At 36.4% G+C, this 72089-nt stretch overlaps 3 protein-coding genes across 3 annotated transcripts; 1 reads left to right on the forward strand and 2 right to left on the reverse strand.

Moving 5' to 3' along the window:
• Nucleotides 1–11288: 11288 nt before the first annotated feature.
• Nucleotides 11289–15122, reverse strand: LOC140875491 (UDP-glycosyltransferase 74G1-like). Its single transcript, XM_073279185.1, has 2 exons — nt 14318–15122; nt 11289–12112 (listed from the first exon to the last, which is right to left on the reverse strand). Exons 1-2 carry the CDS (start codon nt 15062–15064, stop codon nt 11381–11383), a joined length of 1479 nt encoding a protein of 492 aa, XP_073135286.1. The 5' UTR covers nt 15065–15122; the 3' UTR covers nt 11289–11380.
• A 1561-nt stretch (nt 15123–16683) lies between these two features.
• On the reverse strand, nt 16684–20127 carry LOC140874458 (uncharacterized). The gene is made up of 4 exons (XM_073277750.1): nt 19635–20127; nt 17665–18835; nt 17365–17583; nt 16684–17261 (listed from the first exon to the last, which is right to left on the reverse strand). The coding sequence occupies exons 2-4, from the start codon at nt 17672–17674 to the stop codon at nt 17113–17115; spliced, it is 378 nt and encodes a 125-aa protein (XP_073133851.1). The 5' UTR covers nt 17675–18835; nt 19635–20127; the 3' UTR covers nt 16684–17112.
• A 9625-nt stretch (nt 20128–29752) lies between these two features.
• Nucleotides 29753–33300, forward strand: LOC140872221 (uncharacterized). The gene is made up of 7 exons (XM_073275026.1): nt 29753–29899; nt 30079–30348; nt 30462–30899; nt 31099–31204; nt 32383–32571; nt 32673–33053; nt 33107–33300. The coding sequence occupies exons 1-7, from the start codon at nt 29753–29755 to the stop codon at nt 33298–33300; spliced, it is 1725 nt and encodes a 574-aa protein (XP_073131127.1).
• Nucleotides 33301–72089: the final 38789 nt, after the last annotated feature.

Consider the following 72089-nt stretch of genomic DNA (forward strand, 5'->3'; position numbering starts at 1 on the left):
CAATGATTTGAGATGAATCAATTCTTGTTAGCGCGCTATATAAATCTTTTGATTTGAAGTATGATGTGAAGTCTTGATTTAGATATGCGTTATATTACTCTATCTTTGAAATGAAATGGTTAGAGTTGATATGTTTATATTTTAACGCATGTATATGTCTTTTATACTGGGAATCATATTCTCATCAGATATCCGGCTGTTGTCTTGTTTTGTATGTGTGCATGACAACAGGTGGGGCAGGAGCTAGTCTGAGACGACAAGGGTATCTCGGGAGAGAGATTTAGCATGTGTGGACTCGGGATTTAGATGTTGTATTGCTGTCACGAATTGAGTTGGAATCAAGTATAGCATGTTTATATACTTGTAGAACTTGTTGTATAACTAGTTCTTTTGATAGCTTTTGCATCACTTGTTAATCTATAAATGCATGACATGGTTATTAGACTTGATTTACATATGTATACATGTTTTAGACTTGAAATAACATGTATTGGATTGATGAGTTGTAGTTAAGAATGCTTGGAATCAAATTTTGACAGCAACAAAACAAGAGCAATTCTGTTGATATTTTGAACAGAGCATGCCTGCTCGATCGGTAAGATTTGACCGATCGAGCGAGGGCTGTTTTGGCTGGAACCCGAGACTTGCAATTTTGTGCTCGCTCGATCGGTAAGATTTGACCGATCGAGCGAGGGGTTGAAGTTTTAAAAAAAAAAATTTTGTTTTGCTCTTTTGTTTTAGTTTACTCTTTAATGATATGATTAATTGTGATTAATCATTAATTGCCCTTAAGACGATATTAGCAACCCGAAGTCCCCACAGCGACCCCCGATGCCTTTAGTATCAGTTTTGAGAGTCTGTCGAGCTCTAGAGTCTGGCGGGGAAGACTACCTTATCTATGCAGTTGATTTGTCCGCTGAGAGCGTTGGGATAGAGAGAATTCCTGTTGTGGATGAATTCTCAGATGTATTTCCAGATGAGATTCCGGATTTTCCTCCTGCTAGGGAAGTCGAGTTTGGCATAGAGTTGATGTCGGGTACTTCGCCTATTTCTCAAGCACCGTATCGTCTGGCTCCGTCAGAGATGCGAGAGTTGAAGAATCAGTTACAGGATCTTTTGGACAAGGGGTACATTCGTCCTAGTCTATCTCCTTGGGGAGCTCCTGTTCTCTTTGTGAAGAAGAAGGATGGGTCTATGCGGTTGTGCATTGACTTTCGTCAGCTAAATCGAGTTACCATGAAGAAAAAGTATCATTTGCCTCGTATTGATGACTTGTTTGATCAGCTGCAGGGTACTTCAGTTTACTCCAAGATTGACTTGAGATCTGGGTATCATCAGATGAGAGTCCGAAATCATGACATAGCCAAGACTGCATTCCGTACTCGCTATGGGCATTATGAGTTTTTAGTGATGCCATTTGGATTGACTAATGCGCCGGCTATATTTATGGATCTGATGAACCGTGTCTTCAGGGAGTATTTAGACAAGTTTGTCATGGTCTTCATTGACGACATCTTGGTGTATTCGCGTAATGCGGAAGAGCATGTTTCTCACTTGCGAGTGGTACTGCAGACTTTTCGGGATGAGAAGTTGTACGCCAAACTGAGCAAGTGTGAGTTCTGGATGGATTGAGTGGTTTTTATTGGCCATATCATATCCAGGGATGGGATTTCTGTTTATCCAAGCAAGATTAAAGCTGTGCTTAATTGTTCACGTCCAACGACGGTCGCTGAGATCCGTAGTTTTCTGGGTCTAGCAGGTTATTATCGTCGTTTCATTCTAAAATTCTCTCAGCTAGCTCGACCGTTGACGCAGCTTACCCGCAAGGGTGTTGATTTCGAGTGGTCCTCCGAGTGCGAGGAAAATTTTTGTGAACTTCGACGGCGGTTGACTTCTGCGCCAGTATTGGCATTACCGTCAGGATCTGGTGGGTATGTGGTTTACACGGATGCTTCTCTTCAGGGGTTAGGTTGTGTCCTAACTCAGAATGGGCATGTGATCGCATATGCTTCTAGACAGTTGAAGTTGCATGAGGACAATTATCCAGTCCATGATTTGGAGTTAGCAGCCATTGTGTTTGCTTTGAAGATCTGGCGTCATTATCTGTATGGCGAGAAATTTGAGATCGTCACCGACCATAAGAGTCTCAAGTATTTGTTCACTCGGGCGGAGTTGAACATGAGACAGAGACGTTGGATGGACTTGCTTAAGGACTATGATTGTGAGATTAAATATCATCCGGGAGCTGCTAATCTCACTGCTGATGCCTTGAGTCGCAAGGTGCGACTATCCGCACTTCAGACTTGTTCGATGTCTAGTGCGATCGAGGAGTGTTGTTCCTCAGGGTATACCTTCAAGCATAAGAAAGGTATGCAGAGTATCCAGATGTTTGCGATATTATCTGAGTCAGCCTTGTATTCACGGATTCGGGATGCTCAGATGTCTGATCCAAAGACCCAGCGTTTGGCTCGTCTAGCCAACGAGGGTAGTACGTATGGATTTCACTATCAGTCAGATGGTTTTCTGTGTTTGTCTGGTAGACTTGTCATTCCGCAGGATGAAGAGTTGCGAGAGGAGATCTTGTCTCAGGCACATCGCACCAAGTTGAGTATTCATCCGGGGAGCAACAAGATGTACAAGGATCTACGTACTCGGTTTTGGTGGAAGGGGATGAAACGCAGTGTGTATCAGTATGTTTCGAGATGTTTGATGTGTTAGCAGGTCAAGGCAGAGCACCGACAACCTGGAGGTTTGCTTCACAGTCTGCCTATTTCGGAGTGGAAATTGGAGTTTATCACGATGGATTTTGTGACCCATTTGCCGATGTCCTCGATGAATTGTGATGCTATCTGAGTTGTGGTGGACCGACTCACCAAATCAGCGCATTTCATTGCCTATAGCCGAGAGTACACTATGGATCTTATGGCCCGTTTGTATGTTTAGGAGATCGTTTGACTTCATGGAGTGCTTGTAAGCATTGTCAGCGATCGAGACCCCAGGTTCACTTCTAGGTTCTGGGGGAGTGTTCAGCGTGCGATGGGCACTACTCTCAGCTTGAGTACTGCCTATCATCCGGAGACAGATGGTCAGTCAGAACTCACTATCCGTACTTTGGAGGATATGCTTCGAGCTTGAACTATGGACTTTGGTACAGCCTGGCAGGATCATTTGCCATTGATCGAGTTCGCGTACAACAACAGCTATCATACTATCATTGTGATAGAACCTTTTGAGGCGTTGTACGGGCGACATTGTCATACTCCACTCTTCTGGGAAGAAGTGGGGGAGAGACAGGCTGAGGGACCGGAGTTTATCCAGCAGGCAGTAGATGTTGTTGATCAGATCAAGAAACAAATTAAGACTGCACAGGATCGTCAGGCCAGCTATGCTAACACTAAGAGTAGGCCTCTGCAGTTTGATGTTGGGGAGAAAGTGTTTCTGAGGGTGTCACCTTTCCGCAGGATTCTCAGATTTGGCCTTAATGGCAAGTTGTCTACCAGATTTATCGGTCCGTTTGAGATATTGGAGAGCATTGGCGATTTGGCTTATCGTCTGGCTTTGCCACCGTATCTGTCCAGTATTCACAACGTGTTCCACGTATCTCTGTTGCGACGGTATGTGGCAGATCCGTCTCATATTCTACAGCGGTCTGAGGTTCAGGTGGATAAGGATTTGACCTATGTTGAGAGACCTATTCGTATCCTGCATCATAAGGATAAGGTCTTACGAAATAAAGTCATTCCTCTGGTTTTAGTTCAGTGGCAGCGCCGAGGCACTGAAAAAGCTACTTGGGAACTTGAAAGCAGGATGCGCACAGAACATCCTGAGTTATTTTGATTTCATTTTCAAAGTGTATTCAGATGTAAACTCTGTAAATTTTGCAATTTGAATAAAAGCATGTTTCTGCACCTTGTTTTACGTTCAGTACTTAAGATCTGATTTCGAGGACGAAATATCTTAAGTGGGGGAGAATGTAGTATCCTGTACCCCGTTTTAGTAAGTAATTGCTAATTAAACCGATAAACATGATTAAGAAAACTTCTAATGGATTAACGGAGCCTGGGATTAGACCCAGAATGATCAGAAATGGTCAGGAGGGTCAGGCAAAATGGAAGCAACGTTCTAGGAACGGATGCAATGTTCGTGCCATAAAAAATGCATCACTGCTTACGTACTTGATGTGACATTGGCACCATCAGAAGCAACGATGGTGAACGGACGCAACGTTCGTCAGGCAAAATGGACGCAACGTTGAGGAACGGACGTTCTGTTCGTGGTCTATAAATAGAGGTGCCGAGATTCATTTCAAAGCACACCATTCACCTCTTTTCTCTCGATTTCTTAGCCTTCTAACTCAGATCTAGGGAATTCTAGGTGTCCCATTGGGAATCCGGAAGTGGCATAGCGATCCAGGCGTCGTAGCGGAGTTGTGGCCTAGTTTTGAGGCAATCGACAACAAAGGGCTAACGACGGACGAAGGTATAGCTTTTGCTTTTTAAAAATATTTAGGAGTATACAATAGCCTAGTTAAGGCTTTTAGAGCTCTATAATGATATTAGTATCATTTGGCAGTGTAGTGCAGATTATAGGCGTAGACCTAGAGCTGGTAGAGCACGCCTAGTATTTGAGGTACGAAAGTACTGTTCGAGATATCTTGACTGAGTATGCATGTATTATGTGACTGCATGATTTATATGTCATTGATTTATGCTTCATACATTTGCATATTGAGCTATCTCGTTCGAGATGTCTATAGTAGGGTTTTACCCTATCCTGTTAGTGGTTGGACTTCCATCGATTTGGGTCCGGCATATCCACTGGTATTTCGGTATGGGAGCCACCTCCTGAAGCGACGGCACAGCGTGCTACATACCAGGGCCCGGTCTGTCTTTGTTATCTGATCCTTGACCTCGATTTTATAGGGAGTTCACTTTGCATGCATGTATACTCATACTCTCGTGCTGAGCGTTTTATGCTCACGTCTCGTACTCTGTGTTTCTGGACACCCTATTTCATGGGGAAGGTTTGTGATTGAACGAGGAGGGTGGATCCAAGAGGGGCTAGGCAGTGGTTAGTCAGCTGGAGCTTCGTCTAGGATTTTATTCTGTTGTTATTGGGTTGATACAGCTTTCGATTTGGTTGTATAAACTATTCGGATATTTACATATTCCTTTTCTTGGGATTGTATTATTGTTTATGGTTTCCGCAGCTTATTCTGGTTTACTATTTGATTAAGTTAATTGCATGCCTAAGTTTTGTTTAGTAGGTGATCTCGGTAAGGGTCGCTACACCTCAGCTCGGCATTCACTTAGGGTCATCTCAGAATAAAAATGAATTTTGAGTCTTTGACCTCAATTCGACTTTTGTGGGAGGGACTTGTGATACCCGGGGGAGGAAATCACCTTAGCTCATCGATGACCCTAAGATAAAATATCATCCCTAATCAGCCAGAACTGTTCGGGGGCTCGGCCTCAAGAGCTCGGGAGCTCGACCAAGTTCTCCCATCATAAATCCCAGCTCGGGTCGAGAGCTCGGCCTCAGGAGCTCGGGAGCTTGGCCAAGCTCTCCCATCATAATTCCCAATTCGGGTCGGGAGCTCGGCTAAGCTCTCCCATCATAATTCCCAGCTCGGGTAGGGAGCTCAGCTCTGGATCTTGGGAGCTCAGCTCGGCCCCGATGTCAGTAGGGAGTTAGCTTAGTAGATGGGTTGGACAACCTTGGGAGAGCAGCAATATAGAGTTTTAGAGACGACAGTTCAGCTCGCATAAAATGTACATGGCGATATTTCCTTTGTCAAGTTAGATTCAGACGAGATCTCCGCCTACATATTCGGGATCGTAATCCCGGGATTCTCGGATTCCTGATAAGGAAGGTAAGCGTAAGATCCGGAGTCCTCTCCTATAAATACCAGGTTTAATTTTATTATTTGGATCCTAATTTTTATATTGTCATCTAAACTATTGGGTTTTGTCGCTTTGAGAGTTTGTCTCAAGCAGCTTTTAAAAATCAGAAGTCTCATTATAGCTTCGTAAATTTATTGTGAATATTTTCTTGCACGTGTTTTATTCATCCATACTGATTTAGTGTGCTTGCTCAGGTTAATGAAACTTATCAATGCTGGTATACACTGGGGATTTCTAAAGTGAGCATGAATCACAAAGGTTTATTTGACTGCCAGGTCCAGGATCCATCTACTGTTGAGATGCTAGCTTAAACGCTATTTCATGTTGTAAGTAAAAGCTATTTCTTTCCTATGTTTAACATAAATTCACGTTTATAAGAAGAAAAACTATATTCTCCGTCATGAAGGTGACTTGTACAAAGAGATAATGTGCTGTGGTTTAGAATAGGTGACGTTGAAACATCTCATGACTCATATCCTATCAAAGCCATGTATTGGCTACCTAAAGGCTGTGCTCAATGCCACTGCAACTTAAATCTTAACCATCCGGAAGATCAATTTTCATTAGTGTGAAAAGGCTATGATTAAAGTACTTGGTCATTATTCTGTATAAAAGCTACTGACGATAATCAATGCATGCATTAGAAATTGATTTGGTTGCATCAACCAGGGCAATTTGACTAAACCTTTGTTAGTATTGTAAAAGATTCTTCAAAGTTGGAAAGCTCTTAGGAACAAAATATAGGAGATATACCGAAAGGAAACGTTTAAGTTCAACAAGTAATGTAAAAAACAATCAATATCAGGCCTCCAATCTCGTCAAATTATTGTGGTTTAAGTAGTTAGTAATTTCAAACTTGGGCATCAGTTCTCTTTCATTTCATGGATGTTTGCACTTTGCATTGAGGAATTAAATTTGATCTTTATTGAATTTGCATCCATCTAACTTCAAAATGTTCAATTGGTTTCCTTTACCATTTTTTGGGTTAGGGAATATGATTGGTTTTTCTGTTGAGTGGTTTGGAATTATTTATTCTCATTAAGTTTTGTTTAAACTGGTGCTTACTTTCTATTCTCAAAATTGTTTCTGGAGAAATGCTTTACCCCTGCATTAAATTTTCTTCGCAATAATGTTTTTCGGCTGATGGAAATTTATTTGTCCATAAGTCCACTGTATGTATGCTTTTCAATTGTGTGCTTTGCCTTAATATATATCATGATGCTCTTGTCATTTTAGGTTCATAAGGATGTCAAAGTCCTGGTTTTCCAGTGGGGCGTCAATAAGATATTGGAGATGGGACTTGATTGCTGGACTCATTGCTGGCTTGGCAACTTCTTTTTTATCCATTACCTTGGCTGCACTTCTGCGGCAATTTATCTCTATCATCCACCGTGTCTGTGCGACTAGGATGTCCCTTCCATATCCAAGTATCATTCTACTCAAACGAGCTTGTTTATTTTTAGTGTATTTCTCCTTTATGAGTTGGGTCACTTTTCAGTATGTAAAAAGACTTGGCCTTTCTTAGTCATATAGCAGTTCGCATCAGGAGGCATTTACTAGTGGATCGAATAGGGGACAGGTGGCAAAGAGGTGTGGTTCCCCCCGTAACAAAAAATATCAAAGTGTAATCATTTTTTAAAGTGCAGTTTTACAATACTCGCAGAAAAGGTTGAATTGCCCACTTTCTCCTCTCGCCTCCATCAATCACATTCATTCTTGGGTCAACTTGTGGAGGCACTCCTTTTTCCAGTAGTGCAATCTCTACAACTGCCAGAAATCCCATGAAATATTGTAGCACTTATGCATTGGTGAAATTTGTTTGCAACCTAGCTCTAGTTCAGTTAGAAACAAGGCCCATTGTAAATACATAGCTGTTGTGTTGTGCAATATACTATAGTTCTGAAAATTTCAAGTAGATGAGGTTACTTAGGACTATTCTTAGCAATTGCATGTTTCTTATGTGGTGCTCTGACAAATTTAGTTGTGACAGCTTTTAATGATTTCCATTGAACAAGAGTTCTTGAACATCCAAAATATGGGTGATAATTTTGTGTGACCATTTTATATCATGTAGAAATTTGAAATATAAGATTGTAACAGTTTGCAAGGCATTCTTATGGTTTTGGTATGATTCTTCTTTGTTGATACACTCGTGTGCACACATCACTTTCTATATTTCGCTATCCTAGCATCTGACTTGAGCGTCGAAGGGGATACGCCGGAACACCTTCCGGCCTCTTAACACTCTTGTTCGTAGTTTCAGGCCAGCAGCAGTTCATCTTTTGTTGGAGGAGTTTCTTCAGCTCATCCAAGGAGATACTTTATTGAGGTATATCAGTGTGCTATCAAGAGTTATTCAACATATTCGTTCAAAATCGAGAGTTGTTTGTAAAAATTATTTGTGAGTTGGTTGTACAATTGTTGTAAACACTCGAGTGTGAAGCCGAATGTATTGAGCGATTGTTGAGGCTATCCTTTGGAGCCCTTAAGACCAAGCGTATCGATTTGTATCGGCGCGGTGATCGTGTTGTGTTGTACGGCTATCCTTGGAGTGCTAGTAGATTCTTGGTTAATCAATCTTAACCAAGTAGGGGAGACGTAGACGATTTATCGTCGAACTTTCATAAACATATCCTATCTCTTTTACTGCTTTATTTACTTTACGCATTTATTTTGATTGATTTAAGTCTTCCGCTTGCGTACTTGCATAATCACTTTAAATATCTAAAATTGTCAATAGAACCTAATTATCTCCATTAGGTTCTAACAGTTTTTTTCAAAAAAATTATTAATAAATATTGGGAATTGGGTTTTAGTTTTTATTGGGCTTAAGCTCAGATTTTTAGGCAGTTAACTTGTTACATTTTTTTAGGTCAATGAGTTTTTTAATCCAATAAAAAAGAGAAAACTCAATTAACAGATCAAAATAGATTTCTCACTTTCTGTCCTAAATTCATCTAACTCGACAGTTATTTCTTGTCAAAAAACGCCTCCATCTGCTAGTGCAACCGTGCTATCTCAAAAATCTCAAAAATCAAAACTGATGTAGGTTTTTTGTTTCTCGCACCATAAGGTTCATTTTAATACCAAGTTTTGGGTGTAAATCGTGAACAATTTGAAACTCGAAACCCTGGCTCATGGGTCGTGGCTCCATTTCTACTGAGGAGTTCTTCGATTTTTCCAGGTATAATAGACTTTTAGTAATTTAATATAAATCAGCGGGGTCTTGAAAACACATGGTTTACCGTGTATGTTCCATTTGCATTATTTTGTATCTGTGAATTAAAATTGGCAACAATTTTATAATGGCACTTGGCAACCCCATGGTGATGGCCTGATGGGCGTGACTTAATGTACATTAAGAAATTCATTTCCTTAGAAATCATGTTCATAGAATTGATGTGTTCTATTTTATGAAAAATCGCAGGGCATATCTTCAGTAGTTTTATTTTGTTCGGTGTCACTATGTCATATTTTGTGTTTGACATTAAATGTGTAAGTGTTTCTTAATTATAAATTAGTCTATTATTATATAGTTTGGTTATTAAATATTTAATTTATTGGATCAATCAGCTTCTCATCTCAGGATCGGTAGATTTTCTGGCTAGCCCTTGAATCTATTCAAGTTTATATTCGTAAATATATTCGTGCGATTTGGTCATAGTTTTGGTCATCCACGTTTTCGTTTTCTTATATGGCATTGTTGAAAGCAGTGGCGGAGCCACACTGGTGGCCCGAAATTTTTTCAAATTTTTGTATATAGAAATTTTGAAAAAATTTTGGATTAATTTGGTGTTAGCCCGGGCATCTCAATTCAAAATATTGAAAGATTCGGAAGCTTAAAGTTTTAGCTCGGATAGACCAAAAATACTGGCTCCGCCATTGGTTGAAAGTTTATTAGTAAAACAAACAAACAAGAAAAATACTACTAAATATATAGAAACTTGAGTGTATATAAAAATTTATAATTGGGATTTACTAAGTAATTGTCTATATTCCTGAACCAATTACTAATCTCCACTAGAAAGTCCCGATTAAGAAAATTACGTTTAAATTTTCCTCAAACGTGAACCACTAGGCGACAGGCAAATTTTTTAAAAAATTTGGTCAACTTTAAATTTACCTATATCAAGTGAAAGTCAACTTCCACGTAAACAACACAACAGAGGCGGCAACACACATTTGACTTTTATATTTCAAATCAGTTCGGAGCTGAGATATTGAGGCATGAGGCGAGCGTAAAAAATGGTTCCCTCAAAGCTTAATTTTCATATATAAATAATAGTGTTTGTAACATAAATTCTAAAAAAAAAAATTAGAAAAAATAAAAAATCAAAAACAATATGCTATAAGCAAATACTAAAAAAAAAAAATCCAAACAGAACATAAAATTCATGTTCCGAACCAATACAAGTTGATCTTCCTTGTCATAAGAGGACGAAACTTGCTCTATAAATTTGGAATTCTTCACCCATCCTGCATCACCATTAACGAATTAGACAAAAATTAGAAGAAAGTTAAAAAAAAAACCTAATCTAAAATAATATATATCATTTACATGAATGGAATATTCAAGGCGTTATTCACATGGCCCATCGATCGAGTATTTGAAATTTGAATGTGAAATTTTATTCAATCTGAATTCTGAAGATTTCTTCTCCCGCGCTAGCCTCACTCTAATGTCGAATGTCCCATTCATTTTCTTCTTAATAACTAAAATAAGACTTTTTTTATTTGGATAGAAAGAAGGGCTTATCAAAATTATTTATGGGCTTATTTAAAATGGGCTCATTAACATATATATTAATTATTTTTTTTAAAAGATTTTGGTGCCCCAAAATTTTTTGGGCCTGAGGCACTTGCCTTATTTTTATTATAACAGGTCCGGGCCTGTTTCAAATCCGTAAAATAAAACATACATTTTGAAATCCTTTGTCGTCGTTGCCTGTATGAGAAGCAATAGCGTAGCTAGGATTTGAAATACATCCAGATTAGAAATTTTAACAAAAAACCAAGAATAATATATAAGAATTAAAATAATGAGTAATACTTATAGATACTTATTGAGTTATTCTTGAAAATATTATTTTTAAATAAAAATATTATATTTTATTAGATTAACCCATTTGATTAACCAAGATATCAGTAAGACGATCTCTCAAATTATACAATATTTATTATGGATAATATCAGACCAATACTTCGGGCGAATCAGCAATATTGTACTGTCGTGATATGGGCCATTTTTCTTTGGGCCTCGAGTAGTCTTTGTGATGTGGCCCAATATCATGAATTCCCAAGTCAACACCAACCTGTTTAGTACGTATGACAATGATGAATTTAAATAGTTAAATGAAAAATCAATCAAATAATGTACCTCGAGGACCTTGTAACATATAACGTAACATATATTATAGAATATATAGAGATAAAAAAAAAAATACGAAACAAACCGTACTTTTATCCATCGTATTTTATCAAAACTTCAACCTCATTAAAGAGGAAACAAATTCTTGAATATTTTGATCGGAACTCCCTCCTTCATCCACAGCTTTCCTAGCCAATTCCTTCCACTTGATCGAATTCGATCTCATGATCTCCTCCTCCTTCTCCCCTTCCATCACAAGTTTCACGCAACGAACGATCTCCTCTCGCCCGACAAGCCCTTTTTCGTCCCTTTTCGCCCTCATCCCCGTCCGCCAAACATCCTCGACGAACTTGGCATTCGTGTGCTGATCGCTCCATTGCGGCATCGCCACCATGGGGACCCCCAAGCTCAACGCCTCCAACGTCGAATTCCACCCGCAATGTGTCACGAAACACCCCACCGCCTCGTGCTCCAAGACTTGTAGTTGCGGGCACCACGCCACGACGAGCCCCGTGTCTCGTGTCTCCTCTTTATAGTCCGTGGGAAGTTTAGATTCCTCGGACGCTCGAACCACCCACAAGAAAGGCCGGTCGACTGATTTGAGCGCGAGGGCCAATTCATGCATCTGCTCGACCGTAGGCTTAGCGAAACTCCCAAATGATACGTAGACGACGGACCGGACTGGCTGTTGGTCGAGCCATTCGAAACAGGGATCGGTGATCGGCGTAAATATACTGAGTCCGTATTGGCGGTTGTGTGGAATCCGTTTGTCCAAGAACATGGATGGCATGGTTGGGCCTATGGTTCTCATAGCCATGTACTTTAACATCCAATCTGTTACCTACTTTTATAAAATGCACGAATAAAATTATATTATAAGATGTAATGACATATATACGGAGGGCTATGCGTCGGCTTATTACTTGAAATTACATCATTATTCCTACTCTTTATTTGGAAAAAAATATTTCAAAAATGCATATAAAATAATCATTTAATTAATTTCAAATGTAATGTATAACCTAATGTGTAAACTCAATGTACATATAACTATAACGTAGCTATAAGTGGGTGGGATATTATATTCCATGTATTATATATATATATATAATTGTCAGAGAAGAAATCATTTAAAACACTTCATATACAATATTGTCATATATATAATTAAGATAACAAGATAGAAGATGGAGATAATCTAATTAATTTGATGATGAAAATACACCTAATTCATATCATGAAATGAGGGTTTTTTTTATTTTTACTGTAAATAAAAAAACAAATTTCAAAAATACCGTAAAATTTAAAAAATATCAGGAATACTGTAAAACTCCAAATCTGACAGCGGATGCTCAGACACACGTAGGCCGCGTCCGCTCCTAGTAGGAGCGGACGCTGCCCAGTAGGCAGCATCCTCCGCCACGAGGAGCGGACGCTGCCCAGTAGGCAGCATCCTCCGCCACGAGGAGCGGATGCTGCCTAATAGGCAGCGTCCGCTCCTCGTGGCGGAGGACGCTGCCTATTAGGCAGCCTACGTGGCCACACATTACTCATTTAATATTATTTTAATTATAATATATAGTCCGTGAGTATTAAATTATTGAGTTATTTGCACCAAAACCCCTATGAAATATTGAAAATGCACACTTCTCCCATGTGAAATTTTAACAGGCGTCTTCAACCCTGACATTTTAAAAAATTAGCACACTTGCCTCTTCAAATGAGTGATTGTTGCGCACGCGCCCCTCATGCGACTGGACAAAGATTTTGATATTTTTTTGCACCAAATACCCCTATGAAATTTTAAAAATGCATATTTGACTAATGTGAAAATAATTTTTAAATCTATTCAACTCATAATACACGATTTTCATAAACAAGTATTTAAATAATTTCAAGTACCAAATATTAGACTGAACTGATAAGTCAAACATATTGCTTTTTCGATTTAGGACTCTATATTATTGAACCAAAATTTAAATTTTTCAAGAATATGCATTGCACATTTGTAATAAACAATAATAAAATAAAATGCTTATATAATTTTAAATCGAAAAAGTAACATTCATGAACTTATCAGTTGGTTGAATATTTTGATATTTTTAAATATTTAAATCTTTATTTATGAATCATGTTTAATGGAGAAGTTGAAAACAAAAAGTGATTTGATAAAATAATGATAAAGAGTTAAAATAATAATTATTTTATAAATAAATTAATTAAAAATTATGAATTAAAAATTAAAAATTAAAATAAATAAAATTAAAAATATTTGGTACTTATCATGCACTTATCATTTTGATTTAATATTTTGGTACTTTTAGGTATTTAAATATCGTTTATGAATGCATTTTTAATAAAACAAAAAATGTTTGCTAGATGTTTTATAATTAAATTTTTATAAAAATCGTGTATTATGAGTTGAATAGATTTAAAAATTATTTTCACATGGGTCAAATATGCATTTTTAACATTTCACAGGGGTATTTGGTGCAAAAAAATATCAAAATCTTTGTCCAGTCGCATGAGGGCGCGTGCGCAACAATCACTCATTTGAAGGGACAAGTGTGCTAATTTTTTAAAATGTCAGAATTTCACATGGAAAAGTGTGCACATAGATATTTGGTGCAAATAACTCAATAATTTAATACTTCCGTACTATATATTATAATTAAAATAATATTAAATGAGTATTGTGTGGCCACGTATGCTGCCTAGTAGGCAGCATCCGCTCCTCGTGGCGGAGGACGCTGCCTAGTAGGCAGCATCCGCTCCTCGTGGCGGAGGATGCTTCCTACTGGGCAGCGTCCGCTCCTACTAGGAGCGGACATAGCCTACGTGGTTTGAGCATCCGCTGTCAGATTTGGAGTTTTACAGTATTGATGATATTTTTTAAATTTTACGGTATTTTTGAAATTTATTTTTTTATTTACAGTAAAAATAAAAAAAACCCATGAAATGAAAACGTTTGAATACATTTATACATTAGTTTCGGAAATTAACACTAATATATATTCGATCTCCCTGGCCTCATGTACGTACGTACCTCTTGTTCCAAGTGGTGAAATGTGTTGACAAAAACCCAGTCGACCCGCTCCACATTCCTGAACTGTTCCGACATGATCTCGGATCTCTTGGGATCCGACTCATGATCCTGGATAAACGAAGGAAGATCGGAGCGGTCGAGAACCGGAAACCCACCCGGAATAATCCGAATCCCATCCTCCATAAGTACCGGAAGTTTAAGCTCCCCTGTGTACGCGTTGAAGTAGATACAGTTCACCGAATTCGGCTGCGTAAAGAAAACGGCGGTCATCAATCCAAACTTCTGAGCCACATCCAGCACCCACGGGTAAAACGGGTCGTATATCACGCAATCAGCGGGTGACCCCGAGCTCCGGAGCTTCTCCACCAGCTCCGCCAATGTTCTGGACCCATATTCCGAGCAGCGACCGATGAATACTTCCGGGCTCACAGACTCCGGTACGCCGTCGTCGAAACCGTCTGAGATGGCCTCCACCGGGTGGGAGAAATTCTGGACGGATTTGAGGAAGGATTTGGTGGTGACGAGGGTGATTCTGGGGATTCCTGCGTGTTTCAAGCGCTTGGAGAATTGGAACATGGGGTTGATGTGGCCTTGCAGGGGAAATGAGAGCACCAGGCAGTGGGGTCTTCCTTCTTCCTTTGGCTTTTTCTCCATTTTCGAATGAACAGATAGCTTCAGTTGAGTTAATTCTTGCACGAGCCAGAGTTCTATTAAATTTATCTTTAAGATAAGTTGACTATAAATCATGCAGATCGTTATGCTTCGTAACGTGTTATGTGGTCCGATTTAATTATGTTTTGTAAAATATATTTGGGATGATTTCGTAATCTCAAAAGCTATTGCAATGTCAATCACATAATACATGTATTTTATTAACGCTCAAATAATTATTTACGAAGTTGAACATGAAATATCAAGAGTATTCTTATTCAAAAACCCTGTGAAATAAATATATAGATACACATTAACAAAAAATATTTTTACATTATTAATAACGCATAGTCATATGTATAAGCATACATACATATTGTTATTCCTTGTACGTATCCTGATTTCAATAGTCAATAATACCCTACGATTTGTTTTCCAACTCTATAATAATAATAAGAGACAAATGCAAATATAATTTATTACGGTCAAGCCCACAATAACTAATAACTTAGATGATAAGTTAACCATAAATGGGATAGTTGAGGCGTCTCTTTCCAAAAATAATAATAATAATTAAACACAACGAGCAGACCACATGTTTGTAAATATTTTAAAAATTGTTTTAAAATAACTAAATAAGTATAACAAATAAATTTCTTATCTTATTTTTTATTTTGTATAAATGTTTTTAAAAATTTAGTTAGCATATATGTGTTGATAAAAAAAAAAAAAAAAAAGCTAAAAAATGAAGAATTTTGATTACATATATATCTGCGACATTAAAAAAAAAAACTGCGACATTCAAAAAATGAAATATATATATATATATATATATATATATATATATATATATATATAAAGTTTGCTATCCTGCCCACCCACCGTGCCCACATAATGTGCCCACCATGAAGTGGCACTCAACTATTGGACGCACAATTCATCACATCCAATAGTTGAGTGTCACCTCATGGTGGGCACATTAGGTGGGTACGGTGAGTGGGCAGGATAGCAAAATTATATATGTATATATATATATATATATATATATATATATATATATATATACGTCCAATAGTTGAGTTGCCACTTCATGGTGGGCACATTATGTGGGCACGGTGGGTGGGCAGGATAGCAAAATAGTTGAGTTGCCACTTCATGGTGGGCACATTATGTGGGCACGGTGGGTGGGCAGGATAGCAAAATAGTTGAGTTGCCACTTCATGGTGGGCACATTATGTGGGCACGGTGGGTGGGCAGGATAGCAAAATTATATATATATATATATATATATATATATATATATAATTGAGATAGAATGAGTAATTTGTTAAGGTTTACAAAATAAATTGGATCAAAAAGATGTAAGTCGATCAAATAACTTTAGGTTGTGCTTGGATGAGGGTATTTGAATTTGAGAGAAGATTTCAAATTAAGGAATTTGAAAAACATTGATTTGAATTCTCTTTTTTTTTTTAAATCTCTTGCTTGGATGGACATAGAATCTCAAAAAGTGAATTTGAAATCCAATGATTTGAAATATCTTGCTTGCCTAAAAAAATTTAAAAATTTCAAATCTCAGAAAAGCATACTATATTATTCGTTATATATTTTCAAATTAAAACAAGTATTATTATTAAAAAATAACTTGTCCAATTTAAAATAATATAAATTTACATTTTATTTATTTAAATTGTATTAAATACTAAATCTACATATATAAATTTTTAAAAAAAATATTTAATAACATGCACCAATAAAAAAAATTATAATAACACATATCCAATATTCAACTCAAAATAAATTAGAGTTAATGTATCCAACAACTCAACTCTTCGACGAGCTCGATATTCTTCATACATTTGCATAGCCAAAGTTTCTCGAAACATTGTCCATTCTCTTGTTGTTCGAACTGTCATTATTTGTTCTTCTTGATCACCCAAATCATTTTCAGCCACGACCCTTTTTCCTAATTCTTGGTCCACTTCATCTAATAATGGATCTTCCGGCATCTCTTCGCGGATAAAGTTATGTAAGATGCAACAAGCACTGATGATCCTAATTTGTGTTTTTAGATCATAAAAGCAAGCAGTACGCAAAATTGCCCATCTTTTTTTAAGCAAACCAAAACTCCTTTCAATTGCATTTCACGCCGAAGAGTGTCGAAGATTGAACAATTCTTTATAATTTCTTGGGGTGTTCCCTCTCCACTCGTTGAGATGATAACGAGTTGCTCTGAAAGATGCAAGAAAACCAGGACCATTTGTATATCCAGCATCAACAAGATAATATTCATCTAAACACAATTTACAAAAAAATATGAAGTTAGAGATGCATATCTTTATTTTTAAAAAGTAAAAAAATAAAAACTTATATCAACTCAAGCATTTTTAACTTACTGATATTAACTTTTAAGCCATTATGTCTACTCATTGCATCACGTAGTACTCGAGCATCTGAAGCGGATCTCTCCCATCCAGGTAGCACATATAGAAATTTCAAGTTAGCATCACATGCTCCTAAGACATTAGTACACAAATCACCTTTTCTACTTCTATGTCGACTCCGATCTTGAGCGGGAACTGTGAGTTTAATAAATGTTCCATCTAAAGCTCCCACTGCATTTTAGAGTTCTTAATAATCAGTTCAAAGATAGATGAAAAAATACATAAAATATTTATAATTATTTTGAGATTTACCGGGAACCATTTCCACTTGTCAAGATCTCTTTCGTGACGAATTCCACTTGATTGTTGCTTAATATAAAGCTTTTCTATTTTCAAGACCGCCCGCAAAACTATATGAAATTGTCTGCTAACAGTTTCTCCAGAGCGTCCAAATACAGATTTAATAGTACTATGTTTTTTATCATGTTCTATAATATGTAAAAAAGATACCATAATTTCTTGTAATGTTACATTTTTTGTAACATTTAAATCTCCTTCACAACGCAATATATGACACAACCTATTAAATCCTCTAATGTTTATATGCAACTGGCTCATACAAGTAGGATCATGACTTAAACATTTCATCCAAATTGACCTTTGATAAGCCCTTATATGATAATCACTCGTTGACATATTTTTGATCATATATCTTTGACGATGCCAAGTTCCAATAATTACCATAAGAATATTTATCAATAAAATAATTATTTTTGTCTCTTCGTCATTCTTTTCAAATTCATCTCGTGAACATTTTCTTCTTGTCTGTACATCTTTTTCAACAATGTCCACCGATCCTAAATTTAAAATACAATATAAACGTTGATAATAAAATAAAGTAGCTTTGAATCATAAACATGATACTATTAACGTATATCAATCAAGTTTCACATATCCATAAACATCAATGAATTCAAGAAAAAAAAAAAAAAAAGATCATGCTCAATTGGCAGAACCATGCTATATATCAATCACATAAATCATTCGAGTTAATTTTAAAAATTTATCGACTCAAAGCAGACTAGCCACATAAAATGAAGATAATGCTCAAGGTAAGTGACGGGAATCAATTACTTACAATCAGATAACCATGAAGTAAAATATTCATCATAAAATCCAAACTAACACCAAGGAAAACGAACCTTTTCTTTACAATCGAAATTATTGTTTTGACATAAAACAATCAAAATACTTCTCCTCCTCTGTCCATTATATTGTTTTGACATAAAACAATCAAAATTCCAAACTTAAAGTGAGCAGATTACCGACAAGATTCATTGCATCCTAGAATGGAAAATGGTAGTTATCAATTGATGATATAAATGTCTAAACAAAACTGAATTACTCTGATCCATGCAAATGTCTCCAGAGGATTATTGAGAAGGCCTTGATATCCTGTCTTCCACAGTCACGTCTTGGCTACCTATTTTACAAAGTAAATTGAACATCAACATCTTATAATTATAGAGTTTTACTATGATTTAAGAAAACAGAAAACAACAGATTGAATGGATAAGGGAAGGTAAAAAAACATGTCACAAGGACCTTGAAACAACCGTAAGTCAATAAAAGTCCTACCTTATTCTCTGAGTACGTAAACCAAACAGGCAAACATAGATGTAATGTATTTGATTGCATATAAGAACAAGGCTTCACACAATGTTTTGTCTAGAATTTTGTTGATAAAAGCACAAAATAAGAGCAAAACCAATTAAAAGTTATTTACGTGACATTTCTTTCCTGATTTCATCAATGAATTCATGATTCAAACATAGTCTCAAAGGTTCAAAAAGTTCCTATCAGAACACATGTACAACACAAACTGCACATGTTCATACTTCATATACGTCCACAATATCTGTTGCTAAATCAGAATAATTTCCACAGTTTTATTGTATCCATAACAAAAAAAATCATTTAAATGCTCACTAAAACAAAAGAAAAAGAATCATTTGCACAAATCTTAAACATGCACTCTTTTATACACTTTGTGTGGCTATGCTGGAAGCCTGGATTATTGCTGCCATGAATGGAAACACGTAAATATTTTCCCTTTCACAAATTAAATACCTAATTTCTCCAAGCCCATTAAGCCAAAACATGAAACACCCTAAACCCAGTAGAGAATCCAAAACAAAATTCAACCATATAGCAAACAAACATGAGATAATCAGACATGAAAAAAAATTAACAAAAAATCAATTAATTGAACAGAAAATTACCTCGGAGCATAGAGCACCGGGGTCAGGGAACAGATTATTTACATGAAATGATTTCCCAAATCAAATCACAAATCCCCAACCTAAAAAAGCCCTAAATTGATTGGCAAGAGGCGCGAAGAAGAAACGAGAAAAGAGAGCAAGCGGATCGGAGCGGAGCAGAGAAGAGAAGATTTCGAATTAGCCGATATAAGAATGGATTCAAATCCCCTAATTTTTAAGGCATAAATCAGTCGGTCAAATAAATAGATTTGAGATATCAAATTTTTGGGCTAACCAAGTAGATGTAGTGGATTTGGACTATGAATTTGAAATCCAAATCAGCCCAAATCAACTCATCCAAGAAGGGCCTTACATCCCAGCCTATTTCTGGGTCCGAAGACCTGACTTCGATGATTTCGTTGTGGCTGACGGGAAGATCCTGCGGTTGGAGAATTGGAACATGGGGTGGATGTGGCCTTGCAGAGGAAATGAGAGCACGAGGCAGTGCATGAGGTCTTCCTTCTTCGTTTTGCTTTTTCTCCATTTTTCCTAGATATATATATGATTTGCGTTAATTCTTGCATGAGAATTTCGAAATTAATTAAGAGAAAATAATTTTTTTTTTCATTAACTTGTTCATATTTTGATTTTGGTCCATTAATTTTTTCGATGTGGGTTTTGATACTCAAACTTTGCATTTCTTGTTTTTTTGATCCAACTGCACGTGTCAACTTCTGATTGGTCCAAAATGATGTCGTGAGCCAATCAAAAACTGACATGTATGTAGTTAGACCAAAAAACACTGAAAATGCAAAGTTAATATACCAAAACTCACCTCGAAAAAGTTAATAGACCAAGACCCAAAAAGGATAAAGTTACTAAACTAAAAAACTTATTTTTTCATTGATTAATAAAGCTATATTTATATATACATACTTATTTAAATTGCAAGTTAAAACTACACCAAGATACGTGTACACATAGTATTATACTTTAATTTGAGTCAGTGGCATGACGTACCTAAGATTTTCAATCAGGAGGGGAAAATTTTAAAAATTAATATAACACGACGTATAATAAATATCATATATATGTTAAATTTACTAACACATATCGATATTTCATAATTTGAAAATATTGAATACTAGCTCATTATCAACTATTTTAAATACACATCGATCAATATGTAGTATCAAACAATCATTTAACTATATATCATCTCTCAACCTATTACGATTTGATTTTTTAAGATTTTCATTGCTTAAAATACTCTCACTATATTTATAACGGATATTAATAATGCTAAATTTAAAATTATATCTATATATCAAATCATATAATTGATGTTTATTTTATTAAATCATTATTTTATAAGAAAAATCTCTAGAAATACTTTAAACGACTGATTGCTATTTCGCATGCCAAAAATCAAGTTATCAAATTAGTTTTAAGATGTATTAACCCCATCAGATCAGATAAATCAGGTAGATAAAACCAAACAAACTGAAGAAATTTTTGTTTAACACATTCAAGCCAAAAGACTTTTCTTTTTATTTTTTAAAAAATATAGGATAATACAAAGCATAATGCCAAAATTATTATAGCCTAAAATAAATTATAAATTTATTCTTATCTTATCTTATTCATCAAAGATCATCTCAAATCAATGAATATTTAAATTAATATTTTATAAATATATTATAGGGTAAATTGGTGATAAATCCCCAAACCCAGACTTGACTTTGTTCTAATTTCCTACCCATAAGATTCTTTGCAATAGCTCCTTAGGACCATCAAACTTGAATAATTAAATATTTAATTCTTGTACTTGATTTGTACTAATTTATGCTTAAAATCTAAAGATTTTATGCTAAAATCTGAAGATTTTGTGCTTAATTATGGTACAAATAATTATCCATAAAAATTGTATCAAAGCCTTAGGTTAATTATTCATACGTAATATTATTCGTTAAATCATATTTTCTTTGTTGAGGAGAAGATTTTCAACAAAACATGAATTCAAACGAAAGTTTGAACAAGATGAATTTCATTTATATGAAATTCTATGAACAAGTGAATCTAGTTAAAATAGATTATTTACAACAGGTTTTAATTAATGAGGCTTTGGGTTTTGTAAGATTTGAAGGGATTAAGAAATATGATTTCTAACTCCTAATTTCTAGAGATTATCCCAGATTCTTCTAAGCTCTCTAAAGATCTTAGAGAAATTTAGAAGACGGTACAATATTACAGCAATCAGCTGTATGAAATACCTCGATGGATCGAAAAAATTCTTAAAAGACAAGAATAAATTCTTGAAACTTAAAAGGATCTTGAAACAAAAATCCTAAATTTAGAACAAACCACTAGTTCCAAAAAAGGGAATACAGGAGGAAGGTTACCACCCTCGTTCTGTACCGAACCTCTGTTGCATCAAAAAGGTAAAATCAAAATGGTACAAAAACCTTTAACTGATGAAGAAATGATGATTAATCTTATAAAAGCATTGTTAGAGAAAAACAATATCTGATGACTATTTTAGAAAGATTAAATCTTGAGGATCTACAAGATCTTGAAGATTCATTTGCGAATCTTAAAGTGGTAGATCTAAATATGAATACCCCTGATGGTGAACAATCTATAGGGAATACTCCAAGATATATGGTTAAAACAGAAGAACCTCGTAGTGAATTCCAAGTCGGAGAAAATTCATATCCAGCGGGAACAATGATAAGAAGGAGCAAAATCCCACTCCATCAGACTCCTTACGAAAAAACTGTTTTAGATCCAATACATCCTTATGGGGTTATGTTAAACCTTGATGTTTGGACTTTAAAAACAGAGAAGATCTCATAGATGATTGGACGTCAGCTATGAGAATTGCAGCAGGAACATTATATCTCAATAAAGAAGGATTCATTAAAATTCTAGAAATGAGTCTAATGGGATCTGTTAAGATAGCTTGGAAATTGACTATGTCAGAGACAAAAGAATCAGTCTTAGCAGGAGAATCCCTAAGAGAGATTGGAGGAAGAATGACTATCCTATTTAAAGCATAATTTATATGGGTAGACTATTTCAATAATCAAAATATAGAGAAAAGGAAAATATATACTCAAGCTCTGTATTGTCTCAAGTTACATGATATTTGTTTAGTTTATAAATACATTATGTTATTCACCAAACACAATTGGAGTTTGGGAGTCAAGAAAAACGTAGCTATTCAGCTTTTTTCGCAAAAATTCCAAGCCCCTGGAGAAAAATGTTGATAAAAGAAGACGTTCCAGATAATCTAAACACATTAGCAAGACGCGCCTCTTTTCTGAAAGGTAAATTGGCAGAATGGTGTCACATGGCAGCATTACAAAATAACTACAAAAAGATAAGGGGTATAGATAAACGTACTCCTTTATATTGTAGAGAAAATGATCTCCCAACGATCATTGGGAATAGATCACGGGATTTAAAAGAAAGAAATTCAGAAATAATCCCTATAATAAAAGAATGAGAGGTTCTTGGAGACCAAGAACAGTTTGGTCCAAACAAAAGGCCGGTACTTATAGATCAGGAAAGATAAGCTGACCTACAAAAACATCCCCAGCAATAAGATCATCTCAAAGCAGGGGAAGAATACCATCCAGAAAGACTTTCAGGAGCTGTAACTGCTGGACATGCGGAGCAATGGGACACATTTCAACAAATTGTCCCAAAAATGATTTTAAAAAAAAGAGTTAAACTCTTTGAAGCACACCAGACATGGATGATGCGGTTTTCTTTCATGATCTTATCCAAGTATATCAATTTGAGGATATACCCTCAGAAAAAACTATATACGAGAAAGAAATACTATGTAGTCAAGAAGAATCTAATGATGAATCAGAATCAGACTAAAGAAGAAATGTTTCGACATGAAACACATAAAAGTTTGGCTGAGTTTTTTTAGTCAAACTGTTATATCTCATAATATGATTCAAAGAATTATGAGAGAAAATCCTACTTTACAGAAGTATCAAGGATTTTCGGCAGGACAAGTTGAAAGAGTCTTAGGAAACCTGGGACTTAGACAAAAAAGACATAATTTGATTTATAAAGTATCCAGAGGGAAAATGGCGATCCCTATTAAGTTAACCAGTAATCAAATTGAGATGCGGTTAATTTCTTTTAAAAAAATTAGTGAGGAATTACAGAAATTAAAAACTAAAATAGCTAGGACAATGTCTTGGATTCATATTGGAGCAATACAAATTATGATCAAAGCTAATTTTAAAGAAGGAATAGATTTACCCATAGATATCGTAGTATGCGATAAAAGAATGAGGAATATTCAAGATGCTGTTCTGAAAACTATCTCGGGAAATTTGTGTACAAAAAAAATTATAGGAGTTATTTTTTCAAGAATAGCCTACAATTTAGCTGACCGAGACTTTAGTCGAGCCTTGACATTGAATCAAAATTTCAAAAAAAAATGATTAATGAAGGAAGGTAATAAACGATATTCCATTATCGTATGTTACCTATCAAATTTTATATGCTCTTGTTAATACTCACCATTCAGAATTATTTAATAGAAATGAGTTATTAAAATCCCAGAGATTTTTGGGAAAGTTGTCCAACCATTCTATCCGAAAAGAATGGAATTTCCTATAATACAGGAAAAGGATATTCAAATTCAAGATAAACCGGTTCTATACAGAGATCTCAAAATAGAACCCAGAAGATTATCTTTCCAAGATAACAGAATTCAATTCGAAAGTGGAAAAAAATATTCGATTCAAGAAATTCAACCAGAAGAAAGTGAGTTTTCTATAATAGGAAAACTTAGATATAAAAATTGATGGCAGTCCCGAATTGATGGCAGGTTGGAAAAATCCTAACCCAATCCAACTCGCCAAAAATTTAAAAAAATTCAAAAAATATTTTAAAAAAATAAAAATAAATTAAAAATCATACATAAAAAATTATAAATGATATACATATTTAAAAAATCATTCAAAATAAATAAATCATTACAAAAAATATAAATTTTTAAAATTAATCAACTAACATAAATCATAATAAATTATATAAGTCATTTAGAACTTATAATCGCATATAAAACATTTCAAACAGTATAAATTTTTCAAAACTTATCAGTCATACATAAAATATTTAAAATATTAATTATAATATAAATTTTAAAAAAATTGGTTGGCCGGCCCGCCCGGACCCACCATGGCCTGCGGCCCAAACGGGCCAGCCCGTTTCGGCCTGCCCCTAAACGGGCTGTCAATTTTTCAATCCAACCCGTTATTTTTTAATGGCAGGATGGGTTGACCCGAAAAACTCAACCCAAATTAACATATCTCCTTAGATCTAATCATAACTGTCTCTCTCATTAAAATATATTTATGTGATTGCACATTGACACCATATGTAACTAGGTTACTTAGGGTTATTTCTTTCTTAATTTTGCTTATGATTTGTCGGGTCGATGGACGGAGCCCTGTGTTGCTCCACCCGAGCGGTAATTCGCGGGAAATGAGAGCACCAGGCAGTGGGGTCTTCCTTCTCCCTTTTGCTTTTTCTCCATTTTCGAATGATCAGATAACTTCAGTTGAGTTAATTCTTGCACGAGCTAGAGTTTTATTAAATTTATCGCCAAGATAATATATTTAACATAATTTGATGATTTCAAAAAACAAAAAACAAAAAAAAAACATAAGTTGATTAAACCATCCAAATTTTTATGTTTCGTAACGTGTTATGTGGTCCGATTTATGTTTAGTAAAATATATTTGAGATTATTTCGTAATTTCAAAAGCTATTGCAATGTCAATCACATAATACATGTATTTTATTAACGCTCAAATAATTATTTACGAAGCTACGTTGAACATGAAATACCAAGAATTTTCCTATCCAAAAACCCTGTGAAATATATATATACATTAACAAAAAATATTTTTATATTATCAATAACGCATATATAGCATACATATATATTGTTATTCTTTGTATCCTGCTTTTTTTTTTAAGACAAACTTGTAATTTTATTAATAAGAAACGGAGTCACTAGTTACAAGATAAAGCAACCAAATAGGTAAATGGAAAATTCGATCCTATCCCATGAGTATTACACCATGGGGTAGGTAGAATGGTCGAATCAACCGATTTTTCCAGACACCCATAAAAAAGATAAAGAGGAAGAAATGTTAAATTTAAAAATAATATGGGCAATCGAGTCGATCTTTGATAAAAATTCATTATTGCTAAGTTAGAAAGCAAAGTCTTGGTCTCTGACTCTCTGAGGCGCAAAGTCCCGTGTAACTCAAAAATTTGTTACGGTCAACCGCATGATAATTAATAACGTAGATGATAAGTTAACCATAAATGTGATAGTTGAGGCGTCTCTTTCCAATAATAATTATAATAATTAAACACAACGAGTAGACCACGTATGTTTCTAAATATTTAAAAAATTGTTTTAAAATACTCTTCTAAAAAAATGTTTTAAAATAAGTATAACAAATAAATTTCTTATCTTATTTTTTATTTTGTATAAATTTTTGTAAAAATTTAGTTACCATATATGTGTTGATAAAAAAAAGGCTAAAAAATGTAACATTTTGATTACATATCTGCGACATTCAAAAAATGAAATATATATATATATATATATATATATAGAATTGAGATAGAATGAGTAATTTGTAAAAGTTTACAATTGTGTCAAAATTAAAGATGTAAATCGATCAAATACATTTACTTCCTAGCCTATTTCTGGGTCCGACAACCTGACTTTGATGATTTCGTTGTGCCAGACGGCAATGTGATTTTGGGGATTCCTGCGCTTGGAGAATTGGAACATGGGGTGGGTGTGGCCTTGCAAAGGAAATGAGAGCACGGGCAGTGCATGGGGTCTTACTTCTTCGTTTTGCTTTTCCTCCATTTTTATATGATTTGCGTTAATTCTTGCATGAGAATTTCGAAATTAATTAAGGAAAAATAAGTTTTTTGCTCTATTAATTTGTGCATGATTTGGTTTTGGTCCATTAGCTTTTTTGATGTGGGTTTTGCTACACTAACTTTGCATTTTTCAGTGTTTTTTTATTCAACTGCATACGTGTCAACTTCTGATTGGTTCAAAATAATGACGTGGACCAATCAGAAGCTCGTACGTATGCAGCTGATACGTATGCAGTTGGGTCAAAAAACACTGAAAATATCAAGTTAATGTACTAAAACTCACATTGAAAAAGTTAATAGACCAAGACCCAAATGGGATAAAATAACTGGACTAAAAAACTAATTTTTTCTTAAATTAATAATGCTATATTTATATACATACTTACTTAAATTGCAAGTTAAAAGTACACCAAGATAAATGTGAAAAGAGTAAAGCTACGTGTACAAATAGTATTATACCTTGAGTTAAATATTATATTTAAAATTATATGATTATCGATTTTAAATACATTTTAGAAAAAAAAATTTTAAAATTAAATTGTTGAGACGTGTCTTTCAAACCAAGCCTTATTTTTCTTCGTGGGCCTCGTGAAAGAGTGGGTGCCCAGTGAGCCAACTTGTGGCTATGGGCTTTGATGACTCTTTGTACAAACGATCTTTTGTTTAATGTAATTTACACTTTTATTAATGGCAATGACTTTATCTTTTTTCATATTGTTATATTATGATATACTATTGTTGTTTTGATAAAGACCTTGAATATACTATAGTGTATGTAAGATGTGGTAGAACATGGGGATGTCTATCATGAAATACATCTTATAGTCACTGTATATTCTAAACTGTTCCTAGTCGATTGAGCCGTCCGATAATAAGGATAAGGATCGCTCGAGTTTGAGACTAGCATTTGCGATGCGGAGTACCACGTTTCATTGGTAGGGAACATGGAGATGTTCGAAACATGCAAATGGATATTCATAGGATGAATAATCGAACTACCCTATCCGGACTTTCCAAGTGGTTATCACTTATCGAGTGGATAAAGTCCGCGGTTTTGGTTGTACACCATTAGTCCTTACTACTTGAAACATCATGGAGACTCTATATGCTAGTACTGTGCTTTGACTCGTTTACCGACTCTATGGGGGTCATCAGGTGTCGGGATTGGGTACAGTTACAACACATATAGGAGTCGATGCATTATTGTCAAGGATTCACCACATACTTGCGAGTGTGGATATCCTATGCGATCTGAGGAGATATTAGTGTGACGAATCTCTGGCCAGAGTACTTGATGTGATTTAAGAAATGGTTTCTTAGTAGCACATGCGATGTCACTAATTTGATCTTCAAGATGTATTGCATAGTTATCGAATCTTGAGCGACTCTCGATATACCAATGGTTGTTGATTCGATCGGGATATATGGATGAAGGGACCGTACTGTACGCTAACCAAAATCTACTGGTTCTTGTAGGCACTATCAGTGATACCTAGGGAATCATGGGGCGATGTTGCTAGGCGCTTTACCATGATTCGTTGAGCAAGTCGGAAATCGTTGTTCCGAGTCACAAGGAGTTGTGAGCCCACGGCTAGCTGTATCCCTGAACCATTGAGGGTCACACAGTGTAATGGAGTTTTAATCCCCGTTGAGATAGTTAAATTTAAAGAGTTAAATTTAATGAATAAAGAAGTTGGACTTCTTAAATAAGAGTAAGGGAGTAGGATTTCCTAAAATGACATAGGGATGTACATTTTTGGAAACCACTGAATTCGGATTCAGGAAAATTTATCTTGACTTTAAAATGTGCAGAAATGGTTTCTGTGCACATTGGTAAAATCGGTTTATCAATCGGAGTCACGATGAATTTTATATTAATTTCTGAACATGCGGGCTTTGCTTGTCGGGCCTCAACTTATGACTAATGGGCCCTAAGGTGTTAGTGGCCTGCATTATAAATAAGTTATTGCAGTACAGAAATTACACACAGTTGGTCATAATTTTGAGAGACAGTTTTCGAAAAAAAACCCTAGCTCTCTCTAGAAATTCGGCCGCCCCTCCCTCTCTCTGTCAGAGATTTTCCGGTCTGTGATTTTGAATTGCAGACAGGATTAGCGAATCAAATTCGTTATTCTCTTCGCAGAAAACTTCTGATAGATTTTTTAGTGCAATCTATCAGAGGGATTAAACCTCCATTCGTGGACCTGATTGAAGGAAAGCTTGTTCATCAGTTCCAGGGAGATACAAGAAGCGCAGAGAAATCTGTGTGGTGTCCAATAATCTCGCTTCGAGATTGAAGGTAAAATTTAATAATAGTTATTTAATTTTACACACACAAATAATTTAATCGTATGGTTGATACCCACACTATGGAATTGTTCCATACTAAAAATTTTGAACTTCCGCTGCATCGGGTATCAATCGTGATTGATCTGAACGCCAGTTTTCCAACACCTCGGTGGGAATCATTATGATTTGGGCCAGAGAAAGCATTAAGTCACAGGCCATGACTAAATTCTTTTGGGCCCCAAAATATAATCTGTTATTTAGGTAGCCCATCAATGTTCTATTCGTTGAAGATCGGGGTTTTTTCCTTTATAACAGATTCAACTCTCCTATTTTGAAGCACAACAGAAACAGAAGAAAGAAAAGAGGGACGAGATCGAGACACACGAAATAGAAACACTCCAAAAACTTGAAGATCACAAGGGATTACACACTAGAAATCGAAGGAAACACAGAATCAAGAGCAGCTATGATCGGGGATTTAGAAGCTCAATATGTAAATCTGTATTGTTCTTACTTCTTTGTTATTCGATTGCAGAAGTGTATTGAATCTTGGATTGTTCTAATAAGAAGTGGCGATCTCCCATAGATAAGCCATGTATTGTTCTTACTTCTTTGTTGTTCGATTGAAGAAGTGTATTGGATCTTGGATTATTCTAATAAGACGTGGTGATCTCCCGTAGATGTAGGCTCACTATAGTCGAATCACAAAAATTGGTGTTCTTGATTTCTATTACTTTAAGTTTACTCATTTGATTGTTAATCGTCTTGCTAGATTAATCTTTGTGAATTGATGTGGGAAATTCTCTGTGTTGCTCTTGGTATTTCTTGAGTCGAGATTAGTGAATTACATTGATTGCTTAACAGTGGCGCCGTCCGTGGAAAAAGATAGAACCATGTTCGGGTCAATGAAATTCGATATCGAAAAGTTTATCGGGAAGAACGACTTTGCTCTATGGAGAATCAAGATGAAGGCTATCTTGATTCAACAGGGTTTGGGAGAAGCTCTCAAAACTAAAGAGGAAATGTCTACTTCTTTGAAAGATCAAGAAAAGGTTGACATACTAGAAAAGGCCCAATGTTCTATCATTCTATGTTTGGGAGACAAGCCGTTAAGAGAAGTGGCAAGGGAGAAATCAATATCTGCTATTTGGCTAAAGTTGGAGAATATATATATATGACTAAGTCCCTTGCTAATAGAATATATATGAAGCATCGTTTGTACTCCTTTAAGATACAAAATGGCAAAGGCATTGAGGACCAAATTTATGAGTTTATCAAGATCTTGGACGATTTGAAAAATGTAAAAGTGAAACTTGACGATGAAGACAAGGCTCTCATACTGTTGAATGCTCTACCAAAGTCCTATGAAGACTTTAAGGATGCTATGTTGTATGGAAGAGATCAATCTATCTCTTTGGAAGAAGTAAAATCAACCATTCAATCAAAGGAGTTGCAAACGAAGATTCAGCTCACTGGAGTGTCTCTGGGAGAAGGACTTAAGGTAAGAGGTAGAGCAGAAAAACAGGTGCAAAATTCAGTTAAAACCAGGCCAAGATCAAAGAGTAAAACCAGATATAAATGCTTCAATTATCATAAAGAAAGATATTTTAAAAGGAACTGTCCAGAAAAAAAAAGAAAGTGTTTGAAAAACAGAATGATAAGGGAGAAGTGGCTCTGACATCCGATGAATATGACACAGCAGAAGCTCTAGTAGTGGCAGACAATGATACGAAGAATGCTTGGATACTAGACTCAGGTTGTACCTATCACATGTGCCTAGTAAAGTCTTGGTTTGAACAATTGACAGAAATAGATCAGGGTATGGTATTATTAGGGAATGATAAGTCTTGTAAAGTCAAGGGTATTGGAACTATTAGGTTGCAAATGCATGATGGGACAAACAGATTGCTTAAGGATGTTAGATTTGTACAAGAACTAAAGAGGAATTTAATCTATCTAGAAACACTGGAATCAAATGGATATTCTTTTAAATCTGAAGCTGGGATGATCAAGGTTTTCAAGGGTTTGTTGGTAGTCATGAAAGGCAAGAGGGTGAAATTTTTGTATGTTCTTTAAGCTAAAATAGTAATAGGAGGTTCAGCTCTAATTCATGAAACTCAAGACAAGTCGAGCCTATGACATATGAGACTTGGTCATTTGAGTGAAAAAATAATGATGGAACTTTCTAAGAGATAACTTCTCTGTGGGGACAAATTACAAGGACTTGAACTTTGTGATTACTGCATTTTAGGGAAAGCCAAGAGTTAAGTTTGGTCAAGGAAAACATACATCCTCAAGACCTTTAGAGCACATCCATTCAGATCTTTGGGGTCCCTCCAAAACTCACACTCATGGAGGTATCCGATACTTTATATCTATCATTGATGATTTCTCAACGATGGCTTGGACTTATCTTCTTAAAACAAAATATGAAGCTTCTGAAAAATTCAAAGAATGGATTGAAATGGAAGAAAATAAGTCAGGACACAAAGTTAAGTTCCTAAGGACAAATAATGGCTTGGAGTTCTTATCCAAGGAATTCAAAGGCCTGTGCACTCAAAGAGGGATAACAAGACACTATACAGTTCCTTACGCACCCCAGCAAAATGGACTGGTAGAAAGGATGAATCGCAAACTCTTGGAAAGAGTAAGGTACTTAATATTGAATGCAAGACTTCCTAAGAATTTTTGGGCTGAAGCTCTAGCTACTGCCACCTATTTGATAAACATAAGTCCCTCTAGTAGACTAAACTTCAAAACACCTCTTGAACTTTGGAAAGGAACATCAGAAGATTATGCTAACTTGAGGATATTTGGTTGTCAGCATATGCACACATCAAGCAAGACAAGCTGGAACCAAGGGCTCTAAAATGCATCTTCATAGGATATCGAGAGGGAGTGAAAGGGTATAAACTTTGGAATTTGGAGCCAAATGGACCAAGGTGTTTCAACTCAGGAGATGTCATTTTTATGAAACGAAAAATGGCATATAACTTGAAGAAGGCAGAAATTAAAACAAAAAATGAAGGGCTTAATAATACTCAAGTTGAGGTGGAGTTACATGAGATAGAAAAGACAAAACCTCAACATTATTCAGAACAACAATAGCCTACTGAGACTGTTCTACCTCAAACAAAAACCAATCAGGAATCTTATAGATTAGCAAGGGATAGGCCAAGGAGGGAAATTAAGCCTCCTATCAGATACTCAGATGCAAATTTGGTTTCTTATGCTTTAAGTACAGCAGCACAGTTGGAGTATGGTGAACCATCATCATATAAAGATGCAATGCTAAGCAAACACAAGAATCAGTGAAAATTGGCAATGCTAGAAGAACTTGATTCACTTCTTTACAATAAAACTTGGGAATTGGTTGACAAACAAAAACACCAAAGGATCCTAGGTTGTAAATGGATTTATAAGATCAAATAAGACTCAACAACAGCAAGAAAAGTCAAGTTCAAAGCCATATTGGTGGCCAAAGGATACTCTCAAATTGAAGTGATATATTTCAATGAGATATACTCTCATGTAGTGAAAAACTGCTCTATAAGGTTGATTACTTCTATAGTCACTCAAATGGATTTCGAGCTGGAACAACTTGATGTAAAAACATCTTTCCTTCATGGTGATTTAGAGGAGACTATTTTCATGGAACCTCCTGAGGGTTATCACATTCCAGGTGGTAAAAGTAAAGCTTTTTTGCTCAAACGGTTCTTTTATGGTTTGAAACAAAGTCCTAGGCAGTGATACATGAAATTTGATGAGTTCATGATGAAAATAAAATTTCACAGGAGCTGCTATGACACATGTGTATACTTTAAGGAAGAGCTGGATCATACCAAAACATATCTCTTATTATAGACGACAGGCTCATAGCAAGTAGAAGCAAGGCAGGAATTCAAAAGTTAAAGGGAGAATTGAATTCTGAATTTGACATGAAGGATCTTGGAGAGGCCAAGAAAATATTGGGGATGAAAATTCAAAGAAACGGGAAGAAAGGAAATCTATTTCTAAGCCAAGGAGATTATATTGCTAAGGTACTCTTGAGATTCAATATGCAAGAATGTAAATCTATCACCTCACCACTTGGACAACACATGAAGTTGTCAGCAGAACAATCTCCTACAGATGATGATCAGAAGAAGGAAATGGAATCCATACCTTATACAAGTGGAGTGGGTATCATGCTATGGTGTGTAGCAGGTCGGACTTGGCTCATGTTATAAGTGTGGTTTCCAGGTTTATGAAAAATCCAGGGTTACAACATTGGGGTGCTCTTAAGTGGATATTAAGGCACTTAAAGGGCTCAGAAAGCATTGAACTGTTGTACCAGAAGCAAAAAGATGGACAGAAATCGGTAGAAGGATGTGTTGATTTCGATTATGCTGGAAACATTGATACAAGAAAGTCATTAACCGGGTATGTGTTTACAATGTATGGGACTGCCTGAAGTTGGAAAACTAACTTACAATCTGTTGTTGCTTTTTCAACAACGGAGGCAGAATACATTGCCATGGAAAAAGCCATAAAAGAATCACTTTGGCTAAGAGGGTTGATCACTGAGCTTGGACTAAAACAAGAGCAGGTGGTGATCTATTGTGACAGCCAAAGTGTCATATAACTTTCAAAGCATCGGACTTTCCATGAAATTACTAAACATATAAATGTAAAGCTTCATTTTGTTAGAGACATAATTGGAAAAAATGATATCAAACTTGAAAATATCAGTACAAAACTTTTTTTTAATCCTTAATATAAAATTTATTGTTTTTTATTTTTAATATTTTACCAAAATTACATTATACACATAGAACAAATCATGTAAAACAAGATTAAAATTAAATATATTATTTTTAATTTTTTACCAGATAGTAATAAGAATATTCTTATTCTTAATATTTCTTCATCTTCATCATATATATTATACAAATAATTTAATTAATGAGATTATTAGTATTATATTAAACGAATAAATAATTAATGAGATACATATTAAATCTTTAATTTGTTGTTATTTTTATTGTTGTGGTGATTTTTTTATGATCATGAAAAAATTTCAATTCATAGTTTATTTTTTTATTTTGATTAATTTTGACAAATATAAATATAGTTTAAATTTCAAATTGAGTTATGAATAAATTTTTGGGATGTTAAATTAAATCTATAATATCAATGCTCGTTTTACCGCTATTTTTAATTAAGAGAAAATTGATTTCAAATATTCAATCGAGATATGTATGATTTTTTTTTATTTTTAGTGTAATTAGTATAATTATAATTGATTGTTATAATTATTTTACTTATTATTCAATTAGGTGTTATTTTTTATGTAATAATTTGGTGTTATTTTTTATGTAATTAATCGTCGTAATTGTATTATTATTATGGTTGTCTCTATTATTATTATTATTATTATTATTAATTTTGTTGTTGTTGTTATTATAATATTGTTATTGTTGATTTTGATTAGTTAGGTTTTGTGCCACTTCAGACAAATTTCTAAATCAATAGTTTAAAGTCGGCAAATTTACATTTGTGGTGCTATTATATTGTCATCAATTACTATTTGTGTGTGCCACGTATATAAATTTGTCAACTTTAAATCGTTTTTTTAAAATTATATAAAAATTTTAAAATATATATATTTTTAAACAATAAATTTATAAATTATAAAAAATATAAGGTTTTTTTTCGATGTAAAACGGTATATATCGATACCGTACCGAAATCTCAGTACATCTTAAAAATTTTGTATAATCGGTAATTCGGTATGCTAGTTATATGTATCGAAATTTTCGGTATAGCGAAATGTTCGGTATGATATAAATATAAAAATAATTATATACCGTAATTTTTGGTACAACATATGATACAATATATATTTTTCAGTACGATACGACATGTCACCCCTTATAATTACAGATAATTTTCTTACCATTATCTCGTAAAAAAGTAAAAATAATATGTTTAATTTTAATCTTATTTTACATAATTTTTTCCATGTGTATAATGTAATGATGATTAAATATTATGAATAAAAAATAATAAAATTTATATTAAGACTTAAAAATAAATTTAAAATAGAGAAGGCATGACTTTGATTTTAAGAATTTTTTAATCACCTTGTGTGATTTGAAATTGCAAGCATATATATATATATATATACATATATATATATATATATATATATATATATATATATATATATTTATAGTTTGTCAGAGTGGTAGGCCTCAAATCACGACCTATCAGAAAAACGGGTAAAGTTCAACCTACTTTAAGGGTTTTATCCGAACCATAAATTCAATGCCACATGATTTGCCACATCAACAATATCGCATTAATTATGCTCACGTATAAAAATATTAACCATCGGATGCATGATTTGAATAATACTTATAATATAGGATCTCATTAACCCAAAAACAGATATCTTACGTTTTGCTTTTTTCATGGAAATATTTTGGGATTGGACGTTGAAAAACCCACAAAAAATTAATTGCATGCATGTCTATGTTTTTGTCTGTTTCCTATTTCATTTTATGCATTTGGAGACTGAATAAAGGCGGATGTGTACAGTACTTGATGGGTTTTTTTAAAAAATAATATATAATAAAAAAATATTAATAAAAATATAACAAAACTGAAAATTTTGTAAAAATATTACAATCCGGAACTTATAGTCCCGGATTCAACATAGAGCTGACAATCATGTCAGAACTCTCCTGAATAAAAAAGTCCCGGATCCCTTTAATTATTTTTTTTTAAAGCAGCCAAATTTAAAAAAAAAAAAAAACAAAGAAAAGTTTTATGAATCCGGAGCTGCCAGTTCCGAATTCATAAAGGCTCAGTCTTTATATTATTCAATGCTGTTATTAATTTATTTTTAATTATTTAAATAATAATATCATATTATTATCATCAAACATTTATTTAGAAATTAAAAAAGCATGATTAAATTAGTGTATTCAGGAAAAAAATATTTTATTCCAAAAATAAAAATAAATAATATTTAAATGTGATTTATAATATAAATAATTTTATAATTATTTTAATTATTATTAAAATTTATAATACATTACTTATAAAAAATATAATCGTTACTAAATTTTTAACAATAAAAATAATATTAAAAATAGTATTACGATTTAATTTTAAGTCAATTCTTATTTATATTATTGTTAAATTTATTTATTTTCTTTATTTTAATTAATATTTATAGTTATTTTTTGTGGTTTGGAAATTAAAATTAGTGGAAATTTAGTAATAAATACCATAAATTTTTTATAAATTAATTTTAGAAATAATAATTGTTTTCAATCATATTAAAAATTTATTACTATTTAATATACAACAAGTGATTCGTATATATCCACATATAAAAATTGCATTCAACTTAATTACATTCACTAAAATGAATAATATAATGCCAATATAATCTGAAATTAAATATTTTTTTATAAATTTTTAATCTTGTTAATAAATTATTTGATGAAAATAAGGATTTATTAAGTTTTGATTATTTTTTTAATTATCATAGTATTAAATATATTTTAAAAAATTTTAATCTTGATAATCAATTCTTTGATGAAAATTAAGGATTTATTAATCTTTAATTTATTTTATAATAATAACACTTGGGGGTATTTTGGTCATTGCAATAAAATCTACAAAATTTTATTTAATGAGTGTTATTATTATAAAACTAATTAGATAGATAATTAATTTTTTATAATTATCACTTCGTTTATTATAATTAATTAAAATATATTTATTACCTTAATCATTAAAAAAATAAATTAAGCTTAATAAATCCTTATTTTTATCAAAGAATTGATTAACAAGATTAAAAATTTTTAAAATATATTTATTACTCTGATCATTAAAAAAATGATCAGAACTTAATAAATCCTTATTTTCTTCAAATAATTGATTAAAGAGATTAAAAGTTTATAAAAAAATATTTAATTTCAGATTATATTGGCATTATATTATTTATTTTAGTGATTGTAATTAAGTTGAATGCAATTTTATATGTGGATTGTGGATATATACGAATCAATTGTTGTATATTAAATAGTAATATATTTTTAATATGATTGAAAACAATTATTATTTCTAAAATTAATTTACAAAAAAAGTATGGTAAAAATTTAAATATTATATTTATTGCTAAATTTCCCACTAATTTTAATTTCCAAACCACAAAAATACCTATAAATATTAATTAAAATATAGAAAATAAATAAATTTAACAATAATATAAATAATAATTGACTTAAAATTAAAATATTAATAATATTTTAAATATTATTTTTTGTTAAAAACTTTACTAACGATTATATTTTTATAAATAATGTATTATAAATTTAATAATAATTAAAATATTCTGAATAATAATTAAAGTAATTATAAAATTATTTATATTATAAATCACATTTAAATATTATTTAATTTTATTTTTGGAATAAAGTATTTTTTCCTTAATACATTCTCATTTAATTATGCTTTTGTAATTTCTAAATAATTATTTAGAAATAATAATAAATAAATTAATAACATAATATAATAATATAAAGGCCGCATCCGGCGGCTTCGGATTCATAAAACTTTTCTTTGTGTTTGTTATTTTTAATTTGGATGCTTTTTTATTTTATTTTATTTTAAAGGAATCCGGGAATTTTTTATTCAGTAATATTTTTACAAAACTTTCAATTTTGTTATATTTTTATTAATATTTTTTTATTATATATTATTTTTTTTAAAAAAACCGTACTTGATATACATATTATATATATATATATACCTGTAAATGACTTTATTTGTATACTTTTCTTTTTTTTTTTTGAGGAATATTTGTATCCTTTTCAAATTGGCTATTTAAGGTTATTTGACCTAAATTTAAATTATTACTGAGAGAGAGGAAAATTGGTGTTTTGAAATAGCTGCAAATATTGTATAGCAATGTTTCATAAATTAAGGCAATAAAGTGCGGTCCTATCAATAAAGTGCCGTCCTATCACTACTACACATATTTCTTCTCTAATATATTATTTATTATTTCCTAAATATTGTAATTTCTCCTATAAAGTTGCCAATCAATATATTCACGGTAAAGTTAGATGATATTAAAAATTTCAAAGCTCGGTTTTGAAAAATAAAATTCAAAATGATCAAATTTATAAATTGTGTTAACATTGAGAATTTTAAAATTGGATATTTTAAGTTTAAATATAAATAAATAAAATAATAAGTTTATATTCATAATATGAAAACTAAAATTATTAATTGGGACAACTACACGAAAATATATATTTTCTTACTATAAATTTATGTAATGTAAAGTCTATCAAATGAGAATAGTTAATTTTATGTATCCCTGATTTCATATTAATATAAAATATTCAATGTAAAATAATTTGTAACAATATAATGTTATATTTTAATATTATTCATACAAAACGAATTAAGCTCATATATAATCAGAAAAAAATCATATTTGATCAACCAAATGATATAATAAAAATAAAATATAGATTTTATATATTTTGTATATGCATGAATGTTAAAAATTCAAAACTCAAAAGTCAGTTACCGCCAAGAGCATAATTTTCATTTGTTAAGTTCATAAATACAAATAAACAAGTTGTTTTTTTTAACAAAAAAAATTAGCAAAATATATTTTCTCAAAAATGTTCTTTTAATATTTCATATATGATATGTTCATATACATAAAAATTGGAGAACCCAGTCAATAAATTAAATAAAAGCCTTGTGGTTAAAACTTTAAAAACAAAAGAAGGAAAAAGAATAAGAAAAGAGAATAAAGAAATGTGGTAAAGAATAGACGAGATTGAGAACATGAAAGATAAATAAACAGTACAAATATTGGGAAACACGTCAATTAAAGGAGTAGGGGAGTAGAATTACAGGAGGAAGCATAGACTCTCCCCTTTTATGCATAGACATTCATAAAGAGACACTAATTTTAAGATGTGATAAACGTATATCTATAAAAATCAAGATGAATGACTGAAAAAATAATTAGAGGGATATTAGTAAAAAAAATGAAAAAAAATTCATCAATAAAAAATCTTAGTTACATTGTTATGTGTTTTCCTACAAAATCAAGATGAATTATTGAAAAATAAATTATATACAATTTTTTTTATTTTATCCATATTAAACTCATTCAATCTTGATTACACAGTGCAAACCTATATCTTTGAGACAAAAGAAGAAAAATATGATTTATAGAATTGAGAATGAGGTAGTAGATCCTAAGTTCAACTATATACTGGACAATGCTGGAAATCAACTTCTAAAATCTTTTACAAAAATTTTGTAAATATAATTTTATTACAATATTTTATAAATACTTGTCTAAACAATTTCAAAATAATTCATGGCAAAAATTAATTACTAGGAAAAAGTAACAATTGATTAAAAAAATCAATCCTAATAAATTTATCAAAGTTAGATTCTCAACACTTTAAAAAATCCTAACACTACTCTAAATCAGACTCTAAAAACTATAATATAACTATAGAAAAACCAAGGTGTAGAAGAAAGAGATTCAAGCCACCAACTCCCATCTTTTTTTTCAATCTTTGAAGATACTTCTTTCCTTGTATAGGAATAATAACCTATAAAACATGGAAACATTAAACTTGGGAAATAAAATAAAGATCATCTAGTTCAAAGAATGTATTAATCAAAGAAACGCAAAACAAATAAGTTATAAGGAAAGAATCTTAGCCCATTCGAGACTCAATATTCCTTAATATAGTTATTCTCGAATTTACCATGCATTCAAAAAGACTCGGACCAAATTAAAAATTACGAAGTGAGAAGAGGTAATTTGATCATATGAAAGATTGTCAACTATTAATCCTCAATTTAACCACCCAACCAACCAACCAAAACACAAACAATTTATCTCAAACAAAATCCTTTACATAAATTTTTTATCCATCGTATTATTTTTAGAATAACAAACACATCTTATATATCAAATATGAAATATATATCTAAACTTCGTATCTTTTATGTGGTTGATTAATAGTCAATCAAAAAGGTTATTAGAATTCAGTAATCATTTTTGATATGCAACGTAACGAACAATCAACAAATTAATCTGGTTGAAAATGATTTATTATTCAACATATCTCTCTTTCACACTCGATCTATTCCAAAGATATAGCCTTTTTGTAGTGATCCTGCATGGAATCACCTATTAACTGGCAACTAATAGCATGCATTAAACTTAATAATCAAAATGCTTAACAGAGTAAAATGTGCGGAAACATAATCCATAATTTACATATCAGCTTAGTAATAAATTTAGGCTTAATATTGTAGTGATGCAACCATATCGAAAAAAAACTAAAAAGTAACATTATACAGCTATATCGAATCCTGCTGTATAATTAACTCCTTAAGGCTCCTGCTCCCTAGTCCTGCCTTGAACTACCAGCTCCGTCCATCATGCGACCTGCCCCGTGGAATAGGGTGTCCAAGATAACAACTAGGACGTGAGCGCTAACGCCCAGTACATAAGCATGAGTAAACATATGTATATAATGCATGCAACATGATGACTGGTAAAGGGTCATCTGAAAAGTCATGCTCAGTACCGGCGCCACATGAGTGCTGCCACTGCACGGATCAACCTCTGGATGCAACCACACTCGTCTAGTACACCAGAGTAGTCAGACATACATGTTCCCGCCGTCGCGGTACTCTCAGTGACAGACTATCGAGTATAGAGCTGAGCGGCTCTATAATCAGGTATATCAAGGTATAGACTCAACGTGTATGTGCAAATGATATATGAGCATAGAAAGCGATAAAACATACATCATGCCACATAATAATGCCAAATAAATGCAACATATAAACATGTATACTCGCTGGCAATCTCAGTAAATGTGTACGTACCTCTAGGCTACTTCAAGTATAGTAGATCCTAGGTTCCAAGCCTATATTCAAAAGTTCATCGTATCACTACACAAGTTCTATAAGCCTTAATTAAGCTAATAAGTACTCCCAAAACTTAAATAGATTTCCGGACCATACCTTCATTCGTAGATAGCCCTTTGAAGTCGCTAGTCCCGGATGACTATAACCACTTCTTGGTTATTCTAGAACCTCTATTATAAACGATAGGGCCCTCAAATGTATAACTCACACTATATAACTGAAGAAGAAAACTCAGGAATTCGTAATTCAAAATGAAATCAAACGAGCCCTCTTTATAGGAAAATTTCCGGTCGAGTTCGGAGCCTCCGAACCTGAGTTCAGATCGTCCGATCCAACTCACTACCTGCATGCGAAACACGTCGAGTTCGGACCATCCGACCCCCACTTCGGGCCGTCCGAAGTGTCTTAATTCCAACATTTGTCAAAATCCAAGGCTGAGTAATCCTGCTTACTTGGCACAAGGGATTTCGGGTCGTCCGAAGTCCTCTTCGGACCGTCCGAACTTGCCTTAACTCCGAAGTCAACTAGTCCACGATCGGAGCTCCCGGACTATTGAGTTTGGATCATCCGAAGTCCTCTTTGGACCGTCCAAACTGGCTCAAATATTGAAAATCCAATTCTTGATTCTAAAACCCGATTAAGTCTCGGAATTGGTTAATTACTAAACCTTAATCATGTTTTACATATTATTATCTTAAAATAAAATATGGGTTACTACATTCTCCCCACCTTTAGATATTTCGTCCACGAAATAACATCTAAAGATAAATCAAGATAACAATATGAAACAACAAACCATGTTTTATTATAACAACTTTACTTACATCTTTACATGGTAATAAAAAATACAAAGCAAACAACTCAGGATATTCTGCTCGCATATGACACTCGGTTTTCCAAGTTGCTTCTTCAACGCCTCGGCGTTGCCACTGTACCATCACAAGTGGTATAGTCTTGTTGCGAAGAACTTTCTCCTTTCTGTCTAGGATACGGAGTGATAGTTCAACATATGACAGATCTGACTCTAGCTGAACATCAGTAGGTTGAATAATATGAGATTCATCAGCTATGTACTGTCGAAGTAACGACACATGAAAAACATTATGTATACTGGAAAGATGCCGGTAACGCCAAACGATATGCAACATCTCCGATCTTCTCCAGTATCTGGAAAGGCCCAATGTAACGAGGTGACAACTTGCCTTTCACACTGAACCTCATCACCTTCCTGAAAGGTGACACTCGTAAGAATACATACTCACCAGGCTCGAACTGAAGTGGCCTGCGGTGAATATTAGCATAACTGGCTTGTCTATCTTGAGCAGCTTTGATCCTCTGCTTGATCAAATCTACATTGTCTACAATCTTCTGCACCAAGTCAGGACCCTTGACTTGTCGTTCTCCGACTTCATCCCAGAATAACGGAGTACGACACCGTCGACCATACAATGCCTCGAAAGGTGCCATATCAATACTACGATGATAACTATTATTGTAGGCAAATTCGATCAAAGGTAATTGATCCTGCCAAGATAAACCAAAGTCCATAACAGAATAACGTAGCATATCCTCCAGCGTATGAATAGTGCGTTATGACTGCCCATCAATCTTCGGATGATATGCAGTGCTCAAACTCAGAGTGGTACCCAAAGCCTGCTGAAAACTATCCCAAAAACGTGAGGTAAATCGCGGGTCCCTATCACTAACTATGCTCACTGGAATTCCATGTAATCGCACTATCTCTTGGATATATAAGCATGCGATCATAAGAATACTCCCGGTTGTAAGGAATGAAATGTGCTGATTTCATCAAATGGTCAACAACGACCCAGATAGCATCACACTGACGTGATGTCATAGGCAAGTGGGTGACAAAATCCATAGTCACGTGCTCCCACTTCCATTCGAAAATCTCAAGATTCTGCAATAATCCACCTGGTCGTCGGTGTTCAGCCTTGACCTGTTGACAAACCAAACATCTTGAAACAAATTGAAATACACTCCGCTTCATCCCTTTCCACCAGAATCTAGTTCACAAGTCCTTTTACATTTTCATGCTTCCAGGATGAACGGACAATCGACTCCTGTGAGCTTGAGAAAGAATATCATTCCTGAGCTCCGCAACATTAGGTACAACCACTCGATTCGACACAATAAACCATTAGCCTGAAAATGGAATCCAGATGTATTAACCACATTGGCTAGACATGCCAAACGCTGAGTCTTAACATCAGATATCTGAGCATCTCTGATCCGAGAATACAATACTGACTCAGATAGAATAGTATACAATCGAATCCCATTCCTCCCTTTCTTGTGCTTGAGCGTAAAACTCAATGAACAACACTTTTGAACCATATGAGATATTTCACTAGTCTGAAGTGCAGAAAGTCTCACCTGCCGACTCAAGGCATCAGCAGTAAGATTAGCAGAACCTGGATGATATTTGATTTTACAATCATAATTCTTCAAAAGATCCATCCAGCGTCTCTGTCGCATATTCAACTCCGCCTGAGTGAATAAATACTTCAGACTCTTGTGGTCCATGAATATCTCAAATTTCTCGTCATAAAGATAATGCCTCCAGATCTTGAGCGCAAATACAATAGCGGCTAACTCGAGATCATGTACTGGATAATTATTCTCATGCGTCTTCAACTGTCGAGAAGCATAGGCAATAACATGTCCATGCTGTGTCAGAACACAACCTAACCCCTGACCAGAGGCATCAGTAAAGACAACATAGCCCCCCGATTCAGAAGGTAGAGCTAACACAGGTGCAGTAGTAAGACGTCTACGCAGCTCATGAAATGACTCCTCACAATCCGAGGACCATATGAAGGTAACATCTTTCCGTGTAAGCTTTGTCAAAGGCCTGACCAACTGTGCAAAATTCTCGATGAACCGACGGTAATAACCGGCTAGACCCAAGAAACTATGAATTTCAGCAACCGTCGTCGGACGAGACCAGTTCAACACTGCCTCTATCTTACTAGAATCAACAGATATTCCTTCACTAGAAATCACATGACCGAGAAACACTACCCGATCAAGCCAAAATTCACACTTGCTCAATTTCGCATACATCTGCTTCTCTAGTAACGCCTGAAAAACAATCCTTAGATGTTGTGCATGCTCATTCTTGTCATGAGAATAGACAAAAATATCATCAATAAAGATGATGTCAAATCTATCCAGATATTCTCAAAATACCTGATTCATCAGATTCATAAAGACTGCCGGTGCATTCGTCAAACCAAATGACATAACCAAAAATTCATAATGCCCGTATCTGGTCCTAAAAGCAGTCGTATAAATATCTGAGTCATGTATCCGCATCTGGTGATATCCAGATCTAAGATATATCTTGGAGTAAACAAAAGTACACTGTAGTTGATCGAACAAATCATCAATTCGTGGCAAATGATACTTATTATTGATGGTGACACGATTCAACTTCTTGTAGTCAATACATAATCGCATCGATCCATCCTTCTTCTTGACAAACAACCCAGGTGCTCCCCACGGAGAAACACTTGGACGGATATATCCCTTGTCTAGCAGATCTTGCAACTGCAGTTTCAATTCTCTTATCTCTGACGGTGCCAAACGATAAGGTGCTCGGGATATAGGAGTCGTTCCTGGTACTAGATCAATACCAAATTCAACCTCTCGAACCGGAGGAAAACCTGGAATCTCATCATGGAATACATCAGGAAACTCGCTGACAGCTGGTAACTGATCAATAACCGAACTACTCGTGGACATATCAACTGCATAAATGAGGTAGCCCTCCCCACCTGACTCCAAGAATGACATGCCTTTAGAGCCGAAACAAGTGGCATCGGAGGTCGCGCACCCTCACCATAAAAGTACCAGCTATCACCCTCAGCAGGATGAAACTGTACCAAACGCTGATAACAATCCACAGTAGCGTGATACAAAGTCAACATATCTATTCCCAAAATACAGTCAAAATCTGTCATCGCTAATATCATCAAATTAGCCGATAACACATTACCCTCAAACTCTAGAAGGCAACCTATCACTAGACACTTAGTCACTACCTCCTGCTCCAGCTGAGTAGATACAACTAAATCCATATCTAATGATACATAAGGTAATCTATGTCTCTTGACAAAACGGCTAGAAATAAAGGAATGCGATGCTCCAGTATCAATTAAAACAAGTGCAGGAATACCACATAACAAAAAGGTACCTGCCAACATGCGATCGCTTCCCTCAGTAGCCTGCTCTTGGGACAGAGCAAATACCTGCCCTTGAGTCTGTGGGCGGTAACCAGAAAAACTCTATGGTGCTGGCTGCTGACATGGAAAAGTATAAGCATGAGATCCAACCTGTGATCCCGATCCACTAGCAGAACACATACGCTGAGGACAATTTCTCCGCAGATGTCCCTGCTCACCACAAATATAACAAGCACCAGTAGCCTTCAGACACGAAGCTGCAAGATACTTCCCACCACAGTGACTGCAAAACTCCTCCTCCTCCTTCTTCTTCCCGAAACGGAATGTACCTCATAAACCACGAGAACCAGACGAAGTAGTAGTAGTAGAAGAAGACAAAGGTCCAGATTGCACAACAGATTGAGCTCTAGGCTCAAAAGATTCACTAGGCTGTCCTGGCATCATAAACTGTGCTCGCCTGTTGCTGTTCTCCACTTGACGGCAACTGTTCACCAAAGTCTCCTAAGATGTCGGATCATCACAGACGACAACTTGTGAATAGATATCTTGATTCAAACCTTGCAGAAAGATATCATACTTGGGCGCATCACTGTCACTGATATGAGGACTGAAAGGTAGCAGATCAAGAAATCGTTGCTGATATTGATCAATAGTCATTGATCCTTGCCTCAGGGTCAGCAACTCCATAGATCGTGCCTGACGAACAGCTGGAGGAAAATACAGTTTCTGAAACTGCTGACAAAAATCCCCCCAAGTCACATGTCCTCTCTCAGTACGTGCTTGAGCAACTTTGGCATCCCACCATAAGTGTGCTCTATCCTCTAGAACGAATTCTAGAAATTCCAGTTTCTGCTCTTCAGTACACTCAAATGCTCGAAATGCACTCTCGAGTTTAGACATCCAACCTCTTGCCTGTTCAGGATTCTCGCCTCCCACCTAGGGTTTTGGTCCTACTTGCATGAACTTATTAATAGTGTAGCGACGTCTACCCTCATGAGGACGATAATGATCATCACGATGGCGATGATGACGATGATGACCACCTCCCTGGCCAACACTACCGTGACTCTCGTCAGCCATATCTCGAAAAGAATTTGCACATTAAAATTCCAAATGCGCACTAATTACTCAAGATTAGACTAAATCCCAAGTACTAATTTCCAAAATCTATGCATGCTCTGATACCAAAAATGTAGTGACCCTGCATGAAATCACCTACTAACTGGCAACTAATACCATGCATTAAACTTAATAATCAAAATGCTTAACAGAGTAAAACGTGCGGAAACATAATCCATAATTTACATATCAGCTTAGTAATAAATCCATTCTTAATACTGTAGTGATACAACCATATCGAAAAAAAACTAAAAAGTAACATTATACAGCTATATCGAATCCTGCTGTATAATTAACTCCTCAAGGCTCCTGCTCCCTAGTCCTGCCTTGAACTACCAGCTCCGTCCATCCTGCGACCTGCCCCGTGGAATAGGGTGCCCAAGATAACAACTAGAACGTGAGCGCTAACGCCCAGTACATAAGCATGAGTAAACATATGTATATAATGCATGCAACATGATGACTGGTAAAGGGTCATCTGAAAAGTCATGCTCAGTACTGGCGCCACATGAGTGCTGCCACCGCACGAATCAACCTCTGGGTGCAACCACACTCGTCTAGTACACCAGAGTAGTCAGACATACATGTCCCCGCTGTCGCGGTATTCTCAGTGATAGAATATCGAGTATAAAGCTGAGCGGCTCTATAATTAGGTATATCAAGATATAGGCTCAACGTGTATGTGCACATGATATATGAGTATAGAAAGCGGTAAAACATACATCATGCCACATAATAATTCCAAATAAATGCAACATATAAATATGTATAATCGCTGGCAATCTCAGTCAATGTGTACGTACCTCTAGGCTAGTTCAAGTATAGTAGATCCTAGGTTCCAAGCCTATATTCAAAAGTTCATCGTATCACTACACAAGTTCTATAAGTCTTAACTAAGCTAATAAGTACTCCCAAAACTTAAATAGATTCCCGGACCATACCTTCGTCCGTAGATAGCCCTTTGAAGTCGCTAGTCCCGGATGACTATAACAACTCCTTGGTTATTCCAGAATCTTTATTATAACCGATAGGGCCCTCAAGTGTATAACTCACACTATACAACTGAAGAAGAAAACTCGGGAATTCGTAATTCAAAATAAAATCGAACGAGCCCTATTTATAGGAAAATTTCCGGTCGAGTTCGGAGCCTCCGAACCTGAGTTCGGATCGTCCGATCCAAATCACTGCCTGCATGCGAGACACGTCGAGTTCGGACCGTCCGACCTCCACTTCGGGCCGTCCGAAGTGTCCTAATTCCGACATTTGTCAAAATCCAAGGCTGAGTAATCCTGCTTGCTTGGCACAAGGGAGTTCGGGCCGTCCGAAGTCCTCTTCGGACCGTCCGAACTTGCCTTAACTCCGAAGTCAACCAGTCCACGATCGGAGCTCCCGGACTGCTGAGTTCAGAACGTCCGAAGAGGACTTCGAACCATCCGAACTGGCTCAAATATTGAAAATCCAATTCTTGATTCTAAAATCCGATTAAGCCTCGGAATTGGTTAATTACTAAACCTTAATCATGTTTAACATATTATTATCTTAAAATAGAATCTGGGTTACTGTAGTTTTTCTGCTATATTCCACTAAAAATATTAAGTAAATAGCTGAAAAAAATTAAAACAACTTTCCTATTTTTCTGTATTTTAATTCATTCAAAATATATTGTGTTTTTTGTAATTTTAATTCATTCTAAAAAAATTTTACGCTTTTGAAAACTTGGTTCATATGGGTATTGTAAGTAAAAACAAAAAAAGTAACTAAATCTAGAAAGTGAATTATATATTTACGACATTACAAATACTAACAATCGTGTGCACATATTTGTGTGTGTAAAATAATAACTACAATGTATATGAATTTTGATGCTTAATAAGTTAGGTTAATTAAAAAAAAGAACTAAAATAAACAAAGAATATTATTGGAGATGTGGGGATAGTGAATAAGAAACATGAAGAAAACACAAAATTGAAAAAAAAAAAATGATATTTTTGGTATGTTGAAAAATAGACCATGACACCGAGTTAGTTATTCTTATATGCTTACATTTAATAAATAATAAAATTTTTTTTGTGAAACTTATCGCCGTTCAAATTTGTGATATTGATATTATTTTATCTATGAAAAATATTATTTTTTATCAAAAAAAATATTGTTTTTCACTATCAAGTCAAACCATTTACAAATAAATATTTGTATGATAGTCTTATAAGATATTTACTCTTTGTATAAAAGGGAAAAGAACCCTAAATAATTGGGATTTGAGTTTTCCTTTTCTTGGTTTTGAAGTTCTAGTCAAAACTTGTGCCTCTTTAACTATTATAGTTCCTTGGAAATTTATGGGAAAAGTCAAAATCAAACGTTTTATCCATTGAAGATTGTGTAAATGACCAAAAATAATAATAATATGAATTGGACTTTTGTGATAGTCTCGAGGATCAGTTCCATAAGATGAATCGATCCATATAATTTATATCTATGGTTAAAATTAATAATTTTAACATAAATATAATATTTTTTGTAGGTTGTTTGTATTCGATATCCTTCACAGAAAATTGATTTATAAAACGACTTATATATAAGAGCTTTTTTATGTAATAAGATAAGATTATGCACAAGGAGTTTTTGTTATTTATTATTATATCAGAAATAATTTTTACGCTTATTTTGTTTTGTTGTTTTAAAAAATTGTAAATTGATTTAAGTAGAGTCCAAAAGCATAGGAAACGAGCCATTTGGGCTTCATTGAGCGTCAAGTTCTTATCTACCATACATGGGCTTCACCAGATAACCCAAACTGAAATTAATTATCATTAAGAGAGGTCACGATTTATACACACAACACACACAACCACAACAACAACAAAAAAAAGAAATAAAAAATAGCTTTTCTATAAATAATAAGTTCAATATCATAAATTGGGTTAATTACGTCCAACTTCCCTGAAAACTGAGGTTTTCTAGTATTACAAAAATATCTAATTAATTTTAAAAAATTACGCCTACCTCCTTTCAATTTTGTAGGAGTGTACAAAATATAACAAAAATGAGAAATGTCTATTATTTGCCAAAAAAATTCAAAAATTTTAAAAAATGAATTATGGTTAGCCTATTGTTTGATTGTTGCTGTACGAATAATTAAAAATAGTAAAAATATGAAAAGAAAATCGAAAATTGAAAATAGTAAAAAAAAAAAAAAGAGTATATTTGATTTTTTTTCCTTATATGTAATAATTTAATTTTAATATATATAGTGATACCCTGGTAAGCCAGGGGTGGCAGAGCCATGAAAGGCCAGGGGTGTCAGGGCTGTATTAAAGCAGGCTAGGATCTTCAGGATCCCGGGAGACCAGATATGCATGACTTAGACAAAACCCACGTCTCAAGGGCATGATCCCCACGATTGCCATAATCCCGAGCCTTTCGGCTCCATCGTGCGTCACAGGTAAACGTGGGTAACTCCTGCACCCACGATCCAGATCGTGGCCACTACCCTGGAAATGCGGAGTAACTCTCTCACTCCAAGGCCTATAAATACCTGGCCACAAGCATTTGTAGAGGTATGTTCATCTAAAATTCCAAAACACTATACTCATTTTTCCTAAAAGCCCACTCTATTTCTAAGTCTGGCTTAAGCATCGGAGTGGCCCAGCCGGAAGACCTTCCGGCACCACACTAACGTGCTTTCATTCCTTTTCCTTGTGTGCAGATCATCCTGATCCCAGAGGGACAAATCACATTTTACACCTATTAGCCCGGCCATCACGTCAGGCCCACTTAACTACCCTGACAACCCGAGCCCTGGTTTGATAAACCATCATCATTGGCGCCGTCTGTGGGAAGCTTGTTCTATAGACGTAGATATGGCTTCTCATGAGCAAACATCACCTGGAGACCACCAGCAAGGCCGGATCATTACCATTTCTGTGGAGCAGTTCGAATCATATGTTCAGGATATGATACGGAAGTCATTGATAGCTGCAAAGCAACCACAATCAAAGGATATAACAGTGGAGGAAGAAAGGAACCGGGGTAATCCAAACCCTAATGCCCAAGTTAGAGAAGGAGAAGAAGAAGAAAGCTCTTGGATGCACTCAATACAGCCTTCCATGGCGGATGAGTTGCATGAACTTTGGAGGAAAGTACAGAAGTTGGAAGAAGGGGGTTCCAAAATGGCTTGGCCTATCAAGATTCCGGGTTGCCCTTTTTCGGAGGAGGTGATAGAGGAACCCTTGCCATTAAATTACAACTCGGCAAAAATCCGGGAGTATGATGGGAGCACGGACCCAGAGGAGCACCTGGCTCGGTTTGAGAATGTAGCTATGTTACATTGTTATGGGGATAAGATCAAGTGCAAAGTCTTCTTAACCACTTTGGTGGATTCTGCCCAAATACGGTTTGAGAAGTTGGAGCCCCAAAGTGTTCGATCCTTTGCAGAATTCAAGCAATGTTTTTGCAGCACTTCGGCAGTAGCAAGAGGTATAGGAAAACTGCCTATAGCCTATTTGAAGCAAAACAGTCAGGAGAGGAGTCTCTACGAACCTATATCAAAAGGTTCAACAAGATCGCTTTGGAGGTCCCGACCTGTGCCCAGGAGACCAAGATCACGGCCTTCACTCAAGGTCTTCGGGAAGTGGGGAAGCTAGATGCCCGATGGGAGGGGCCATACAAGCTTATCAAAAAGGTCGGTGCTAATACTTAGTACCTACAGGATAGTCAGGGACGCCCCCTCAAACGACCATGGAATGCTTTACATTTGAAGAAATATTTTATGTAGTGTTTTGTATTCGATGTTTATTAATGAAGGAGTTTATTCATTAAAGAAAGTTTTCTATTATCTAAGTCCGGGAGGTTCCAGGCCCCGACACCCATCTTAAGCCCAAGACATATATAAGCCCTTGGCATTTTATAAGCCCGGGAGGTTCCAGGCCCCGGCACCCATCTTAAGCCCAAGGCATATATAAGCCCTTGGCATTATATAAGCCCGGGAGGTTCCAGACCCCGGCACCCATCTTAAGCCCAAGACATATATAAGCCCTTGGCATTATATAAGCCCGGGAGGTTCCAGGCCCCGGCATTCATCTTAAGCCCAAGGCATATATAAGCCCTTGGCATTATATAAGCCCGAGAGGTTCCAGGCCCCGACACCCATCTTAAGCCCAAGGCATATATAAGCCCTTGACATTATATAAGCCCGTGAGGTTCCAGGCCCCTGCACCCATTTTAACCCCAAGGCATATATAAGCCCTTGGCATTATATAAGCCCGGGAGGTTCCAGGCCCCGGCACCCATCTTAAGCCCAAGGCATATATAAGCCCTTGGCATTATATAAGCCCGGGAGGTTCCAGGCCCCGACACCCATCTTGTTAGAACCTAATGGGGGGGGGGGGGGGGGATTTAGGTTCTATTGTCAACTTTAGAAATTTAAAGCGATTATGCAAATACGCAAGCGGAAGATTTAAAGCAATTAATAATAAGTGCGGTAAATAAATGCGTAATATAAATAAAGCAGTAAAAAGGATAAGAGATGTTTATGGAAGTTCGACGATAAATCGTCTACGTCTCCCCTTCTTGGTTAAGATCGATTAACCAAGGATCCACTAGCACTTCGAACGACTTGGCTATGATGGCTCCAAGGATAGCCTTACAACTTGACACAATCACCGCGCCGATACAACTCAACACTTGGCCTTAAGGGCTCCAAGGATAGCCACAACACTCGTAAATACACTTGGCTTCACACACAAGTGTTTACAATAACCGAGCAACCAACTCACGAATGAACTTATACAAACAACCCTCGATTTTGAATATATATCTCACAAATATTTCTTTTAACTCTTGTAGGAGATGAACTTACTTGCAAAGAGAGTTGAGAGTGAATTGGTGAGTTGAGAAAACTTCAAATGGCATGTATTTATAGGTGCCTGTGGGGACCCGGGTTGCTAATTTCATCTTAGGGCAATTAAAGATTAATAAACAATTAATCGAACAATAAAAGAATATTCAAACCAAGAGCTAAATTTTTTTTTTTTTTAAAACTGAGCACCTCGCTCGATCGGGTAAATTCACCCGATCAAGCGGGCAAAAAAGTCCAGCTCTCGGGTCTGAATCCATATTGGCCTCGCTCGATCGGTGGAAATCATCCGATCGAGCGAGCCCCAAATCCTTATTTCTCTGTGTTGAACAAACACAGGCCGCGCTCGATCCGCAAAAGTCACCCGATCGAGCGGGCTCCAAATTCTGAAAATTCTGCTGCAACTTAATGCTGTCAAACTTGGAATATAAAGACATCTAGTCTTATACAAGCTACAAAATAATATAAATGCTTTGACAAATAAATCCTAACTCATAAATACATCAATTCATGAATATAAACTAGGATTGACCAAATAGAAACATGTACAAGATTCTTGGTCTTCTAACATGTTATTTACAATACATATCATCTGCTTAAACCCGAATCATCACATGCTATCTCTCTTCTCAAGCTATCCAAGCCAACTCTAGCTTGATCATGCCCCAACCTGATGCAATGCACACATACAAACAAAGCAAAAACCGGATAACTCCGGTGAGAATAAATCTCAGTATGAAAGACATGCATATACATCATTAACGCATATGGAATCTATATGCCATAAAACTCTAAAATCATAAAACATGTAATAACATGTAGATCATAGAATCATCATCAATGCTTAAACTCTTAACACATAATGATTCATCTAAAGCAATAGCACACATTCATATCTAGAATAGTGTATCACAACATGCTAGCATTTATAACTGCATAATCTAAACCATAAAAAAACTCTAGGTTAATGCATAAATGCAATGCATGTGCCAAGGAAAAGGCTATCAAATCTGATACCAATAAGCTTAGTTCTTGGGATCCCGGGGAATAAAATCTTTAACTAACCACCGACTCTCTCAATCGAGGTGGTGTTAAATATCTCAATTCCCCTGACTTTGGTGCAACTATAGTGAGTCATCTAGCTCTGGATATAAATCTATATTCCGTGCCATGAGTCATCAAGTAAATCTACATTCCATGCCACTCAACTACAGTTCTCCAAACGTCATATGCACTCTAGGCCATTCTGCCCTATGTGCTATTCAAGGTAGGGTTCAAGATGAATGCAACATAATCTGTATGCATTAAATGTTATAAAACACCTTGAACACATCTATCATATAATCATATGAGCATATAATCACTCAACGATACCGACAAATCTGTAAGTATCACATGTAATATAAATCAAATCAGACAAGTAAACATTTACATAAATATTCTGGGACTTCAAGAAAATAGCTATCTTGAATAATCTATCCCATTTATGTAAACGTAAACCATAACATATATGAAAACATGCATGTATGTGATTTTAGGCAACTCGATAATCAGAAACAATCTCGAGTTATTCTGCCCATCTTATTAATGTCTATTCATACCTTTCATCGCGATTCAAACATCTTGAATCTGTTGCCAATACTGATCATCTCAAAGCTAGCCAAATCAGTCATACAATTCTGCTCATTTCAATCAGTGCTACTTGAAGGTAGTTTTGATTCAACTTCAAACACTTCAAGTCATTCGAACTCGAACACGTTGATTCAACTTCGATAATCTTTAATTCAAATCTGAAATAGATTATAACATATCTAAACATCAATTCCAATCTGAATCGATGATTCTTTAAAGCTTATACAATTCAAATCTTGCTAATACGATCGGAATTCAAACCGACATCGCAACTATCCGAGTTCGATAAATCTTTCGATTCAAATATCATTATATCTTCATTCTAAACATAATCTCATATTCAATTCATTCACAATAAACTTGAAGATGAGCTCTAGACATTTAGAATGCATAACAATTCAAAATCTTGAACCGGCGGCATAACGATACGATTTCAATCTTTCCAAAAGCTTAAACATCAATATGACAATCATATCAATCTCATATCATCACCAATTCTACAGCTAAATTTCGAAATATGCAGCCCCATAATTTCAGAATTTCAACAATTCTTTCAAAAATCGAAAACATGTTCAAACGACGATCTTTTCACGATCCGTCTTAAATATGCTATCGTCGTATCTACTAGAACACGTTTATACAATCAAATAATAATTCTAAAAACAACTTAAAATTCAAACATGGTAGAACTTCATAAAACTTACGTCAAAACGTAGCACTCGGAGCTGTGATCGCAAATATATGTTCAATCGGAAATTCTACCGGACGGATTGAATTTAATCGGGACTTGAAAGAGAAAAATTGGCTTGGAACCCTTTCTGCCCTCTTCTCTCGTTCTTGGCTGGGAATCTGATCCCTTTTCACGTTTTAATGACCAAGTTGCAAGGGAATTGCATTTTGGTCCCTGAACTTTGGCCTAATTGAAATTCAGTCCCCGGACAAGCGATTTAATTCAATTTCAATCCTAAATAATTTAAGAATATTAGAATTTAAATCTAAACTCTAAATATTCTCAAATTAAATATTCTCGGATTAAAATTTAATCATTTCGGACCTTATCGCATTTTAGTCCTTGAACTATTCAATATTTGCAAATGAGTCCTTACTCGGATTTCATCCTCAAATTCAATCCTTGATATTTATCATTTTGGAATTCACATCTTAAATTCCATAAATATCAATTCAAAATATTTTTAATCTTTTAATTTAAGAATTTCGGATATTAAAATCTTAAAATCTGAAAATCCTCAAATTAAATATTTCTGACCCGAAATTGAAATCTCTAATTTCTTAACTTCTTCAAATAACTCTTTTATCATTTTCGGAATTTAAATCTTAAATCCCGTAATTAAGAACTTAATATTTTCGGGCCTTACAGTGCCAATCCGAACGGGTTCGGGTCGCCCGAACCTTGTCTGATTGAAATTTAAATTCTTACGGCTGGTGAACTGTTCGGGTGGTCCGAAGTCATCTTCGGGTCGTCCGAACGGCGGCATTAAATTCATTTCGGCAAATTTTCTTCCGACAAAATCTTCATGGCCGTAAAGGAGTTCGGGTCGTCCGAACCTGTCTTCGGGTCGTCCGAAGTAGTCATTTCGTGGCCTCCGAGAGTGCCTCCGATCTTTATTTAATTTTTGGAAAATCTTCGGGTCGTCCGAACTCACTTCGGATCGTCCGAAGTAATCATTTCGTGGCCTCCGAGAGTGCCTCCGATCTTTATTTAATTTCTGGAAAATCTTCGGGTCGTCCGAACTCACTTCGGATCGTTCGAAGTAGTCTTCGAATTCTCCGAACTTGTCCTCCGATCTTTATTAAATTCTGGAAATACTTCGGAGCATCCGAAGTTGTTTTCGGGTCTTTCGAACCTGGACATATTCGAACTTTCGAATTTTTATTCCCAATTTTTGATTATCGGTTCTTGCTTCCAATATTGTCTATACTCAAAAATATTATTACCAAAAAATTTCTCACTTTAAACTGTTAGTAACGATTAACCGAGTTTTGTAATCATCAAAACAATTTAATTATGAGAATTGTTAATGCATTAAAAACATTAATCTCATTACAGGAGATTTGTATGCGTTTAAGGCGTATCAATCTTTCCCTTTTTGATGATCACAAAACTTGGTTAAATAGGAGAAATAAAATAAGGCAATAATATAATTAAACAAATTTACTCAAATATTGTTTAAGATATAATAATTAAAACTTTCCCTCAATTTAATGAATAATTATTTAACCAAATTAATTCTTCCCCTTTTTGCGATAATCAAAAAATAATTAAAAGACGAGAAAATTAAATTACACAATAATTTCATTAAACTAATTTAGAAATTTTTACATTAAAATCATAAACAAGTACAACTTAAAATGCAAAAATAAAATCTAAGAGTCATCATCGTGCTGCGACGGAGGATAGCGAGAGAAAAAGTCATCGAAGCGAGTCTCCAGCGAGGCAACTCTCATAGTCAATGCATCCATAGAGGCAGTAGAAGATGCAAAGTGGCTGGCTAGATTCCCTTCAATGGGCTGAAGAGTCTCGAAAAGACGATCAGTCTGAGGAGCGGGGGTCGCAGGAACTTCGGGTAGCTCAAATGGAAGCTCGCCAAGATTTCTTGGAAAAGTATGAAAACCAGAAGAAGAAGGTCCTCCTTCTTCGGCAGGCGGCCCATTGGGAAAACCCTTAGCTTGAGAAGTGGGTGAAAGACTCAAATAAGGGAGTGAAAAATGTTTGTCCGGAAGATATTTTTTAAAGGCACGAGTTGGGTCATTAACCCAACAAGAAAGGACAGGATTCCAAGATAGTTCCATCTTGGTAATCGAAGAATGGTTAAAAGTGTGGAAATCAGAGATGGAAAGAGCATTTGGGTCATCAAAAGAGATGTCAAAATGAGTCAAAATGCGGTTGATTACACGAGCAAAAGGTAGAGAAACTTTCCTCGTGGCTTTAGCCGCATTATGCATAGCCTGCATAATGAATCGAGGAAGGTTGAAAGGACGGGAAGAGACAATATGGTAGAGAACATAAAGATCAAGATATTTGTAGGTGGATGAGTCTCCACTGCGCGGAATGATGGAAGTAGTGATCAATTTCTGAATGATTTGGTAGTCGGGACGGAGTTGTTTCAAAGAAAGACGATCGTCGGCAACAGTGGCTGGACGACCAAGAATGGTAGAAAGAACCTCATCTCGATCAAAAGTAGGATCATCAGTGGGCCATCCCTGACCGAAATAGTTGCTGGGTCCCAACAAAGGAAGATCAAACCACTCGGCAAAGTTGGAGACAGAAAAGCGAATATGCCGACCCTGGACAATCGTGGCGATATGAAGCTCCTCGCCAAGTTCGAGTTCCAGGTTGGCGTAGAACTCGTAAAGTAACTCTGGAAAGATGGCATCCGGAATGGAAGGTTGGAAAAAGGATTCCCAATGCTGGGCAGCAATGAGAGGCAATAAAAGCAGATGTGATGTCGCAAGATAGGTGACATCGAGAATACGACCGGGTAAAATCGGTCGAGTGGGATAATCCTCAGGGATAGAACGAGAAATAGCCGGTAAATTTGGATCATGGATAGGGATTGGGCGGCTAGAGCTAGCTTGATCACGACGGCATTTGGTAGGCATTTTTTAGGCTAGATTTCGGATGAGAGAGGAGAAAAGAAAGTTTTTAGGGGTGAAGAAATCGGATGGCCCGAGGGGGTATATATAGCACAGGGTTCGAACGATCCGAACTGGGTTCGGACGGTCCGGACCTGATTACCGAAGAGATAAGATTGACAGACTGTAATTCAAGTTCGGAGGACCCAAAGTACATTCGGATGGTCCGAACAGTACATTTTTAAGTTCGTGACGTCCGAAGTTCTTCGGAGGGCCCGAAGCTGAGGCGGTCAAAATTCAAAGTTTTACCGCCCATAGTTCGGACGATCCGAAGCTTGGTTCGGAGGGCCCGAACTGGCTAATCAGGAGGGAATTTTGAAAGTCTTGAATTGAATGGGCGCGAGGCAGTTCGGACGATCCGAACTATGGTTCGGGTGGTCCGAACCAGCCGAAGTTTCAAAAAATTCGAAAAATGACCCTTAAATTAAATTTTGCAATTTTAAGTATTAAATCAAATAATTCACATAAAATGTGAGCTTTTTAATTTTGAATAAATATAATTGATTTATATTATCCAAAATTAATTTGCTCGATTTTAATATTAAGCTCCCCCTTAATATGACATTAAATTTATTTATGTTCGTAAGTGTTTACAACTCAATCATGCCAAGTTCACCACGCAAACGAATAAAATTATTTTCATCTAGTGGTTTTGTAAAAATATCGGCAATTTAATTTGACGTGTCAACATATTGAAGTTCAACTTCATTTCGTTCGATGTGGTCACGAATAAAATGATGACGAATGTCAATATGTTTGGTGCGCGAATGTTGAATCAGATTCTTTGTAAGACAAATGGCGCTAGTGTTGTTACAGAAAATAGGGATTTTTGAAAAAGAGACGCCATAGTCGAGCAATTGATGCTTCATCCAAAGAATTTGCGCACAACAACTACCAGCAGCCATATATTCGGCTTCGGTTGTTGATAACGAAACACAATTTTGCTTTTTTAAAAACCAAGAAACTAAACAGTTTCTTAAAAAGAAACAAGTTCCGCTAGTGCTTTTTCTGTCCACCTTATATTCACCAAAGTCGGCATCACAATATGCTTTTAAATCAAAGAAAAAATTTTTCGAATACCACAGGCCGAGATTTGGAGTATTTGAAAGATATTTGAAAATGCGTTTTAAGGCGAACAAATGTGATTCCTTTGGACATGATTGAAATCGTGCACACAAGCAAACACTAAACATAATGTCAGGTCTACTAGCAGTAGCATAAAGTAAGGAGCCAATCATACTATGAAAGGAAGATTGATCTACAGTTTTACCATTTTAATCCTTGTCGAGTCTGATTGTTGTGCTCATCGGTGTGGATGATGATTTTGTGTTCTCCATCCCAAACTTCTTTAGAATCTCCTTGATGTATTTGCTTTGGTTCACAAAAAACCCATCCTTGCACTGTTTGATTTACAATCCGAGGAAATAGTTAAGTTTCCCCATCATGCTCATCTCAAAGTGTTCCTGCATAAGCTTGGAGAAATCTTGACAGAGACTTTCGTCAGTAGAACCAAATATTATATCATCAACATAAATTTGCACAATCAATAGATCATTTTTGACATTCTTGGTGAATAAAGTAATTTCGATCTTTCCTCTTGAAAAATCATTTGAAAGCAAGAAAGTAGACAGTTTAACATACCAAGCTCTAGGAGCTTGTTTCAATCCATACAAAGCTTTGTTTAATCTATACACATGATCAGGCAGTAAAGCATCAACAAAGCCATCAGGTTGTTCAATATAAACTTTCTCTTTTAGTTCACCATTCAAAAATGCACTCTTAACATCCATTTGAAATAACTTGAAATTTCTAGAGCAAGCAAAAGCAAGTAGCATGCGAATAGATTCTAGTCTAGCAACAGGAGCATATGTCTCATCATAATCAATGCCTTCTTCTTGACTATAACCTTTTGCTACAAGCCTAGCTTTATTTCTAGTGATAGTACCATGCTCGTCAAGTTTATTCCTAAACACCCATTTAGTACCAATGATAGATCTATCATGCGGCCTAGGAACAAGATTCCAAACATTATTACGTCTAAACTCATTCAACTCATCTTGCATAGCAATAATCCATGAATCATCTAATAAAGCATCATCAATGCACTTAGGTTCAACGTGCGAAACATAAGCAAGATGATTGCAAATATTATTAAGAGAAGATCGAGTGGTTACTCCCTTCGAAGGACTTCCAATGATAAGATCCATAGGATGATCTTTGTGAAGAGTCCAATCCTTCGAAAGTGGAGTTTCCTCAATAGAAGCATCTAAATCATTTAGACTTGAGGAAGCCATCTCTTCTTCGAGAATTTCTACATCATTGTTAGTAGTACGAGAAACTATAGATTCATCAAAGATAACATGCATAGATTCTTCAACAAGTAAAGTGCGTTTATTAAATACTCGAAAAGCCTTACTTGTGGTAGAATATCCGAGAAAAATACCTTTGTCGGATTTGGCATCAAATTTGTCAAGGTTGTCCTTACCGTTATTATGAATATAGCATTTGGAACCGAAAGCTCGAAAGTATGAAATGTTAGGCTTTCTCCCTCTCCATAATTCATATGGAGTTTTCTTGAGAATTGGCCTTATTGATACACGATTGATAATGTAACAAGCAGTGTTCATTGCTTCAGCCCAAAAATATTTTGGTAGAGAATGCTCACATATCATGGTCCTTGCAATCTCCACAAGTGTCCTATTTTTCCTCTCAACGACCCCGTTTTGTTGAGGAGTCCTAGGACAAGAAAAATTGTGACCGATGCCTTTCTCTTCACAAAAGTTTGAAAAACTCTCATTTTGAAATTCAGTTCCGTGGTCACTACGGATCTGTTTTATAGAAAGATTTTTCTCATTCTCAACTCGTTTGACAAAAGTTTTAAAATAATCAAAGGCATCATTTTTGTGGGCTAAAAACAATGTCCACGTGTAACATGAAAAATCATCCACAATGACAAATGCATAAAGCTTCCCTCCTAGGCTAGCTTTTCTTGAGGGACCACATAGATCTAGGTGGAGAACTTCAAGGAGAATAGAAGTTGATACAAAATTTTTGCTTTTAAAATATTCTCTTGTATGTTTGCCAAGTTGTCATGCATCACAAACAGAATCTAATTTTAAATTGAGTTTTGGCATACCAACAACTAAATCAAGTTTAAAAAGTTTTTCTATGATACTAGGACCAACATGACCTAGTCGTCTATGCCAAAGAATGTTGTCATCAATATTCAAGGATACAAGGCTTTTAATATTTGATAAAGATAAATTGTTTAAAGAAACCTTGTACACATTTTCACTTCTATATCCTTTGAAATTTATGGATTTGTCAGTCGTGAGTGATATAGTGCAGTGTTGGGGAGTGAACTTGACTTCATAACCTCTATCGCACAATTGACTTATGCTTAGTAAGTTATTCTTAAGCCCTTTCACTAGGAGTACATCATCAATCAAGCAGGATTCAGATATACCTATTGAGCCGATTCCTTCGATAACTCCTTTGTTGTTGTCTCCAAATGTGACAGTTCCTTTCTCCTTTGGTTTGATGGATTGGAGTAGCTCTTTGTTCCCAGTCATATGTCTAAAACATCCACTGTCTATATACCATATTCTAGGAAGAACGGTTTTACTATTTCCCTGCAAGAATTGATTTTGGTACCCTTTAGTTCTTTTGGGTCCACAGTGTTAGAAAAGAGAAATACAAAATAGATTTCTAAGAGTTCAGTCTCTCATAGCGACATCATCGCCACTTTCCAAGAGTGCTCCCAGTAGTAGGTAGGGCTATGGCCTCTTTAAAAACCTATTTCATTGGACAGAGCAGCGTTCATCAGGAAGACCAGTCGCAAGTCAAGGTAGTTTAAACCGGTCTATGATGAACTCTCTTAGATCATGATCTCATAATGCCAACTGATGAGTTGTTAGTACTCTTAGGCCTCCATTTCATATAACTCTTTTGATCATATTGAAATCTCAAGGATCTACATTTATATCTAGCATGACCAATTTTACAACAATAAGAGCATGTAGGGGTGATCTCATTTTTGCCTTAGCAATTAGGCTAGTAAAGTCAATTGATTTCTTACCATACCCTAGTCCACCCTTATCAAAACTACATTTCTGCATGCTAAGTAAATTATTCAAATTATTACTACTAACATTGAACTTATCAAAAGATTTTTCTAAGTGAGCTATGTCATCCTTTAATCTTAGGTTTTCATGCTCCTTAGTCTCTATTTCATGTTTGAGCTTTCTATTTTCTTTTCTAAGAGATTTAGCCATATCAAACATGTTTTTATATGCATGTAGTAGTTCGTCATAGGAAGGTACCTCGTCATCATCTTCGGAGACGATGTCATCACTTTTAGCCATGAGGCAGATGTTTGCTTCCTCCTCGTCATCGTCGCTATCACTCAAAGTGGCTATGAGTGCTTTCTTTTTTTCTTTGTCAACTTTCTTCTTGAGAGGACACTCATTTGCATAGTGGCTTATTGTTGACAGTTGTAGCGGGTAACTTCTTTGTCCGTCTTTTTTTTGAAGTTGTTTCCTCGCATAAATCTTTTGAATTTTCTCGCAAAGAGTGTCATATCATCATCTTCATCTTCTTTGGATTAGCTAGATAGAGCAATCTCCTTTGCCTTGATATCTTCTTTTTTTATTTCCTTCCTTGTTGACAGTTCCAACTCATGGGTTTTTAGAGTCCCATGAAGTTGATCAAGGTCATAGGAAGCGGTGTCGCCTTTGTTGTATTTTATGATAGCTGTCCTCTTGGCATACCACTCCTTGGGTAAGGCGCGTAGAGCTCTCCTCCACACTTGTTTGGTTGGATATTGTTCCCCGAGTTGGGCTAACTCATTGATAATTTGAGTAAGCCTTCGGAACATAGTATCTACATCTTCATTTGATTCCATCTCGAATGTTTCGTATTTGAGTTGGAGTAGATCGATCTTCGTTTCTTTGACTTGATTAGTCCCTTCATGGCATATCTCCAACTTGTCTCATATCTCTTTAGTGGATGAGCACATTGAGATCCGGTTGTACTCATTCATATCTAAGGAACAATGAAGAATATTCATGGCTTTATCATTTTGAGATATAAGTTTCATATCCTCCTTAGAAAAGTCGTCCATTCCCTTAGGAATTTTGACACCCTCAACCTCTTTAGTAGGTATGTAGGGACCTTTCACAATAACCTTCCAAAGGTCATAATCTACGGATTGGATATATAGGGACATTTGGTTTTTTCAATATCCGTAGTTTATGCCATTGAAAAGAGGAGGACGATTTGTTGATTGCCCTTGAGCATAATCGCTCGCTAGATTTGCCATAAGAAACTTTTTGAAAATATTTTGAAAAGTTGGCTCTGATACCACTTGTTAGAACCTAATGGGGGGGATTTAGGTTCTATTGGCAACTTTAACAATTTAAAGCGATTATGCAAATACGCAAGCGGAAGACTTAAAGCAATTAATAATAAGTGCGGTAAATAAATGCGTAATGTAAATAAAGCAGTAAAAGGGATAAGAGATGTTTATGGAAGTTCGACGATAAATCGTCTACGTCTCCCCTTCTTGGTTAAGATCGATTAACCAAGGATCCACTAGCACTTTGAACGACTTGGCTTTGATGGCTCCAAGGATAGCCTTACAACTTGACACGATCACCGCGCCGATACAACTCAACACTTGGCCTTAAGGGCTCCAAGGATAGCCACAACACTTGTAAATACACTTGGCTTCACACACAAGTATTTACAATAACCGAGCAACCAACTCACGAATGAACTTATACAAACAACCCTCAATTTTGAATATATATCTCACAAATATTTCTTTTAACTCTTGTAGGAGAGGAACTTGCTTGCAAAGAGAGTTGAGAGTGAATTGGTGAGTTGAGAAGACTTCAAATGGCATGTATTTCTAGGTGCCAATCCGAACGGGTTCGGGTCGTCCGAACGGGCCTTCGGGTCGTCCGAACCTTGTCTGATTGAAATTCAAATTCTTACGGCTGGTGAACTGTTCGGGTGGTCCGAAGTCATCTTTGAGTCGTCCGAACGGCGGCATTAAATTCATTCCGGCAAATTTTCTTCTCATTTTAAACTGTTAGTAACGATTAATCGAGTTTTGTAATCATCAAAACAATTTAATTATGAGAATTGTTAATGCATTAAAAATATTAATCTCATTACACAAGATTTGTATGTGTTTAAGGCGTAACACATCTTAAGCCCAAAGCATATATAAGCCCTTGGCATTATATAAGCCCGGGAGGTTCCAGGCCCCGGCACCCATCTTATGCCCAAGGCATATATGAGCCCTTGGCATTATATAAGCCCGGGAGGTTCCAGGCCCCGACACCCATCTTAAGCCCAAGGCATATATAAGCCCTTGGCATTATATAAGCCCGGGAGGTTTCAGGCCCCGACACCCATCTTAAGCCCAAGGCATATATAAGCCTTTGACATTATATAAGCCCGGGAGGTTCCAGGCCCTGGCACCCATTTTAAGCCCAAGGCATATATAAGCCCTTGGCATTATATAAGCCCGGGAGGTTCCAGGCCCCGGCACCCATCTTAAGCCCAAGGCATATATAAGCCCTTGGCATTATATAAGCCCGAGAGGTTCTAGGCCCCGGCACCCATCTTAAGCCCAAGACATATATAAGCCCTTGGCATTATATAAGCCCGGGAGGTTCCAGGCCCCGGCACCCATCTTAAGCCCAAGGCATATATAAGCCATTGGCATTATATAAGCCCGGGAGATTCCAAGCCCCGACACCAATCTTAAGCCCAAGGCATATATAAGCCCTTGGCATTATATAAGTCCGGGAGGTTCCAGGCCCCGGCACCCATCTTAAGCCCAAGGCATATATAAGACCTTGGCATTATATTAGCCCGGGAGGTTCCAGGCCCCGGCACCCATCTTAAGCCCAAGGCATATATAAGCCCTTGGCATTATATAAGCCCGGGAGGTTCCAGACCCCGGAACACATCTTAAGCCCAAGGCATATATAAGCCCGGGAGGTTTCAGTCCCCGGCACCCATCTTAAGCCCAAGGCATATATAAGCCCTTGGCATTATATAAGCCCGGGAGGTTCCAGGCCCCGGCACCCATCTTAAGCCCAAGGCATATATAAGCTCTTGGCATTATATAAGCCCGGGAGGTTCCAGGCCCCGGCACCATCTTAAGCCCAAGGCATATATAAGCCCTTGGCATTATATAAGCCCTGGAGGTTCCAGGCCCCGGCACCCATCTTAAGCCCAAGGCATATATAAGCCCTTGGCATTATATAAGCCCGGGAGGTTCCAGGCCCCGGCACCCATCTTAAGCCCAAGGCATATATAAGCCCTTGGCATTATATAAGCCCGGGAGGTTCCAGGCCCCGGCACCCATCTTAAGCCCAAGGCATATATAAGCCCTTGGCATTATATAAGCTCGGGAGGTTCCAGGCCCCGACACCCATCTTAAGCCCAAGACATATATAAGCCCTTGGCATTATATAAGCCCGGGAGGTTCCAGGCCCTGGCACCCATCTTAAGCCCAAGGCATATATAAGCCCTTGGCATTATATAAGCCCGGGAGGTTCCAGGCCCCGACACCCATCTTAAGCCCAAGGCATATATAAGACCTTGACATTATATAAGCCCGGGAGGTTCCAGGCCCCGGCACCCATCTTAAGCCCAAGGCATATATAAGACCTTGGCATTATATAAGCCCGGGAGGTTCCAGGCCCCGGCACCCATCTTAAGCCCAAGGCATATATAAGCCCTTGGCATTATATAAGCCCGGGAGGTTCCAGGCTCCGGCACCCATCTTAAGACCAAGGCATATATAAGCCCTTGGCATTATATAAGCCCCGGAGGTTCCAGGCCCCGGCACCTATCTTAAGCCCAAGGCATATATAAGCCCTTGACATTATATAAGCCCGGGAGGTTCCAGGCCCCGGTACCCATTTTTAGCCCAAGGCATATATAAGCCTGGGAGGTTCCAGGTCCTGGCACCCAGTGGAACCCAAAGAAAGACAAGCTTTGTTCTGTTATGGCGGGGAAGGATTCAAATATTCAATACATCACAAAATGAAGAAGTTGTGAATAACATTGATAATAAAGCGATTACAGAAGGTGGGGCTTCCATGGCCCAATTACAAATATAATAATGATTCAAATTGCAGGGTTATTATAGGGGCCGCCATCTTCAGTTGTCTGAGTTCCTTCAGTAGGAGCAGCCTTCACACCTTCAGCTCCTTCGGCACCAGGGAGGGAGTCAATGGCCTTGTCCAAATCCGGAAAATCTTTCTTGTCAGAGGACCATAGGCCGGCTTCCTCGAACTGATCTTGGCATTTGTAAAAGCCGACTTGGAAGAAGGTGTACGACTTGTCCATCACTACTTCTTGAAACTCAGCAGAAGATAGGAAAGACGCTTTAAGCTCTTCTTTTGATTTCAGGCGGGTTTCCTGAGCCGTTACTGCTTTTTTAGCTTTATCCTTGGCAATGGCCGCCTTAGTCTGAGCCTCTGTAGCTTGGTTCTCAGCCGCCCTCAACTCAGCCATGGTAGTGGTTAGGGCATCTCGAGCTTGCCCCAAATCTGCTTCAAGACGAGCACAATCTAGTTGAGCAGATTGAAGAGCCTGCTCAGTCGTCTCAAAGGCGGAGTGGAGGCTGGACGCTACTTGGTCATGGGTCTGCTTCGTCGCCACCAAATCCTGTTCCAGTTTTTTATTTAGCTCAGCAGTAGCCCGGGACCTCTTTGCCTCCACATGCACCCGGTCTATCTCGATCCTACCAAAACGGGTCGCATCTTCATAGCTGTCCACCAGCATGTGCAGCCCCTGAAAACATGGGTATTAGAAAGGTCAGGTGAAACATCATTCAATCTACGTCTAACAGACTTACAGATATAATCCGGTTGGTGCCCTTGAAGTATTTGACATTCGGGCCCTGATGATAGAGATGAAGCTGCTCCGCAGAGGTTAGAAGATCCTTCAGCATCCGTACTCCTCGACCAGAAGCCCCGGCTTGGAATATGTTTTCTTTGGCGCCCAAGGAACTAGAGCCCTGTGCAGCTTGGTAAAAGGGCGCCAAGGGCTGAAAGGAGGGCGAAAGGGGAGCCCCCTCTTCAGGATCGCTTAGAATGACAGTCTCTGGCTCCCCCACAGCTTTTCTTTTAACGGCTCAGGTGGGAGGAGGGTTCGACAATAGGGGAGGTAGGCTCGTCACCTAGCCTGGTTTCCAAAGAAGGAATCGTGGAAGACATGGACACATCAGGGGGAATGACAGGCCCGGGACCAGTTAAGGAGGCTGGATGCTCTTGGGCCTGAATCCCATGAGCCCGGCGTTCTTCAGCAAGTTGGAGGACCCTTGCTTTCCTGGCCGCCTCCGCATCCCTGGCTTCTTCTTTTCTCTGAGCAGCTGCCTTCTCAGCTGCCCGTTTTTCGGCAAAGGCCTGCTTCATTAGTCGAGATTTTTTCTTTTTCTTGGTGGCTGGTTCTGCTGCACAAAAAGAATTGGTATATTAGAAATAGTATGGAAGATAAGCAACTACATAATAGCAGTAAAACATACCAGAGGCTGGGGCCGGGTCATCATACTCATCAATAATCCGGTCTACCGGATCAACTACCCGGGCACCCAGCCCATAATCATTCAAGCTTTTTTCTTCCAGAAGAGGGGCCGAAGTAAATTTTTTGTTTTCTACCAACTCTTGAGAGCGGAGGTATGGCCCCTCAACTTTATAATTCCTAGGGAGCTCGGGTTGGAGAGGAAGAGCTGTCAGGAATTGAGTGGGGTTGGTCCGGGCTGAAGGTAACTGAATGTAGAAGAATCTCTCTTTCCATCCCTTCTAGGAGGAAGGGGTGTCGTCCAAAAAGCGGGCGTTTTGCCGAGCGTTCAAAGAGAATGTCATCTCGGTAAAACGGCAAGCAAAATAGTAATGGAAAACAAGAGGGGTGATGGCCAAGTTATGCATTTTGAAAAGGACATAGGTGGCAGCCATCATGCGGAAAGCGTTTGGATGAAATTGGTTCAGGGGAACCTTGTAAAAAGCAGCAACATTATAGTAAAAAGGAGGGACCGGGAAACGGAGCCCATTTCTGTGTTGCTCCCTAAAGAAGGTATAGAAACCCTCGGGGGGCTGGTCCGCTTTACCCAATGGGCTAGGGATAATGATAGAATAAGATGGGGGAATATTACCCATGGCTCGGATTTCCTCTATCGACTCTGGACGAAGAGTGCTAGTCATACTGGAAAACCAAGGGATGTCAGGATTTGGCTTCACAGAAGAAGAAAGGAGCATATGTTCAATAATTTTGGTTTTCCCTTTGTCCTTGGAAGTCCCAGCAAGGGCTTTCTTAGGTCGGGAAGAGGAAGGAACCACTATCACCGCGTGGGCAACAGAAGTGACAAGGGGTGGGGAATCATGGCGTAGAGCCGTCGATTCTATGCTACCGGAGCCATGGGCGTTGGCACCAGAGGTTGACGATGTCGATTCAGACATGGTCGCGAAGAAAAACAGGGGGAATGTAGTAGGGAGTGGATGAAAACTTACAAGAAGGTGAGTATACATGAACGGAGGTTGGAGAAATCGCCGAGGGGTAGCAGCCGGAAAAATTGGAGGAGGTAAATGTGCGAAGAGGAAGAAAGTGAGTTGTGGAAAAGGATATGGCTTATATATAGAGACTCACGGTGAATCTAGGCCGTGGATTTCAAAACAATCGAATGGGGGGGTGAGCTTGGGAAGTTGAACCGGGCAGGGAAATGATGATGCGGGCAAGTGAAAGGACAGGTAACGGCCACTGACCCTTGCCCGTCTTTTCAAATTCTAGGGTTGACGTCAGCCCTATCACATTTTCGGAAAATTTCAAAATATTTTTCTCCCATCCATTAAGAGAGAAGCATTAGGAGTGGTGATGCCCCGGTAAGGCAGGGGTGGCAGGGCCATGAAATGCCAGGGGTGTCAGGACTGTATTAAAGCAAGGGTAGCATGGCTGTTAGTCAGGACAGCGAGTAAGGCTCTAGCCCGACTATTTTTGGGAGGAGTAGTGATATCTTGGTAAGCCAGGGGTGGCAGGGCCATGAAAGGCCAGGGGTGTCAGGGCTGTATTAAAGCAAGGGTAGCAGGGCTGTTAGTCAGGACAGCGAGTAAGGCTCTAGCCCAACTATTTTTGGGAGGAGTAGTGATACCCTGGTAAGCCAGGGGTGGCAGGGCCATGAAAGGCCAGGGATGTCAGGGCTGTATTAAAGCAGGCTAGGAGCTTCAGGATCCCGGGAGACCAGATCTGCATGACTTAGACAAAGCCCATGTCTCAAGGGCATGATCCCCACGATTGCCATAATCCCGAGCCTTCCGGCTCCATCGTGCGTCACAGGTAAACGTGGGTAACTCCTGCACCCACGATCCAGATCGTGGCCACTACCCTGGAAATGCGGAATGACTCTCTCACTCCAAGGCCTATAAATACCTGGTCACAGGCATTTGTAGAAGTATGTTCATCTAAAATTCCAAAGCACTATACTCATTTTTCCTAAAAGCCCACTCTATTTCTATGTCTGACTTAAGCATCGGAGTGGCTCCGCCGGAAAACCTTCCGGCGCCCCACTAACGTGCTTTCTGAAAGAGTGGGTGCCCGGTTAGCCAACTTGTGGCTAAGGGCTTTTATGACTCTATGTAAAACAATCTTTTGTTTAATATAATTTACACTTTTATAATGGTATTGACTTTATCTTTCTTCATATTGTTATATTATGATATAATAGTGTTGTTTTGATAAAGACCTTGAATATACTATAGTGTATGTACGATGTGGTAGCACATGGGGATGACTATCATGAAACACATCTTATAGTCACTGTATATTCTAAACTGTTCCTAGTCAATTGAGCCGTCCGCAAGTAAGGATAAGGATCGCTCGAGATTGAGACTAGCATTTGCGATGCCGAGTACCACGTTTCATTGGTATGGAACATAGAGATGTTCAAAGCATGCAAATGGATATTCATATGATGAATGATCGAACTACCCTATTCGGACTTTCCAAGTGGTTATCACTTATCGAGTGGATAAAGTCCGCGGTTTTGGTTGTACACCATTAGTCCTTATTACTTGAAACATCATTGAGACTCTATATGCTAGTACTATACTTTGACTCGTTTACCGACTCTATTGGGGTCATCAGGTGTCGGGATTGGGTACAGTTATGACACATATAGGAGTCGATGCTTTGTTGTCAAGGATTCACCACATACTTGCGAGTGTGGATATCCTATGCGATCTGAGGAGATATTAGTGTGACGAATCTCTGGCCAGAGTACATGATGTGTTTTAGGTTAATTGGTTATCCTAGTAACACATGAGATGTCACTATTTGATCTCCAAGATGTAATGCATAGTTATCGAATCTCGAACGACTCTCGATATACCAATGGTTGTTGATTTGATCGGGATATATGGATGAAGGGACCGTACTGTACGCTAACCAAAATCTACTGGTTCTTGCAGGCACTATCAGTAATACCTAGGGAATCATGGGGCGATGTTGTTAGGCGCTCTTACCATGATTCGATGGGTAAGTAGGAAATTGTTGTTCCGAGTCACAAGGAGTTGTGAGCCCACGGCTAGCTGTATTCCTGAACCATTGAGGGTTACACAAGTAATGGATTACTTAAACCCCGTAGAGATAGTTAAATTTAAAGAGTTAAATTTAATGAAAGAGAAGTTGGACTTCTTAACTAAAGAGAGTGAGATTTCCTAAAATGACATAGGGATGAGCATTTTTGGAAATCACTGAATTCGAATTCAAAAAAATTATCTTGACTCTAAAAGATGCAGAAATGGTTTCTGTGCATATTGGTGAAATCAGTTTATCAATCGGAGTCACGATGAATTTTATATTAATTTCTATAGCAACGGGCTTGGCTTGTTGGGCTTAAGTTATGGATTGTGTGCTTTAAGGAGTTAGAGTCCTGATACAATTATAACTAGAAATTATCTATAAATAGAGGTGTTGGGTTCGAAAATCAACTATGTTGTGTCTTATAATTTTCAAACACTGCATAAATAATTCTAAGGGATTTTCGAAAATTCCTTGCTCCTTTTTGAGAAAATTCGGATTGTGATTTTTGTGAAAAATTACAATTCTGAATTAACAGATCATATCTGTTTATTCTCTACGCAAAACTTCTGATTGATTTCTAGTGCAGTCAATCAGAGGGTTTCTGTTTTCTGTTCGTGGACGTTATTCCGGTGATTGATCGTGACGCCATCAGTTCCCGGGATTTACAAGAAGAGCAGATTAAATTCTGTTGGAGTCCATAATCTCGTTTCGAGATTTAAGGTAAAACATTAATTGTGATTAATTGTTTTACTTGTATGAAATTAATCGTAAAAGTTTTGATACCCAGATATGGAATCGTTCCATATTAATAAAAATAAATTTTTAAACTTCCGCTGCACCGGGTATCAATTCTAATTGATCTGAATACCGTTTTCCAACAGTGGTATCAGAGACAGGTTGCTCAGATCAAACGATTAAATTAATCGATTGTACAAAATTTTTAAGCCTCGGTTTTTGAAACGAAACAAATTTTTAAAATTAAATTTTTGACGGGCAAAACACGGGCAGCGACCACGGGTTGCCCGGGATTGTCCCGGGCAGTCCGAAAAATTAAAATTTTAATTTTTAAAAATTTTGAATTTTTGAAATTCGAGTGTTTGATCCGATCGAAAATTGTTTTTGATTAGATCACGAGGCATCGGATCGAATTGTTTGAGTCCGAAATTTTTAAAATTGATTTTTGGATAAATTTGAATTTTTGGAAAATTTATAAATTTTATCCGTTAAATTAAATTTTATAAAAATAATTATTTTGGTACAATTGATGATAAGATATGATCTTATGGATGGATAAGATAAAATATGATTTTATCTTTTAATTATGATATCATTGCATGTTTATCCAATTATTTTAATTATTGAATTAATTATTGGATAAAAGGATGATCGATTGCCATGACCAATATTTTAGGTGTATGTTAGGTGATTTACATTTGTCTTATTGTTGTTGGTGTTTATTAATGGGCTTGGTTTATAGCCCAATATGATTGTCATATGTAATAAAAATGGGTCTGGTTTATGGCCCATTCCCACCCCTAAAAATGTATCCCATATTTGTCATTGAAATTTATTGTAAATTTATTAGACTTAGTGGGAGACAAAGTTATGAAGAAATGGTGGGCCCAGCAAACAATGAAGACCGAAAAAATGTAAATTGGAAGCACAATGTAATAGGATTGCATTGCATACTTGCATAACACCTAGGATTGGACTTAGACTCGTGATTGACAACCACGGATCGATTAGTAAATGGGATCGATCATCCTTAAATAATATATGATATTATTGATGTATGCATGTTTAGACATAAATTGTATGAATCCCGCAAGCATACATAAATTGCATGATGAGACAAATTTTCAAAATAAAATCCCTCATTTTAAATATGATTTAAAATTGATATCAAGATAAACAAAAGAGAATTTTAAATATTGTTTAAATATTCCTACCTTCCATCAACGATCAATGTATGTGATGCTACCCGTGGATATGGTCCGGCTCATATTATTGGGGGGGCCCGTTCGTCGGAAAGCTGTACATTGGATCGACACATGTTGTAAGTTGGGTGGAACTCCCATGGGATTGGCTCATATTATTGGGGATCCACATGGCGACCGTCCATCACAACTTAATATTGATGGGTCATCTTGACATGTCACAATAAACGGCGTCATATTATTGGGCCCTTAT

This window comes from Henckelia pumila, chromosome 1 (genome assembly GCF_033568475.1).
Source record: "Henckelia pumila isolate YLH828 chromosome 1, ASM3356847v2, whole genome shotgun sequence".
In the NCBI taxonomy this organism is placed as follows: Eukaryota; Viridiplantae; Streptophyta; class Magnoliopsida; order Lamiales; family Gesneriaceae; genus Henckelia; species Henckelia pumila.

Coding starts and splice junctions, on each gene's coding strand:
- LOC140875491 (XM_073279185.1), bottom strand. CDS start 15,064: ATGATTTATAGTCAACTTATCTTAAAGATAAATTTAATAGAACTCTGG. Junction 12,113..14,317: donor TTCACCACTTGGAACAAGAG/GTACGTACGTAC, acceptor TTATAAAAGTAG/GTAACAGATTGGATGTTAAA.
- LOC140874458 (XM_073277750.1), bottom strand. Junction 17,262..17,364: donor TGGCTTAAAAGTTAATATCA/GTAAGTTAAAAA, acceptor AATTGTGTTTAG/ATGAATATTATCTTGTTGAT.
- LOC140872221 (XM_073275026.1), top strand. CDS start 29,753: ATGAAATTCGATATCGAAAAGTTTATCGGGAAGAACGACTTTGCTCTA. Junction 30,349..30,461: donor CTCTGGGAGAAGGACTTAAG/GTAAGAGGTAGA, acceptor ATATTTTAAAAG/GAACTGTCCAGAAAAAAAAA. Junction 30,900..31,098: donor TAGTCATGAAAGGCAAGAGG/GTGAAATTTTTG, acceptor ACTGCATTTTAG/GGAAAGCCAAGAGTTAAGTT.